The 66,131-nt window shown below is 40.4% G+C and overlaps 2 protein-coding genes across 4 annotated transcripts; one reads left to right on the forward strand and one right to left on the reverse strand.

Moving 5' to 3' along the window:
* Positions 1-2,643: 2,643 nt before the first annotated feature.
* LINS1 (lines homolog 1) lies at positions 2,644-14,722 on the reverse strand. 2 transcript variants are annotated; one of them, XM_035554652.2, is made up of 7 exons: positions 14,589-14,722; positions 10,549-11,089; positions 10,362-10,451; positions 9,452-9,593; positions 8,594-9,184; positions 5,165-5,345; positions 2,644-3,948 (listed from the first exon to the last, which is right to left on the reverse strand). In XM_035554652.2, exons 2-7 carry the CDS (start codon positions 10,951-10,953, stop codon positions 3,048-3,050), a joined length of 2,310 nt encoding a protein of 769 aa, XP_035410545.1. In that variant the 5' UTR covers positions 10,954-11,089; positions 14,589-14,722; the 3' UTR covers positions 2,644-3,047. The 2 variants fall into 2 exon arrangements, with proteins under 2 accessions (XP_035410545.1, XP_050568907.1); XM_050712950.1 differs by having other exon boundaries at positions 14,632-14,671.
* A 301-nt stretch (positions 14,723-15,023) lies between these two features.
* Positions 15,024-47,476, forward strand: ASB7 (ankyrin repeat and SOCS box containing 7). Of its 2 annotated transcripts, XM_035554825.2 has the most exons (6): positions 15,024-15,061; positions 16,094-16,258; positions 21,534-21,632; positions 24,823-25,083; positions 31,742-32,347; positions 42,952-47,476. In XM_035554825.2, exons 4-6 carry the CDS (start codon positions 24,873-24,875, stop codon positions 43,089-43,091), a joined length of 957 nt encoding a protein of 318 aa, XP_035410718.1. In that variant the 5' UTR covers positions 15,024-15,061; positions 16,094-16,258; positions 21,534-21,632; positions 24,823-24,872; the 3' UTR covers positions 43,092-47,476. The 2 variants fall into 2 exon arrangements, with proteins under 2 accessions (XP_035410718.1, XP_035410719.1); XM_035554826.2 differs by lacking the exons at positions 15,024-15,061; positions 16,094-16,258 and adding an exon at positions 16,692-19,438.
* The last annotated feature ends 18,655 nt before the right edge of the window (positions 47,477-66,131 follow it).

Below are 66,131 nucleotides of genomic sequence, written 5' to 3' on the forward strand. Positions count from 1 at the left end.
ACCACAAGCAAGGAACCACCTGGATTTAGCTGTGATTGCAAACAAGATCCACAAATATCCAAGTTTAAGACTATTCTTTAAAAAAAAAAAAAAAAAAGTACATCCTGTAAGCAAATTCTAGTGCTGTTTACTTCATTAAAGCATACTTTATTCTACTGATGTGGGAGGAAAACTCAAAACATAAATGGAGACTGTGGACATTTCTCAGGTTAAGTCCTCAGACAGACAACCATCTCCAGATGGGTCATCTGATCTGTTCTGTGTCCAATAATAGCAGAAAGTTGTTAGGTATTAACAGCCAAATGTAAGGCATTTTATCCTCCTAATAACAGTATAACTGACCTAGTTCAGAAGTTCTAATTTAACACCGGTAATAGGTTCTGTAGCTGAGTTAGTTTGCTCTAGCCTAGAATCTTTGGATAGTAAAGACTCAAGAAAAAAAAAAAAGAAACCAAACCAAAACCAAACCCCACATACTCAAATGACTAAAATACAAGCTCATTTATAAAGGTGTTGTCTTTGTACTAGACTTTCTCACATAGCCACAGAACTACCAACTGCCTGCACTGTTCACACTCATTTTGTGTGGAATAACAAAAAAAAAAAAAAAAAAAGTTAACCATCATCAGTTTTTACTTCATCTCATGACCTACAGTTTGTTAATGGTAAAATATCAAGGTAAAAAGTATAAAACATTGAGGTAGCTAGTTGGCAGATAAAAAACAGATTTACCCACTTTTGCCATCAAAACATTCTGTGAATTAAAACAATGGCTTTCTGAGAAGTAAAACATGTGGGAATGATCATTAGTAATAACCTGGGCACACAATAAACTTCATGACTGTAAGAATTAAATGCAGTTTTATTGCAACCCAACACTGCTGTATTCAAAAATCAAAAATTATAGATCCTACACTTCTTGCTAAATTCTACCCTCTGTGCTAAACTTTTACTTTAAAATAGTTTTATTAAGTTATAGTAATCACTGACAAAAATGGTGAAAATGAGCACATAGAAAAACAGAAAGTGTCTCCCCATGCTGCCTTTCCCACCCAGTTTATCTTATCAGTGTGTGAGAAATACAGTTGTAACTTAGATATTTCCAACTTGCAAAGTAGCTCAGTGAAACAATGAGGTTACTCAGGCAAAATCAACCAGTCAGCAAAGCCCAGATTAGAAAAGAAGAGGGGATAGTGGAAAGGATTTCACTGAAACTTAAGTACCTACATTTAAAATTGTGATCTTGAGAAACTCTTACTCAACTCTCTTGCCAAAGGCACTTCCCTTGTTTGAACAGAAATGTTCCCAAGTTGTCTAGAGCTGCATCTTTGGACATGCCCAGAGGCTTTTTAGTCCTGACAGAAATAAGCAACTTGGTATCTAGAGCATAACCAAGTTCAGACAGTAAAAAGAACCTAAGCATTCCTCTGCCCCAAAAAACTCAGAGGTTAGTTTTAACTAAAGTGACTATAAGCATGAATGGACATTTTTTCCTACTCATTGATATTCTTATCCAGTCCTATGCATAAAATCATCTGCACAAAGAAACCAAAGCACAGTGTAGGCACAGAACACTGTCTACTACACACCAACACGATTTATTCTTTCCTATATAACTTCAAGGGATTACAGCTGTCATCCCAAAAGACTAAAACTAAGGTTCAAACCTTCTTGTCTAAGAACCCATACCATTCAGTACCTCTGGAGAGCACTGTAATTTCCAGGTAAGTTATCCTATAAACTTCACCCAGTCTTCTCCTCCTCCCAACACGTCGTTGATTCACTAGCTGAGAGCTCAACTTTAATCTAGAAGAAGGCCAAAGAGATTTGGGGGAATCAGGGTCACCTGTTCCAGACTCTGGTTGTTTTAACTCAGTATCTATATTATTTTACACTACACAGCTATTTTAAGGGGAAGAGACAACTTACCTGGTTCTAAACCAGAGTAGAGCACTTACCTTCAAGAGAAGATCCTAAGAGGAAAACCGTTTCTTTCAGTTCTGATGAGGTCTGAGATTTTATAGTACTTTCCGTCATCGGTATTTTCCCATTGCCTAACCCTTATAAGAGCATTACAAGCTGCATGTTAGGTGTACCAACATTAGGTGGCTTCCTGTTAAGTGCACACACTGGTTTGGAGATCCTGTTCTGAACTAACTTTCCCTAGGCAGAGTCTTAGACACTTACATTTCAGGTTATTCAAATTAGAACTAATAACAGATGCAACTATAAAAGTTTACGTTCAACATCCACCTTGCTGCATTGCAGATATTTAATTTCTAGTTCTCTACTTTGTAAATATATTCTATACTTAGATAAAATGTGTAATGGAAGTAAGGATTTCTTTTGGAATTTCAGCAATGCAACTTCTGCATTATCTAAGTTTGATTTTTAAATGTAATGCTCCACTAAAATGTTCCATAAATAGGCAACATACCATGAAATACTAAGAAAAACTAAATACAACTTTTAGTGAGATAGTAACGCTACTGATCAGATCAGGCAAACAGTAAATCCTAGACATTACTTGAGCACTTCAACCAAGAAAAGAGAGGCATGGATTATTGGGATTGTGCTATTACCCCAGCATGTCCATTTAGAGAAGAGCACTGATTCAGAACACACAGTATAAACTCTAAAATTGTCCCCAGCTACAATATTTTATTTAGCTCAATCTCTAAGCAGTTAAGTGTTGCATTAACACTTCATCTGAGTCTGTAAATCATTAGAATGACATTAAGTATAATTGACAATACTTTAAATATTGTTGATATGCTTTCAGATTAGACGTTTATTATCAAACTATGGATAGCTAGCAATTAATCTTTATATACACTACAGACATACATACCATGAATATGCCTGGGACCCTAAGGTAATGAATGGATCACGTCACTGAGCAGATTTTTTAAGGTGTCAACCAAAAACATGTTTATCCTGTTTCAGTTTAAATACACTGACAGGTGCAAAAGGCATGAGCTTTAGAAGTCATTCATCTCATGGAAATATTCTCTAATGTATGAGTTAGAAATCGCCAGATCTTTGACTTATTGTGAATTTATGCTCTTACTGATCTTCTCAACATGACTCAGTAGTCTCAACAACGCAGATGGATTATATGGGAAAAGATTTCTTCTCTGCAACCTAGAAATAGCATTTTGCAGTTCTTCCAAACACTTTGTTGATTTATAAAGCATTATTTTTAGGGGAACGATGTTATCTGAGGGCACTATACAAGCCAAACTGGATGAGGTATTACATCCCTTTTGTTTCAGAGGCAACACTTGAGACTTGAGTTTATTCTGTTTGTCGTCTGTGTAGCTGCAAACAGTTTCCCTTATCATTGTCTCATGCTCATTATTTAAAGGCATCTGCTTTGTGTTTACCAAACACTCTTTTCCAACTGATTCTAATTCAGAATCTTCTGAGCTGTCATAATTAACAAGGCTTTGAAGAGAACCCAGCAGAGACTTACTATCGTTGCATAGCAATGACTTAGACTGGTTAGACTCTGCAACTTCATTATCGCCTTGCTCTGTGGTAAACACTAAGCAATTGTGAGAAGAAGTTAAAGGTATCGGAGTCTGTGGTTCTGGTTCACAAGGAGCATTTTGCAAATTCACATCGCTCACGCAGCTTTGTTTTTCTTGATGTGGAGGCTTGATAGAAGAAACTGGTTGAGAAGTGCCATGCTTGGTATCGAAATAGTTACAGACATTTACAAACTGATGCCAGTCTTCTCTAAGAAGTTTTAAGTACCTTACCAAGTACTCCAAAAAGCAAGTTTCTGATGAAATCAAAAAATCTAGCAGCACTGTGGAATCAAATGCAATTTTTTCTAGAAAAAATAAAAATATACAGTGAGGATTATAGCCACTTGCATGCGTAAGGAAGTTCCAGCTTTCCTCCTCTTTTTGGCTTAAGTTATCAGCAGCATCACGCCGTAACCTGAAAAGTAGTTTGTGAAATGGATTAAATTCAATGTAAGTTTACAGTTAAGAACAGATATGTGCAGAAAATTGTGTTCTTGATATTTTTTGATGTTCTCTGACACAGATACTAATTGCACATACATTAGATCCTGTTGCAATTAAATGTTTCATAGTGATAGATTTCCAGGTAAACATTTTATATAAATGGAATTGTCTAAAAAATAAAATATGAGCAGAAAAGCACCTACTGTAATCCCAACAAGGTAATTTGTTTTGTTAGATGAGCTTTCTACGCAAGACAGAACTGAAATTTGTTCCCATCTACAGTATGTAATACTTTGAAATCCAATAACCCACCAGACTCAGATTTTGTCAAAAAATAAACACTAGGAAAAACAAAGTTTTGCTACTAGAGAATGAACACAGGCAGGTGGGAGATCAGACAGTTTAGGAAGCCAAAGCACTTTCAGAAGGCTTTCTTAAACTGTACTTCTCCTTAGGATGCATTCTGGAAGAAACAAGGTTACTTCTAATACATGAACTCTTACTTTAATATTTTTGTAAACCTGAACACAGCCTACATTGGGAAAAGGTGGGCTTTTATTTAAGCACCTAAAAAGAACTGTATGTATATATGATACTACTCCCAATATCTTCACGTTAGAAGCTTGAAAGACATTTTATAAATTAGGATAATATCCCGCATGGTTAACAACAATAAAGTAGTGAATGTCCAGGACAAATTTATAAAGAACATTTCCTGATATTAGTATGTTTCTGATATTAGTAATTGTAGCATTTACCAAATAGCTAGAATTAACATGGGTCCAAACATGAGAGCACTACCTTCCCAGACGTCCCTAAATTCTTGAAGATTAATTACAATATCACGTTCTTCACAAACTCAGTGTTGAAAGAAAAGTCTTGCCTTTTATCTATATCTAACCACTATTTAGATTGTGAAGTCAATTATTCTCAATTACAGTTCTAAGCGCTAAAGTATTTAATAGGAATTAGTTGCACAACTCCCTCACTTCAAGCCAAAAGACGCTTAATTAAATTATCCAAAAAGTTAACAGCTCTTACACCATACATTAGTACATAGTCCTAAGTTTACTATTAAAAATATTTCTCCTTTATACAAAGCTAATCAATGGAAATGTTATGTATATTATAATAACCTCATTAAATCATTATTATTCATATTTCTGATAAATAAAATACATACTAACCTATCAAATTTTAAGTAACTGAGTAATAAAGCTTTAGCAGCTTCCCACATATCATCATCTTGCTCTATGAAAACCAAGGAGAGCCATTCACAGTGATGTACAACTGGGTGGGATTGTGGGGAACACTTCATATGACTCCTCCAGAATGTCAACAGCTGGGACATGGAACTCTGAAAGATTTCTGGAAAATAATATTAAAAACATGATATTTATTTACTCTGTTACTAAACAACATACATATTTTTTGAAATTAACAGTGCAAAACACTGAATGCATTTACCATTTCTAAGCTCAACTGATTTAACACAGTATGAAATTTTATAGATTAGTTCTTGCTTCATGGTACTAAATAAATCTAGAAATATTTTTCAGAAAACCACAAGCACTTTTCTAACCTTAAATTCTTTTAATCTAAAACCACCAATGTTCAGATGCCAATGTTAACAGTTATAAGTAACCTGCAGAAAATGAATTTACTCATTACGTACAAGACTCTTCCTCATTCCCCCTGTGCAAGTCAGATAAAACTTAAGGACATGACTCACACATAAAACAACATCCTTCTAGGGGACCTATAAACTCTTGCATATAACAAGGTGAATCCTCTTACACCTGAGCTTGCAGACTAATGAACAGAATTCACTTCCACAGATTTGCATGTATCACAAAGCCTACAAAAATTTTGATATACCTGTACAGCTCCAGGGGTATACCACAAACTAAAGAAATGTGAATTGTAATCAGTCAATTCCACAGATGGAACAATCCAGTATGAGCACTTTCTTCCCTCATCAAAGAACAATGCTGTTTTAATGTTTTAATAGGGCTGAAGCTAAAACCCACACTGCATGGAAGTTCCACCGTGTAGAAATTTGCTGCAGTGATTTACAATTGATGAGAATAAATTGTTATCTCTACAATAAAGCAAAGCAATATGCTTGTAGTACCACCATAGTCAAAACAATTTTTTATAAAATAAATTCTTCATGGGTGAGGCACATTTTCAAGTACATATGGACTTGGGATAAAGGTACATTCATGAGATGGTACTTCCAGCAAGGATTTTACGCTAAATTCACCAAACTTTCTAAACGAATGTAAGCAGTGTTTTTCCTGCAAGCCTTCATTTTTCCCTTCCTTCTGCACTCCTGAATGGGAAAATCACCTCAAAATTAAAGCCATTTCAGCGCAGTAGCTTACTCATAAAAATACCTTTGTATTCCTATGACTGAGACAGACTCCCTCTGCCTTAGGAGAAGAAACCTCTTCAATGCTAATGACAAACTATAAAAAGATTCTTTATGTCTGAACTTAGGTACCAGTTTTTCATGTAATGCAGCATATTCAACATTTAGAAAACCAACGAAAAGCAACACATCTTTACCCCAAAGGTATTCCTTAAGTAAGAACTCTAATGCTACTGGACGTACACCATGGCTTGAAGAGCACAGTTGCATCATTTATGCAAACAGTGATTACTGCTCTTGGAAGATTTCCTGCAACATGAGAATCAATTTTACTTACAAAACCATCATTATATGTTTTTCCTTAGTATTTGACTTTAAGATTTGCTTTTCCTCTTAGAAAAAAAAAATTAAAAACAGCAAATTATCTTGGTTTTTAATAGTTACTATTCAGACTGAAATTCTTCCATATAAATCAAAGCTATCTGGAAATTACTCTCAAAATTGACATGAATTAAAGTCAAGCCACTGTAATTCATATTAATAAAAAAAAAAAAAGATAGGATCAACCAGCTTCCCGGAAGGGAAGTTAGCATATTAAAGCACTTTGGTGCTTGCTTTAACCACTTCATTTAACATCACTCAAACAGAAGCACCGTTCCTTTCAACTTGAAATTCCTCATGACAGCTGTGGTATTTGAATCTAATTAAACAACTCATTTTTGTGGCATGAATCTGGAAAAGAAACATTCTTTTCTTTGAGACGGAATTATCCACAGAGACAGACAGATTTAGCCTACATTTATTCTATTCACTTGTTCTTAGACAGTCTCAGAACTTTTTCTGGAGGTGGACTTTAAGTAAGATATTCTCTGAAAATACTTCAAAATCCTAACAGTACAAGTGGCATCACAAACATGACATCTCCCAAAAATATGGAAAAAGTGCCAGAAGCTCTCTTGCAAAATTCTGCAGCTCTTTTGCACAGATGAATTAGGACTTTTTATATTTCTACACTCTGTAGCAAACAAAATAAAATAACATTTATATCTCGAACTGTTAAAGTGCCTCAATAAATGCAAAATGATGTAAAAAAATCTATCCTTCTATAAATAGACTAAATAGTTTTGAATTTTGCCACGTCAACAGTTGACTGACAATAAGGAACACCCATTCTCACTTGAATTTGGCTAAAAACAGTTTCAGAACCACCCGTCCATTTTTGCTGTGAAGTCTGTACTCCAGGGACAGCAAGCTTCTTTGATCACAGGATTTGCACATCCACGTTCACGCAGCTTAGCATCACAAGATGTGCACCATGTGCCTCTGAGAGGTAAAAAGGCGAGTGGGAAGACTGGATTCCAAGAGCATCTCACAGGCAAGAAGTCTCACCCCACCACTCCCTTAGAGCATACAAAGCGACTACTCACCGGTGAGATGCAGCACCGCGTCCTCTCCTGTCAGGAACGCAAATTACACAGCATTCCTCCGCCATCCCACTGTCTGCCTTGTGGCGTAGCCCTAGCGCAAGAGACTGATCTGCTCTTCTACTAATCTAATTCATCTATTCAGTGGAACAAACACACTCAAGCTGAGCAGGTATGAAAAGTATGCCTAGCACCTACTAATTCAAAGGGCTAGACCTGTAAGTCAGAGTGAAAAATACCGCCACCACATGCTGCCAGCTCCCATAATTTCCCTATCTTCTACTTTACAGCTTCATTATTTTTACTTTTGCTACCACTGCTGTTTTCTGCCCCATTACATTACTTGTCTGACAGCAATGCCAGTACCTTCAACCAAGTTAAGTGCAGGTGTAGCTCCATGTTAGAAATCAGGAGAGAGTTGCCTGTCCTTCCTTTCAGTTCTCCATCCCGTACAGAGTAGATGCTAGCGCTATGGGCTCTCTTCTCTTCCACCTGGAGAAGAGCCTGGTGTTCTCAAGCTGGCTCAACTATTTCAAATATTAACATACGTTCTTAACAGAAAGCGCTTTCAATCCCAAATACAGCTGTTGCAACCCACCCATATTCCAGGGCTAAGGATAGGATAAAACGTAAGGAGACAATTAACTTAGGCAGAATGCAGCGACAGTTCTGGCAGGTTTTCCGTATGTTTTTTTCCTTCCTCCCTTCTACCCCTACTAATTCGGATGAATTTATTTACAGCCTTAATGAGCTGTGACTTCATATTTAAAAGCTTTAAAACTACTGCTGCTTAATGAACGAAACCAAGAGATTGTTACCTTTGATTTCAGCTTCTGTAGCAGAGTTCTGAAACTTGAACTCCAATGCTTTAAGCACAACCAGGCTTATGGCTCTGAGAACAGTTTGGTCAGAACCACTTTGGGTGTTATCTCCAGGCAGAGCTTCACTACTTCCAAAGTAGCTGGCCTTTTCATCGAGTGGGATTTGATTAAGCCAAGTCAAATTCACAACTTGCAGAACAGCATTACTCAGAGCAAGCATGTCCTCATAGAAATATGGGTTTTGTAAGAACCGTGATCCACTTACAGTATCTTCTCCAGATTTACAAAGGACACATTTTTTAAGGACCATAATGAACTTCTTCTTGATGAAATAGTGAGTCGATGAGCTAATGATGTTCAGGACATAAGAAACTTTCAGAAACAATACTCTCTGGCATTTCAGTGGTAGCTCCAATTCAATTCTGGAAGCCAGAAGTGCTTCAAGCAGATCTGTAAAACTTATCAAATTATTTGCAGCTTCAGAATAAGGTGAAGTATAGAGATGACTGTCAAAATGATGGAGCAGAATGGAATTATAAAATCCTTCAAGTACATCATCAAGAGGAGACAACAACTTCTTCAAAATACCTATAGCAACAAGAAGAATGTTAGAGTTGGTGTTCCAGGATAACAGTCAGCTAAATCATCAGATAAACAGAAAACAAGTGATTGGAACTACTCTCAGTTTTTAAGCATGTTAAAACCACTACATTTTTAATTGCACTTTCTCCCTCTCTTTGCAGCAAAGAAAAATAGGTACTGTACAGACAAGCTGCTCTAGATGAGATTACAAGTAATATTCCTCCCCCTAGTGGGCACTCGTGTATTGATACTATCATGAAATTGCTACAGTACCTGCTTTGGGTAAAGTTTCATCTTTCAGTATGTCTTTGATAATAGCTGTAAGAGTCCACAGACATTCTGCTACCTGGGTACACATAGGGAATTCCAAGAGAGTCTTCAAACTATGGGTGAGCCAGGTGACATTCAATGCGTTCTATGGAAACGAGATTAAAAAGCTTGTATGCTCTACAGTTACTATACAAATTAAATTAAAACATTATACAATGATTCAAAATTGTAATTAAATGTAATTAATAAGACGCAAACTAAGACGTAGAAAAATCACAGGTAAAAACAATACAACCATCTAGTGCCTTTTACGTATGTAGACCTGTATTTATAAATATGAAGTCATGCATGCAATAGCAATTAGCTCTATTTTCAAGAAAGGGAAAACCAAACCTCAATGTTATGTAATCTGCCCCAAATCAGATAATACTGTAGACAGACCATATCTGAATTCATAATTCCCAGTCTCAGTGAACTCTGCAAGATACTACAAATGTGTTTCTGAGAGAAATATATGTTCAGGTATGATACTATGGAGGCTATAATATTTACTCAGCAAATACACAGTAGGAAAAAAAATCATTGAAATATTAAACAAGAAAATACAGAAATGTATTTGATTAACTTTCAGTAGGTCATTACTTATCTTAACCTACTGCATCACACAACAAACCTCAACTAACTGTAAACATATTGATAGTGTAGTTTATCGTTTTTTGGAAATACCTACATTGCAAGCTTAAAGAGAGTACTTCTTGTGACTTAGACATATTTTATGCTAAAATAGTTTCATGAAATTCCAGATTTTTCTGTGTCTTCCGGGAATCAGTTAGCTCTAGAGTAAATGGAACAACTTGAAGGAATGTATTCACAAAGTCATTTTCTAAGCTGGGAGAAGTTATATGATACTCACCTCTTCCTTCATCTGGAAATACACAAGAGACGCTAAACTTTTTGAAGCCATGTGAGATAATAGCTGATCACAACTACTGAGCAGACAAATCTGCAGATGTAAAAAAAAACAAACAAAAAACAGTATCTAAGTAATATTCCTTTTCCCCCCTTTTGCAAAAATCTTTCAAAAGTTTATAGAAGCTTACCAATTTTGAACTGATTTTTGGCTCCTTCAGAAGAAGGACGAGGATTTCACAGTACTTCTGTCTTGTACTGAATTCAGTTTCCTGGGACTCTGCTTTATCAACCAGCATTTTGATCAAGGTTAACTGAAGCAGCATCACCTCTCGTGGACAGGATGAGAAGTTCATGTTTGCTAAGTCATGCGATACATCATCTGCTGTAGGGCCAGCAGTGTCTGACATAGCATCCTGATGGCTCCTAATACCACCCTCAATAGATGGCAGATGCATTCGATCACACGATTCATCTCCTTCTAGTGACTGCTCAATACACAGAGTAAGAAAAGAGGCATAATAACAGTTTTCCTTTGCTAATGGAATGCCTGCCAGTACATCCTTATACATCTGCTGTAGCAAAGACATCTTCATTATGAGAACATTCAGTATTTTGGGGAACGTCGTACGTCTTCACTGATTATTTCTCGTCACTGCAAATCAGCTTTGAAGTTATTTTTATCCAGTAAGAGAAACTGACACGCTATTAGGTGCTTCTCTTCTGAGTTACCTAGAAATAAAGATTTTACTATTACTGAACTTAATAGGTAGCCATAAAGAAACTTCTGAAAGATATGTGAACTTCACTCAAATCTTTCTACCTTTACATTGCTAGATCTACCAAAACCTCACTTGCTTTGTGACAGATTGCTCCAAGAACAGGCATGAAGTTTCAGCTGAGATTTTTCACCTGAACTGGCAATGTTTATTTCTCCACTAAGGCTGGACAGGACAATGTCTATCAAAAAATACGTAAACCAAAGCACAAGTCTTCTATTCTGTTGCACATACACTCAAGGTAAGTAGTGTGAATATACAGCGAGGGAGAACCAGGCTCCTAATTTCGTAAGGAGGACCAAAGAATACATTTACCTCTAGATGTGCAGAATTCTTATTCTGAGCACATAAATCTTGTAAACCAAAACAGGTTTTAGATAATGCAAAGGATCGACCAGAGAGGTTGATCCTTTGACTGGAAGACTGGTCTCAAGGGCACAGTGATTGAAAAGTTCAAAACAAAAAATTACTTAAAGTGTAAAAGGCCTCGGGAGCCAATAAACGTATTTAACCACACTCAGAAAAGATTTTAAAAAATCTTTATCACAAAGTCAATGGAACGTTCTTTCAATCACTACACTGGAACATTCAGTACAGTTTTAAAAGAAAAGCTATTAAGAATTCAAATCCCTCTTCAAAGCGTGCGCAGCTAAGCATCCACAAATTTCTAGTCATTATGGAAGCAGCTAGGCAGGTATCAGATCTCCCCAGAAAACAAAACGCATATACTTAAGAATACCAGGGTTTCTTTTTCATTTATATTGAGAGTTATATTAGACTGTATCAGTTTTAACATGTTATTTAACCAGAGCCCCTTTAATAAAAGAAACTCATTACCTTTTATCTACTGTGAATTCAGGAGAGGGATTTATTTTCTTTATTGGAATTTGCTTTTGGGACTCCCTCTCTAAATCTGGCACAGTCAGCCAGGTAGGCTGCTGAATGCCACCTGTCTCTAGCTGGCTTTTACTTGAATGTTATGCTTCCCGTTTCTCACCAATGGAAAAAAACAGCTCAACCTCTTAACTGATAAAGACTGGAAAGATCTCCTCATCTATGTTTTCAATTATACCACCAATTATCATCACACCAAAAATACGTTAGTGTTTTTTAGGAGAATATTAGAAAACATTGAAACTACAAGATTCAGTATTCTAAGGGTGATTATTTTTCTAAGTTCTAATCTTTGTAGGTTTTTAGAATTACTAAACATTGACAATTACACCTTGGTTTGTACAAATTGACTCTGATCTTTTTTTTTTTAAACTACAGCTGAAGTACGCGTTGAGGAAATGACTTCCCAAAGCTACAAAGTAGTGGTAGACCAGGACTGGGTAGACCCAGCCTGCTAACTACTGCCATAATCGGCAGTATTTCCCTTCCTGTAGATTCAAAAGAACCTAAAATTTGAAAATAACCAGATGCCTGCATTGCAGGGAGTCATCTGCAGTTCCCTCTGGTGGGGTATTTTGGAAGAGATATTCAGCAACGGCTGTCCGGACAGCTCCAAAGTGTCCCTCACCTAATCCACAGCAGACCTAAGAACCCTTTCCCCATCCTTTCCCATATTCCACATTTTAGATTTTAAGAGCAGACCTCATACTTCATACAAACTCCTTCATCTGCAGAATCTACTTCGGAATTCTACTCAAGATAGAAATTTATGGCGTGAAACCTCATAAAATTTCTTCAGAAACCACTCTGAATATTTTATATAGCTATTGTTCCTATCTTTGAATTTTATTTCTTCCTAAACGAACATCTAATAAAGTAAAATTATCTCAACACATTTCCTTCTGTGTCCAAAATCAACCTGAATTATCATCCTTCGTGGTAAATGAACAGATCTCTCGTGCACAAATTCGTAAAATACTGCAAGGCTGTTAAAGGCAAGAGAGACTTAGAACTTTGCTAGGACGTGCACTGTGAAATTTTACCTTCGCCACATGATATTGGCTGTGCTTTCGTTGATCCTACCATAACATTCATTAATATGAATACCATTAATTTGCAGAGCACTTTACAAAAACATCTAAAGTACGCCTCACTCACACAACACAACACTTCACTAACAGAAGTCATTAAAAGAAATGCTATGCGAGGGGGGTTATTTTGCAGAAATTTATTTTAAAGAGGGAGAAAACGTCAGGCAATGACTAGATTTGGTTCTGACATAGTAAGAAAGCACGGTGGAATGCTCAGCACTGAAGAGCAAAGAGCTATTGTAGCCATAAAAAAGAAAACGACAAACCCCAACCCTTACTTGTATTATTTATTCCTGTTATTTAGACGGCATCTAAAAACCAATTAAGACGCGGCCCCACAGTGCCAGTCTCTTGCATAAACATTAGGAAATGGTTCTAAAGACCTCACGTATAGACAAATCAGGCAAAAGACAGGAAAACTATAGAGAAAAAAAACACTTTGCTATCTATTATATTCACGACCACTTCAGCTAGGCTTTGAAATCATAAACAAAGTCATGTGGAGCTGCAAGCACAGGAATGCCAGAAGCAGCTTGATGGAAAACGCATTGAAGCACCAGAGATGAAAGCCCCGACGGCAGCTGAAGCCTGCAAGGTTTAAGGCCCTTCAAAACCCAAACGAGCAAAGTTTAAGTGGTTGCAAATGCTGCCAGCGTGCCCTAAAACAGAGTTATAAAATATGCATGTTTCTCCAGGGAGGGATACCTGACTTAGCACACAACCATAGAAAATATTGATCTGGCCACACTACTCGATGCGTCACTTTTTACCTGTTTGGGGTTTTTTAACGAACAAGCAGCTGGCGATCGTCACACTATTACTGAGGGGCTGAGGGAAAGGCACGGTTAGAGACAACCCTTGTCAAATCCTGTGGTAATCCTCACCTGATATATATGCTACACATATATACATATACCTGTTATGTATATATGTATACGCATATACATGTTATATATGTTATACATTAATTGTGTAAGTATCAACGGGGAAGAAGGAAACCCAACTACCTTCATAAAATTACACCAAATCAGCAAAAATAAAACGACAGGTGATGACTCTGAATCCAACGGCTGAACCCTACAGCAGAAAAAACACTCTGAGCTCCACTGTGCCTCACTCTGCGGGCTCACCTCCCCTGAAACAACCTCCGTCTTAATGGAGGAACGCCACAACCCCCTCTAAATAATTTAATTTCCTCACAGAGGCCGCCAACAGCCGCTGCCCCCCCCCCCGCCCTCACCCCCCCCCCGCCTCAGCCCCCCCTCAGCCCCCGCCCCCCCCAGCCCCTCACCCAAGCCCCGCCCCCAAGCCCCGCCCACCACGCAAGCCCCGCCCCCTCGCTCCTTCCCCCCCCCCCCCCCCGGAAGCCCGCGGCCCCGCTTAGTCACCCCGAGCCGCCCCGCACACGGGGGTTCCCGCCCCGCCCCGCTGCTAGGCAACCGTTGCCAGGCAACCGCCGCGACTCACCCGCCCCCCCTCCCCTTCGGACGGGTCGCGGGAAGGCCCAAACCTCCTCTTCCAAAACGCCCGAACGTCCACGGCCGCCCACCTCCTCCCTCCCCTCCCCTTGTCGCAAAGCCCTCCCGCCTCCCCCCCTCCCACGGGCGCCTTTACGGCAAGGGGGGCGGAGCCGAGGGGAGGGAGGGGGAAAGGGGGGCGGAAGCCGCCGTCAGCCGGGCAACCAATCAAACGCGGCGGCCGGGGGCGGGCCCAGCGCGGCGCCTCCCGATTGGCGGAGCCGGGGGTCAGTCCCAGCCCGCTGACCCCGGCGCGCAGTAGCCCCGCTCCGCTCGGCCCCCGCCCGCGGCCGGCCCCGGCCCCGCCGCCGCCCCCGGCCCCCCCCCCCCCCCGCCCCGCCGCTCCCCCCCCCCTCCCCCCCTCCCCTCAGGGCCGCCGCCTCACGGAGCTCGCCGGGTGCCCGCCTCGGCGGCGGCAGGCAGGTAACGGCCGCGGGCGGCGGCGTCCCGGCCGCCCCCTTCTTCCCCCCCCCCCCCCTCCCCCCGCCTCGTCCCGGGCCTTTTCTCCCACCCCCGGGGCCCTCCCGGGCCGTGTGGGGGCGCCGACACCTCCGGGGGGGGGGGGAGCGGTGGGGCCTGCTCCGCTCCGCTGCGCCCCGGGGGTGCTGGGGCAGCGCCGGCGGGGCCCTGTGGCTGGGGGGGGGTGAGGGGGGGGCAGGCTGCCGGGCACCCCCCCCCCCCTTTCTGGGTACCCTCTTCCCGGACCCCCTCCTCCCCAGGGACACCCCGTCCCGGACCCTCTCCCGTCCCGGATTCCCCCCTTCCTGGGACCACCCCCCTTTCCTGAGGACCCCCCCCTTTCTGGGGATCCCCCCTCCGGCACCCCCCCGAATACCCCTTTTTCCAGACCCCCCCCCCCCCCGTCCCAGGGACCCCTCCCCCTTCCCGGAGGATCCCCCCCTCGAACACTCAGCCGTCCTGGATCCCCCCCCTCTCGAGGACCCCCCTTCCCGGATCCCTCACCCCCCAAAATACCCCCTTTCCCGGGGCCCCCCCCCCCCTTTCCCGGCTCCCCCCCTTTCTAGGGACCCCCCCCTTCCTGAGCACCCCGCTTTCCAGGGACTCCCCGTTCCCAAACATCCCCCCTTCCCGGGGACCCCCCTTCCCAACACCCCTTCCCAGACCCCCCTCTCCTTCCCCAGATCCCCCCCTTCCCAAACACCCCCCTCCCAGATATTCCCCCTTGAACACCCGCTTCCCAGACACCCCCCGGACCCCCTCCACCAGCATCTTCCTGCCCCAGACCCTGCCAGGCACTTGGGGTCCCGCAGCCCCCCCCGGTGCCCCCCCCACAGCCCCTTCCTTCTCCCTAAGCTGCAGTCCCGACCCCGGTAACGCACCCATTCCTTCCTAATCCTTGCAAGCTCTTCCTGTTTCAACCCGGTGTTGCCTTGGTCTCAGTCCCTCTCCTGTCATTGCCTGGCTCAGGTCGACTTTTATTCATTTCTTTTTTAGGTTTAAGCTGCCTTAAAGGAGAGTTAAGAATCGTGACTCCAAAGAGCAAAATAAGACAGAAGGGAGAAAACGGCGCTCAAAAAAATCCCGGAAAGGTGATAATTCATGTAGACTTGTCAGAATCGTCCGAGACGCACAGTTTGCCTGGGTTTGGGGCCTCTCGTTGTAAGTGTTTTTCCACAGATTTGAATAGGTAGCATTAAATGTCTTTGTTCTTTCAAAACCTGCTTGCTGTTGAGCTTCAGAAGTTTGAAAGCTCCGAGGCCCGTTTGAAGCACTCTTCCTCTTTTCTTTTTGTAACAGTTTGTCATTTTCTAAATTTAACCTGCAAACGATATTTTGATCTTGAGTTGCTGCTTAACGTTTTTTTGGGTCTCTTCATCTCAGGAGCGTCATTTTGAACGGCTTCACTCTGGGTAGCGAAAAGGGTCGGTTCTTTCAGCCTGTTCGCCAACTTACCTGACTTGTTTCTGCTCCGATTCTAAAATCGTTACTGGAGCAGGTCATGGTAACTGCATTTTGTTGGTTCAGTTGTACCGAACTTTTGCGTGGGTCAGGGTTTTTTTTTTTTTTTTTTTTTTTTTTGTATTTTAACTGAGTTGCGAAAATCGCCGCGCGTTTAATTGGATGGTGTTTGTTTACGAGTACCTTGTGGGCTGAGATCACAGGAGAAGATAATGCTGTTAGATGCTTAAGGAGAAAAAAAATGAAAGGAGTCATCAAAAACTGAGCCCTGCTGGTAAGAGGAGGATGGTTTGGGATCAGAGCGAGAACACTTCCTAGGGAGAAGTGCTTGTTTTACATGGCAAGAAGATAAAGAGATGGGCTCTAGAAAGAGTATTGTTGGGGGGAGATGATGGCAGTCAGCCTTTTTCTGTGTCCTGCTGTTACTGTGCTCCAAATAATGGCGTTTCTGCCTGTTCTTTTAATGCCAAGTCTGTATTGACTCCATTCTAATCCGTTTCAAAAGTAGATGCGGTTGTGTTATTTTGGCAAATATCCTCAGCGTGGTCCCACCGGTCTTTGTCGTGTTGTCAGAGACGTCGTTGACTGCACCAGAATGTTTTTGCATTGTCAGCAATAAATTATTTCTCGGCATTAGTTGCAGGGGAAAAAGCAGTACCTGTGGCTTTGGTCGGGGGTGGATCTGTATTCTGATGTGTGTCTCCTCATCGTATGTTGAGAGGAAGCTGTTGCGCAGATTAAGTAGAAAATGCCTCAGTACCACAAGTTCTGAGATGTTTCTTGAAGGTAGTAAAGAAATTATCTGTGTTATTTTGATAGAATGCTGCAAAGTCACATACGTGTTACTGGAACGCGTGGACGTGCCCGGTGTGATGGCAGGAGGGGCTTTTATGCTAATTGGTAGGACAGATGTGCATTAATACGAGCTTTGTAGTGCAGTTATGGCACAACTGCTTTGTAAAGTTGGATTGTTCTAACAACCTCTTTGCAGCCCATCCCGTGGGTCCAACGTGGGCCTTGCGTTAGCGTAGCTTCTCCAGCAGAACATCTTGGTGCTGATAAGCCGTGAGATCTTTGGCGAATGCGTCTGTGGTTTTGTGAAGCTCCTTCCTAACGTGGAGTGCCAATGCAGTGAAGTGTGATCCAGCTGTAGAGGCTGGAACTGGATTCCCAGGAATCGGGGAATTAGCTTCTGGCAGAAATTTACACGTGGTCAAAACAAGATACAGAGATAAATGGCGTGCTGAAGTTCTCCTCTCGAGCCCTGGAAGGAATGCAGTGCACTGCAAGTATAGCTGTCCCCTTAGATACACACATCAGTGTGTTGGCTTGTTGTGTGTTTGGATTATCTTCAGGCTATATACCCGCTTTGGATTTGGTTTTCCTTACTGTGAATTCTAAACCCTTCAAGGAAATGAGTAGACTGAGAGGCTGTTTTCTGTTGTTCCAGCATTTCCTTCCAGAATGATACTGTTGCAGTAAAAAAAACATTGCTTTATCTGCTGAAGTCATCCAATGAATCCTGTCCAGTTTGATTCTTTTAGGCCATATTAAAAAGAAATGCAGAGACTGTTGAATGAAGCAAACTGTGCTCATCAGCTGTCTTATAACTATTAGGACTGAAGTGATAGCTTTAGTGAGGTTTGAACCAGTTATTTCTTCCTCCTGCTTTTGTCATTCCATTGAAAAGTTGGTGGTTGGATACTTTAATGACAGCAAATCATGTTCAAATTTATAAGTCTCACGCATTAACACTTGCTATGAATTGTTACTGAGTTTAAGGCTAACTTTTCATTTCACTTGTACTGTTTGAGACTTGTTAACTGTAGGTGAGAAGAGGGGATGTGTTTTATGCTGGTACAGGAGGATTGCAAAGCATGCTGCAGGCCACGAGCTCCTGCAGTTGGTCAGTGCAGATCTGAGGGAGGAGAGTTGCAGCTGTGATAGTCTGATGCAGCATTCCCTACTGAAAAAGCGCTGCAAGGCCTCGCTGTAACACTGAGCTCCTTGGTTTGGAAGGAGTCACAGCATTTTCTTCACGGGGTTCTGCTTGTGGTTAAGGTTGCCAATGTATTGGGCGGGAATCCTCAGGATGGTTAAAGCTGACGCGTTGCCAGCGCTTTCTGAAGGTGACGTCTCCTCTGTTGCTCTCCTGTTTGCAGACCCGAAGTTACCTGAGCTGGCTGATTTCACTAGTTCTCCACCAGGCCCAAAAGTCAGACCTCAGCCTCTCTGTGAAACGGATAATAGTTGGTAAAATGATACCTCTAAACTTCAATTTCAGTCGCCTGCAGAATGTGCCAGCCCAGCAGCTGCTTGTTAGTATCTAACAGCACCTGACAGCACCACGCGGTACCATAACCACCTGAAGTCGATGGAGCACTTTTAGATTAGCTCTCTTGGTTCAGCTGAACGTGTCCCAGCTACAAGATGGCATTACTGATGCCCTCATGAGAACCCTGTAACTCTTAATGACCACTTAGGAAGTGTGAAGGCTTCTTTCCTTTGAAGTAGCCGTAGTTCTGTGATGGTTGGGAAGATTCGTGCACTATTAACTCATTGCTTCCAGCGCCAGCACTACGCATGCGTAGCTCGGTGATTTTCATCTCAGTCACTTGGATACCTCGCTTGATGTCTGTCTGGGATGTAGCATAGAGCAGCTTGCAGGAAATATATTCAGGACCATCAGGCTCTGTGAAATTTTGATATTTCACATGTTATTTGCAAACTTCGTGATTGCGATAGGAGAACACAAATAACATTGTTTGCCTTACTCTGTCTGCGCAGCTCCTGAGATAAGAAGCCAAGCGACATAGGAAGATGATGGTTGCGTTTAGACTCTTTGTCAAACACGTTGTCCATTTTTGAAATGCCATTTGAGTGAGAACACGTTTAGCTTGCTTGAGTTTTGAAATGGGTGGGAGAATAACGAATGCTAATGTGATTATCCTTATTCCACAGGGCTTTCTTTTTTTTTTTTTGGTTGGTTGGTTTAAATGTCCTGGAATACTTCAGGACCTACCCTGATTAGTTCTGTGCTAGATATTAAGTGTCATGAGTAGTGATACACTTTCCCTGTTGTATACAGTTAGGTTGGTGCCAGTAAGTGTAATCCTTGCTCTGCTGTTGGATATATAATCTGGTGGCTGGGGGATAAAGCCTGTTAGGCCATGTGAATGAACAAAATACCACCCTCTAAGGTCTCGTCTTTAGTACCAGCCTTGAATTTTTCTTTCAAGTGCACGCACAGACATGCTGGAATTCATTTTCCACATAACGTTTGCAATGACTTGAATGAAATAACGCGTTAATGTAGAGAAGTCTAGGATATCTATTGATAAGTTGTCCCGTTGTCAAAGAAAATGATGATGTTTGTCTTATTTTCTTTAGTTAGTATGCGACTTCTACTACAATTATTAGTATTTTAAGCAAACTTTGTCAAGTTGAGTAAGTGAGCTTTACTTTCACTAAATATAACTTCTTTTTATTAAAGTTACAGATCTTACTCTTGCCATATGCAGCTAATTTTCCTTTGGGGGGAAAAAAGCTTGTTACTTTTTTAGTGGAGCAATCTGTTACCTTGTCTGTAGTCTGTGAAGTCAGTGCAATTCTAATTTGCATCAGCTAATAAAAAATGTGTGGGTTTTTAAGTGAAAATCATGCAAAAAAAATTAAAAAAAAAAAAAAAGGTGAACTAATGACTGATCAACTATGCAAAAACAAGGCTAGAAATGTGATCAAATTAGGTCATGGCAGTGCAGTTTTGTGCAGGGCTGTGAGCATCTCTGCAAGCCTTGTGTGTTTTATCTTGGGAAGCGAAGCTCTAGGAAAATGTACATCAGGGGGATGAAGAGAGCTTTTCTCCATCCTCTTTTTCTGAGCTACCATCAGGAAAGCAAGATTTTATGTTGTGTTAAGTGACAGAAATTTTAAGCTAAAAGCTACACGGTTCTTAAATTGGTCTGATGCAGCAGACAGAACTCGCAGTTTGTGTGATCTGCTACACGGTGAAGTAATTATTGCTTTTATTACTTGTGGTATTACAGCACATAAACATGATGAGGGGTCCTTTCCCAAACAGCTCGCAGCCAGAGTGAAAGAAAGGCCAGGCAGAGAGAGGTGTACAATGAATTAATGAAATAATATCGGTCACTCAAGGCTCTCAGTGGTGCCACGAGGAGTGGTCAGATGTTGGGACTGATGCTGGTAGCTGCAGGTGACAACAAAGGAGAATAAGACAGGCCGGTTTGAAGGAAGGAAATGGATAGGTATGGTAACTGGTGTTCAGTAAACCTGGATATTAAAATGAAAGGTTTGATGTGTGGAGAAAGGGGTGACGATTTTGGGGCTGAAGGTATTGCTTGTACTGTGAAGGCGCGTTTACCTGTTTGTGAGCCTGGCTGTTTGCGTGAGGGAGAGCAGAGTAACCTGGTGGTGCTACAGAAGTCCAGCTGAAGGACGAGGAAAGCAGCGCTCTGTCGTGTCAGCTTTTGTTCTTGAGATAGAAAAACATAGGTGGGATAGGGATAAAGAAACAGACACGGGTTGGGAGGAGCTAAGCGGATCCTGAAGGTTTTTCCTGGCATCTGGCTCCCATGGGAAGATGTAGAGAAGTCAGGCAGAAATATCTACAGTAACCTTTGCATTCATCCTTGTTCCATGGCAGGACAGATATGTGAAATGGGTAGAGAAGGGCTTAGACCATTTCTTCAAGGTGTACTCCAGGGGGGAAGCACGTCTCTAGTTTCTCCTGTCTTCTGTAAATTAATCTCTGTAGCCTTCTCTCTTCATCTGGCAGAAGGAGACTCTCCCCACCCCAGTCTCTAGAGGATTGTCTGATAATGAAGGAAAACATACTTGGGGACTTCTTTTTGCCATGAGGGTATTAAAATGTATCATTCTAGTGCAGATCCAGGGTAAAAGTAGGTAGACCTCTTACTTTTTGTCCCTAACAAGAAATATCGTTCTTTTTAAGGGGTAGCAGGTTGTTTGACACACATGGGCACACAGGATTATGAATAGTGAAGACAATGAAGAGTGGGACATCCATCAAAGACTGACAACCCCTCGTAAGGTAATTCAGGAATGCGTTGAATTTATCCTTTTGTGCTTGCAAAATCAATTAAACTGTTGTTATTGTCCTTTATTTTCATGCCACGTTACAGTCATTATACCAAGAATTTATATGTACATTTTTTTCATACTTAGTCATTTTAATTTTTTACTTGCATGAAGAAAGCCAGTATGTAGCAATCTAAATGCATGCTACATTCTGAATGAGATTGATTATAGTTACAAAACATTAAATATTTAAAGTGCCAATTGGCTAATGAATTCCAGTAGTCCCCCTTTCCTTCTCCAAAGATTGATGCCGTAAATGGAGATTTATAAACGGGATTTCTAAATGATCCGTGGAGTGGAAATTAACCTATTTTCAAAGCTGGTATGTCTAGTACTATCCTGAAACCTTCAATGCTGCAGTTAAGTATTCTTGTAATTTGAATTTCATTGCTTGCCATAGGGGTGAGATAGAAGAGTAGATATTTACAGAAACTACGCAAGTGATAAAAGGAGCTGCTTATGCCTGACTTTGTCTTCTGCTTTGTATGTTTTAGTACTTACGTACTTTAGTACTAGCTAATTTGAATAAGCTCTGCTAGTCACATGCAACATATGGGGCCAGTGCCAACTTTTTATAATGCTGCATTACAAATGTACCCACCAGCTGAGAAGTGTGATATAAAGAGCTTTGCTTTTTCTTAACCAACTGTCTTCGTAGATACTTTTGGGGGGGATACTGCTGGCCCCTTAAATGAGAAATCCATTTCTTCTCACCTGTACGGTCACCTTGTCTCTTTCTGTAGTACTTTGAACAACAAGTTTGATCTTCATTTTCAGGACACTATGGGATCTTGCAGGTATTATTCCTTTACCAGCAGGGACTGTAACAATGGTGGTAGAATGTTTTCCATCAGATATTCTCAGTTTGAGGAAAAGAGTTTACATATCTTGTTTTTTGACACAGAAAATAAGGGGCATGCTCTTTTTTTTTTTGGGGGGGGGGGGGTTGGGGGGGAGGGTAGAGGGTAAAGGGGGCATTTTGATTTTTGTTTCGGAAGGATTTCCCCCTAACTCATACTTACTATCAAACACTTTCTTCTGTCAGCTTCCACCTATAAATCCAAAGATGTTGTTCTTGCAGTTGGAATTTCATTAACGGTACTGTTAGTGGTGTGATCTAGAACGAAGTCAAGCTCCCTGTATTATAGGTGAGCACATCTTGAAGTGCTAATTGGAGCTTAGAAAAGAGCTTAACAAAAGCCTATTAGAGTCAATAGAAATACTTCCATTGTCATCAGATTAGTCGAGTTTGATTTTTGAATATGATGCCAAAGCTGAACCTATCGAGCAGGTGCCAGTTTGCAAATCCCTTTCTTCCAATGTCAGATAATGGAGTCCATACTATAAAACAAAACCAAAACAGTGTCTAAGCCATGTATGACCTATTGAGCTAAATAGCTGTCTTTCATAGCCCTATGCTGAATTAGTCTCTATTGCCATATGTGGTATCTTGAAGCATTTATAAATGTCAAAGGCAGGCATTTGCTGTATGTAATTTCCATTTTTGCTGTGTAAGAAGGGTCATTGTAGCTACCTGTTCATTATAAGTTTATATCTCTGCAAGCAGCACGTTAATAACATTTTTGCAATGAGCACAACCAGGTAATAAGAAGAGTGAATAGGCATCTATGCCTTTATCTGGAAGGATGGCAGTGATTGATGTTTTCACTTTCCTATTGTCTATGTGCATACCTGGATCACAGAAAAACAAGTGCCCAGTGGGATATGAGGAGTTGATTGCAATGCCTTTTGAGTGACCTATGAATCATGAGGATCTGGAAATCCTTATTTACGTAAACGAAGGTTTAGGTGGTAATGTGAGTCGATGTTCTAATAAAACGGGGGTTGGTGTAAGTTTTAAGCATTGCTTAAAATTCATTTTCATCTTCGGAATTTCTTGTTGTACTTTACTCTTGATTAACTTTACAGCAGTCTAAATACATTTTTTTCTTTAATATTATAGTTCTGCATTAACATCCATTGCAATAATTTCTGAGACTCCTATTGCTCAGCATTCCTTAATAATTCCTCTTCTTCATTCCCTAAATTATTCTTCTAATATTCCTTTCCATTCTAGGAATACCTGGTAATAGAATACGATACACAGTGTATGTGAAAATGTAAATACTGAACAGATTTTGTGTGCTGTGAAGGAATTTCTGAGTACCTGTATTTTTTTTCTTGTCCTCAGCTGGGTAGCAAGTAGAACTGCAGATGAGTGCTTTTCAAACAGGGCATTGGAGTATAGTATTTTTTTTTTCTTCCCAATATATGCTGATATCTAGGCTCTCTGACAGTGGCTACTTTAGGTAGTCTTTTGGCCCAGCCCTCTCTTATACTTTATCAAGGTAATTATACGTTGAACTGCTCTGATATATGTATTCATAGTGTTTGGCAAGACTGTATTAACTGCACTTTTATGTTCTTAGGTCTCATATAGTATCTTTGCCTGGTTTTGGAATATAAAGGTCCTTTACATTGTTTATGTACTAATAAAGAAGCCCATAAGACAAAATACAGGCAGTAGACTCTAATGTTAAAAAGAAAAAAAAAAAGTGGGGGGGAAGAGGGGATTAAAGTTTTCACTTTGAACATTGGTGTTACTAATATTCCTGTGCAGTAGGTCACAGGAAAAGATTATATTAGTAACAGAACACATTTTCAATTAAGTTTAGAGGTGACATATTTCTAGAAAAAATAATAAAGAAAAAAATCATAGTTCAATTGCTGTAGCAATACCGTGCTGTTTCATGCAACAGTTTAGATGATGTATGTAGCAGTATCTCCAGAGCAGTGATATTAACCAGGGTGTGATCTTAAAGGGATGTTGGGTCCTGGAGATCTCTCATCCTGTTTGTTGTTCAGGTGCTTTAACTGTGGTCTGCTTGTTGATGCTGTCATTTCTGAAGAAATGTTTACAATTTATTATGTGTAAGTGTCCTTTTTAGTTGCAATTCAATGGTGCATACTAAGATTTTGCTAGCAAAAGTGTGATTACTTGTGTTTTATCCTATGTATAAGATGGCTTTGCTCTGCATATAGAGAGTAAATCATAGCATTGCTTTTCATTAGTACTAATTATTTTTTTCAGATCTCTTTCCTGGTTCCAGTCCTAATTAATTCATGCTTTATATTGATTCAAGGTGACTAGTGCGACCTCATGACGCTTCTGTAAAAGGCAGATTCAGCTAGGATGTTACACCATCACTGTCGGAGAAACCCTGAACTACAGGAAGAGTTGCAGATTCAGGCTGCAGTTGCTGCTGGCGATGTTCACACCGTGCGCAAGATGCTGGAGCAAGGATATTCTCCAAATGGTCGAGATGCCAATGGCTGGACCTTGCTTCATTTCTCGGCAGCAAGAGGGAAAGAGAGATGTGTCCGTGTTTTCCTTGAACATGGAGGTGAGTAGCCTAGAGAGAGAAATCTTGATTCCCATCTCACAGCTTTCTATCCCAATTCCCATTGTTTGGCTTTCCAGCACCAATTAGTTGCCAGACTACTTTTGATTTTTTTCTCTTTCGTTGGAGTGCTGCTTCATTTCTGTTTCTCTCTGATGCATGCTCTGTGAATGAGGTAATAGATTAGCTTTAGATCTTAATACCTGACAGTTTTTTCAGAATCGCCCAGGAACTGTTAAAAGAATGAATAAGCATTATAAAAATAGGGCAAAGAGCTCATTATAAACTTAAATGCACTCACTGTAGGCCTTTCTACTGTTAGAGGCTGTTATTAAGGAAGGCAGGTCCTTGAGTTGAAATTGTAGGGAAGATTGTTTCATAATTCTCGGAAGTTAACAAGTCACATTAAAGACTTACATTTCTGTGTAGGTTTTAACACAGTCTGTTGAACTTTATGAAAACATTGTGCGAGGGTTTGAGTGCCAGCTAGTCCAGCTGAGTTTACACCTCTCCTGCATCTATCCATAGCCAAGATTTGTTTCGAGAAATAATTGAGTTTTGTTTAAGTGATATAATTGCTTGGGTGATGTTTATTCCCCATTGAACGGTACAGTCAGAATTTCTTTCTGCTGTATCTTTTTCCAAGGCTACCTAAAGATTTAGAAATTGATAGTCTTAAACTTCTAATGCGACACTAGAGAGGGAAACCAAAAATCAGATGTTCTCCACAGTCTGAATAGCGTTCTTAAAGAACAGCATCCTCTACTCTAGCACTGTTCTTATCAACTTAATCATGAACTAAGATGTTTTTAGTCCCATGGAAACTGAAATGAATCATCTTTTTGATGCTTTACTTATCTGAGGTTTGGTCATGGTCCCCTTGTTTGTATTGCAGTATTTGTCAGATGTATAGATAAATCACCTTTAAAAATGAGTGGCATTAATGGGCTTGTGGTATTTGCCCAATTAATGGTACGTTATTTCAGAGCAGTAGTAAAATACAACCTGAACAACTGGACCCCGTTTATATATACCTACTGCAATTTCTAACTATGTGATACCATCAAACCCTCAAAGTTGTTATTGAAAGGGGGGGAAGCAACTGAATTGTACAAATAAATAACTTTAAACTCTACTTTTTAAATATAGTACTGTAGATAATCTCAAATCTTCATTTTTATAGGCTGTGAGTCTCAAAATGTATGCTAGAAGTTTGCAAGCTTGAAGGTGACCTGGAAAAACAAAATCATAAACCCTGTTTATCTTCATTGTAGAGGTTTTGCTATTAAATAGCTGCTGGCATAGTGTTTTGTTTTGTTTTTCTATCTTTTGTTGTTACTGTTTTCTATATCAAGTACAAGCTGAATATGATGCCCGATGAAAACTGTCTGTAATGAGACAGATTCCTTGTGCTGGAAGCAGCAGAGTTTAATCACCAGGACTAGAAAGTTGAGTAACAAATAGTGTGAGGGTTAGTCATCTACAGCAGCTTTTCTGTAGCTGAGCCTCCCTTCAGAAAATTGGCACTGTTTTGTGCCTTACCTTGTTTTGCCTCAAAACAGAGGCATAAAAGATAATGAGTATTTAAAACATAATAATGTCACAAGTGAGCTAATAAGCAGTGAATGAGCTGACTGTTAAAAGCAAACTTAATCATGCCTGCCTCATTAGTGAGAGGTTTGTGTCTACCTTTCTTAAGTCTCCACCTTCCTCCCTCTGAGAAGGAGATTAGTTTGACATTGGGTGTTAATCCCTTTGGACCCAAATGATATTGGGGTGAAAGAAGTCATTTTCTGGTATGAAACTTATGGTAAGCAGAATATAGAACTGACTAGGTGTGTATTGGTAATAAAGGGGAGGGAGTGGATGAAGTTTTGGAGAAAAGAGGGTACCTGAGGGTTAGTGGAAGGAAGGGGGAGACTGGTGATAGATGTGATGCCAAAGCCTAGCAGAGCTGGAAATATGTTTGTAGGACAGGAACGAGAAAACCATGCTGGGCTGTTGCTGAGGGTAGAGTGCTACGCCTCAGATCTTGGACACTGGAAGAGCGCTGACATAGGCTTGAGTGGTAGTGAGTTTGAGATGGATTTTGGATAATAAACACTGAGAAGGAATCTGATCGCTGACCTGGAAATAAGAGGTAGCTTCTTATGGGAGTCATGACCTAGCTGCCTCCTGCTTTTTCTCTCTCTTCTTCCAGCATTGCTCGCCAGCAAAGAAAAGAGCCAGGGGACAGCATTGTGTATGCAGCTTGGCTGATAGGAGTGGAGGTGGTGCAACAGGAGGAAGCATTTATTTTCTGCCAAACAAGGAGGAGAGACAGATAGATGGGCAAAACGCCTAAAGTAACAGTTCAAATTTAAGGGTAAAGCCAGTAGAAATAGCAGCTAGGTACAGAGGTTATAGGTCAGATAAGTATTCTTATGCAATGTGGAAACTGAAGTGTGGAGAAACTTAGTTTTCATAAGTGAAAAATAGTGAATTTGACTTAATGTATTTGTCACATTTTAATAAAGTGAAGATTCCGTGAAGCTAGTTCTTTCTATTCACAGGAACAATCCGGAGTCACAACGCTCAGTAGGAGAACAAAACAAAAACGGGGTGTAGTTTTCAGTGATCTTGGATTTTTTGCATAGCATTTATTTTTTCCCCCCTTTAAATGTATTTTTTTGCTTTTAAAATGAGGTATTGTCTGTCTCAATATAATGCTGCACAAAAACAGTTTTTTAAATTCCCATCACAGTTAAAGTTACCACCGTCTAAGGTCCTGAAAGCGAGTAGTTGCTAGCTGTCTCTTGGTGATAACTCTCAACATTAATTGAGCAGGACAGCTTCTTGTTACTTGTATTAAAGTGAAAAATGATTTGCTAAAGCTCTCGGAAATTGAAGAGTAACGGAAGTATCTAAGCAGATGTATTTATTTTTAGTCTTGGCTGCAAGGTATCTAGCTCTAAGGTCATGGAGAATCCAGGAGAAACTAAAGAATGCCAAATGCTTATCCCTCCCTAAAGCTCATAGTGGTCTTGTGTAGTAATGCCTTTGTGGATGTCTTTTGTATCAATGTTGTCCTAAAAATTAGCCATGCAGTAGCCATGTTTCTAAACCATGTGGTCAGAATTAAGTCCTAGTTGGGGGGAGTACACTTGAAATAATAGAAGTACGTTACGAAGCCAGAAGCATTGCTTTCTTGGCTTCCCAAATGAGACTGATACAGTAAGGTAATGAACGTGTCATGAAAGAAGGGAAGCTGTCTCACTGAGCAGTAAATTAAAACTCAAATTTTAGACTTCTTTAGGAAGCTATATATTCTCTAGATTACAATATTAGAAATGAGTCTCATTAACAGTCGAGTTTAAATGATTAGCTTAGGTGCCCAACTTTAAAATGAACTAAGATCACGAGTATCATTGTGTTGCAATTTTCTGTCTCAAGTGAGGTTGATTATAGTAATTCGGTACCCTTGATAAGCAGCTCAAGGTTTATGTCACTGTATTTTGCGTTATATTTAAGAACATTAGAAGTGACCAAATGCAGCTGTTCATATTTCTAGATTCTGCTATCCCCAAATTTATGGGAAGCTTGAGAAGAAATAACTATAATTGTCAAACAATCAGGATGGAGGCAAGATAAAGAAATGCTGGCAAGTGCTGGCTTCATCCCTTCCTAGTTAAATACGCTTGTACCAGGTACTTTTTTACCCCTCTGCAGAATCTGAAAGGTAAGCTAAGTGAATTCTTTCCCAATTCATTTCTACCTTGCTTGCATTCCAGGGGAGACAGTTACTTTACAACATGTTGAAGCCTTTTTTTATATTTAAAAAAAAGTATAGCAACCAAAGCTTTTAAGGCAACATGAGCTTTCCAGTATTCTTTTTGCTAATGCAGGGACTGAAAGGATAGAAATTGTATGTGATATAACACAGGTCCAACTTTTGCTAAAAGCCCTTGTGCAGTTCAAAAGTTCTACAGGAGGTGGCAGCAAGACATTTGCTGAATAGCAGCAGATAATGTTTTGGTCTTGTTAAAATTCCTTCCTTAATCAAGGGGTAACTGGTACCCTTAGCTCACTAGAAGCCCATAATCTTAACAGGAATCACAATATTTTTATCATGAGTTTTTGTTACCAGGCTTGGTTTTGGAAGGTTAGTTGTTTGTGTTCCTTCGTTGCCCAGGTAAGACATTTCTTTCCTATTCTTGTTGAGACACTTGTCTTACATGACATTGTATTTTTTTGGTTGACCTTAATGTGATGAAATTTTGAGAGGAGAGAAGATATGGGAAGGAACTTAAAACCATAGAGAAGGCACATTCTTATTTTGTGAACTAAACTGTAGCTTTTGGATTGCAACAACTTGTGTAAAAATGTTCGTGCACACAAGCATACACACACAAAATTTGGGGCAGGTCTGATTGACTTCAGAAATGGCATAGACTAACCAGGCTAGCAGCAATATCTTGTGCCTCAGCTAGAAGGTAGAAATGATTGACTTGCATGCCCAAAACAGAGTGGAAGAGAGAAGGCAGAATTTGAAACAGTGGTTGTCAATTTTATTTTTTAACTGTTTTTGTGAAAAATGGCTCTGGCTGCTGCTGTCTCCTTCTGTTATGTCCAACTTTCTCCCTAATTCTGCTTCTCAGAATGTATCGTCCCTCTGCATCTTAATTCTCATGCTTGTGCTACTAACTTTATCTATCACCAGTCAGGAGTTAATCTAGAATAGTCTGAGCAGTGCAAAGAAAGAGATCCTGGGAGCAGCACACATCACTTTGAAGCAGCGTCTCAGTCTTCAATGACAGTGTGGGTTGTACTGATTCCTCTGCTAAAATACCTGACATCATCATAGTGCAGGTTAGCAACCACCTATTCAGTCAAGGTCTTCATTTTCCTGCCAACCTGTGGATGCTTCGGCAATTGCTTTAACTCAGGTTAGTGTAACTTTGCAGGGCACTGAAACTCCTGCTTTTCACCAAAGACTAGGAAGTAGGCTGACTACCAAGGCACATTCCTTAATCTTTCTTTCATTATTTCTAGGTTCCTACTCTACTTACTTACTAGAGGCAGTTCTCACATGTTATTTCTACATGTGCTATTTTAATTGTGTAGCCAGGCTCCATTAGTTTGTGTTGTGTTTTTTTCCTTCCTTCAGTCTTCTCTTTAAATCTTAAAAATTCCTTAGAGCTGCTGGGTCACCTTTGCAGCTGTGTTCTGAACTGTCTTTCCTGCCCTATTATTTTGGCAGGGCGTCTATCTCAGTGTGTTATCTGGATGTGGTTGCAGTACATCCATATTGGGAAGCTCATTCCTGTTTCCTGATGGCACCTTTGCATGTTCAAACCATTGTTAGATATAGACTAAACTAGTTTGTAGTTTACATTGTGAACTTAACTTGCTTATATAGATGAGGAATCCACAAAGGACTCAATGCCAAGGTGCAAGGACAGCGCCGTCAAGATTAGGGAAGGTGGGCAGGCACCCTTACGCTTGTCTGCTCTTAGAGATGATTTGTTCTTTGTGCTGCAAATGTGTGTTTACGGAGCGGAAACAAATACAAGGAACTATGAAGAACAGGACCTAGCAGTTGTTTCCATAGATGCACAGGCATATTAAAAATGTGTCAGCTTAATGCTAGTCTCTTGTGCAGACAGAATCTCTTTTTACCAGCTGGGAAGCTTAGGCTAGGAAAGTGCCTCAAACTTCCAAGCTGTGGTTCGTACTCTTCACCATCCGTCAGGCAACATCTACTGATGCTGGAAGGAGAAAGCTTGCAGCCTGGCTTGTTTTCTAGCTGAGAAAGGGTAATGAGGCACGCACCTTTCCTCCAGTAATTAGTTGGGTACGTGAGAATAGCCATTTGACTTACAAGTTTGGGTGTGCTGAGGAAATTAAGTAAATTGATTTGGTTATGTTGTGTTTTTAAATTCATAAATCAGATGAAGTTTTTGTGCTGTGTTGGGATGCGTGGGGGGCTATCTGTCTAATCACTTGTACTCTGCACTAATATTTCTCCTGACTCCTTCCATACGTGGTTGCTTACATTCCTGTAAAATCTAAAATTTTTGTAAAAGTATAAATTCAGAACAGATTCGTCATTTATAAAAACAAACTTTATCAAGATAATCTAAAATAACATATATCCTACATGCTTTGGAAATCCTGCAGACCACAGAGAAACATTTTACCTAATACAGTATTACACCCTAAAAACAATACAATCCTGCCAGACCACAAAACATCCGCAATTTGGGACAGCAGATGTTTCTACACATGCTTCTTTTTAAGACCAAGAAGCAACACAAGGGAAAATAAAAAAGCTCAGCATTGAGAAAGAAATGTAATATTACAGAGCTGGAGGAAAACTGGATGGACAGAGATTTGAGTAGTTAGCCTAAGAGTGCTAGAAAGATGTGGAAAACTATTTGTCAAATGGAAACACGTATATGAAAGAAAAGATCTCTTTTGTGTAATTCTTTCATAAATATAATTTAGCTTTTTCTTTAAAATAGCATTTGGTTCATGAAAGCAAGAATTATTTTGAAGTACAAAAAAAAATCCTGTCTTGTTATGCCTGAAAAGAATAACATTCAATCATTTGATTATTTGTTTGCAGCACTGGATTACTGTAACGCCTTCTAATTAATTTTTAATTTTATTTTAACTTCAGCTGATCCCACAGTTAAGGACTTAATTGGAGGCTTCACTGCTCTGCATTATGCAGCCATGCATGGCCGAGCGAGGATTGCACGCTTGATGTTGGAATCTGAATATAGAAGTGACATTATTAATGCAAAAAGCAACGATGGTTGGACTCCCCTCCATGTAGCAGCCCACTATGGCAGAGACTCATTTGTCAGGCTCCTGTTGGAGTTCAAGGCTGAGGTTGATCCGCTCAGTGATAAAGGTACCACACCGCTTCAGCTGGCCATTATCCGAGAGAGGTCAAGCTGTGTGAAAATCCTCCTGGATCACAATGCCAACATCGACATTCAAAATGGTTTCCTGTTACGATACGCTGTGATCAAAAGCAATCACTCTTACTGCCGAATGTTCCTTCAGAGAGGGGCGGACACAAACTTGGGTCGCTTGGAAGATGGACAGACGCCCTTACACTTGTCTGCTCTTAGAGATGATGTGCTTTGTGCACAAATGTTATATAATTACGGAGCGGACACTAACACAAGGAACTATGAAGGACAGACCCCACTGGCTGTTTCAATAAGTATTTCTGGAAGTAGCCGACCCTGTCTGGATTTCTTACAAGAAGTGACAAGTATGTATGTAAGAAAAGTTAATGACGGGACACAATGTCCTCTAAAAGCCTTCTTTGAATTTAGCCCCAGAAAAAATGCTTCCTCTCTGCCCCTTGATGCTATTTAAACGCGCTAGACAGTTTCTGGGAAGGTGAAGGGATTGTGAAACTGGGAACCTCTTACTTGGCGAAGGTGCTACTGTTAAGTATATTTCATTTCAATTAGTCTTGTTTAAGTATCAACAGGAAGCATAAATTAAAAAGAAAAGTGAACTGTAAAACTAGTTTTATTAATGGCCTTAGCACATAAGATGTTTGGGTTTTGCTGCTTTTTTTTCTTAGGGTCTTTTGCGTGTTTAGCACTGTGCAAATGCTCTGCTGGCTTTTTCATCTGGCATTACAACTGGGGCAGGAAAAGAGCTTTTGCTGCGTTTTGTTCTCCCATGTTCCCTCTCCTTCTCTTCCCTACACCAGACAACAAAATGACATAGTTTATTCGTGCAGCTCGAAGGGGATTCGTATGCTGTGTAGCTCTGATTTGATTTTGGTGGTATCTCTGAAAAATGAAAAGGGTTTGAACTCATTGCCACTTCTGACACTTAACCTGAGAGTATTCGGCTGCTAATGTTCTGCTCAGTTTTGTTTGTCAGTTTTTGGTGTGCTAGGCCTGCTGGAAGTTTTCTTTTACTCCTTCATTCTACATGCAATGTTATTTTAATGTTTTCCAATTATAGTATTACCTAAAAGCATTTAGGAGCTGCTTATTGGCAATTAGCAGGAGTTTAATTCAATTTATCAAGCCATCTTAATGTATTTATCATCCGACTAGGATGATCTTAACAGAGAAGGGTGGGGTATTTCATGTATCATTTTTTTTCCCTATGGTGGTTATTCTTTTTTATTTTTCCTGTGATAGTTTTATTGAGATTTAAGCACCCTGTATTTTCTGCGAAGAAACTGAAATTTAGTGTGGGCTGGGGTGAATCAGCTGCGATGTGTTGTCGGTAACTGACACAAAAAAGCATTTGGAATTTCATTTTTGTCTTCCTGATTTGTGGTGGTGCTTTTGCTTATATCTGAAATATAAAGGGAATTTTTGGAAAGGTAGAAGTTAATGAAATCAATCAGTTACATTTATTATTTTACTTTGCCTGACCCTTTTCATTCATACATGTTTCTTCCCGCTTTCCTTGTTGGGAGCCTCTCACTATATAGTAGCACAGTCAGGGTTATTAGTAGATGATATAATATCCAGACTTGCAATTTTTCACAGTCTTAGAACATAGCCCCAAGCGTGAAGGATTATTCATTTTCTCTCAATGTCTACAGGCTGATTCAGAAAGTTGGAAATCAGTCCTGCAACTTATATTTAGGTTGCAGATTCCATACCTTAAGGCTTTAAAGGACTCGTTTCATTCAAGTGAGAAATAAATTCCGCAACAAAAAAAGGCAGCTTAAATTTGTGGTGAACAGAACCGTCCTGGAACTATTTCAATTTTGTGCTGATGGAGGGAGAACTGGGAAAGCAGGGAGGACTAGTGCTGACAAAAACACTTCAGCTTTGTGCTTCTGAGCAAAATTATTATGAATATGTGTTTACAAACAGCTATAAACAGACTCTGCTGCCCTTATTAGAAATCTACAAACACTGTCTTCCACTGCTTTCATGAATAATCATTGCAATAAATGGTGTAGGAGAGAAAATGGGTAAAGAATGGGCTGGGATTTTGGTAGTTCCCAATTAGATCAGACTGTATACAGGGAATTGTTGAGCTCTTACCCTGTAGCACTTCGGGGAAGAATCTGTCTATTGTAATATGTATTTACTAGAGGAGGGGGGAAATGACAAATTTTTTTACAGAATTCTTGCAGAAGTCTTACTGAAATTATCTCTTGTGGTTGGTAATAGTGCCTGGGTCTTAGGGTTTAACGGGAATTTCTAGCTTGCTTAATTGAAAATTATACTCCATGCTTAATACAGAAATCCGTAGCTGCAAGTTTTATATGTGGGTCCAGAGTCTGAAGAATATCTTTGATAATTTTTACTTGCAGTACGTTTAATTTTTTTGAAGGTTACAGATTAATGTGTGTAAATTCTGAAAGTTATCAAACTGATTTCTTCCAGTGAAAGCAGTTGCATGCTTCAGATAAAAGGAATATTATTTAGCAATCTGCATATAAAATGTAAGTTGCTATTTTTGTTGTTTTTTCCTCAGAAAACATATTTTTACAATTTCAGATCCCCAAAAAGTGTTTTTTTTTGGTACATCCTGTAATGGGTAATAATCGCATCCTTTAGTCTAGGTCCCTAGTTGCAAATAACAGGCAGGAGACCCAGCTGTCAGAAATACTTAGTATTGACTCTGAAAGTTGGTAAGAAGTTTGGCACATTTTGGATTTCACTTTCTTTGATGCTGGAAGTCTGATACCCTTCCTGGTTGTAGGTGGAAATTCCTTTACTCTTAGAATAATTTCAAGAGGAACAAAGTTACTCTGCAGTTGCATCTCAATATTTAAGCATGAATTTGGCAGTTGAGGACAATGAAGTTTTTAATCTTGAGTCTGTGATTGATTTGATGTTTAGACAGTTGTTCTTACCTCTTTTTTCCTTACTCATTTTTGTATTATAAAAAAGAAGCTTCACAGTGAAAAAAACACTACTGAAAGTTACTTAATTATTTATTGCCTTCCTCTTCTTTTCTGTGTCTTCCGTATTACGCTTTTGCACTCCAAAAACAATTACTAGCAGCCGCAATAGTATCTGAGATCATCTGATAAAGAGTTTGTTTTTGGAATACTAAAGTGTTATTCTTCAGTTGTACAGGATCTGTACCTGCCTCTTCAAGAGTGTTGGTGGGTTAAGGTTGGAAAGCGCTAATGCAAAATTGAGATGCATACTGAATGGAAAATTAAAAGGAATGCCTCTGTATATAAAAATAGAGATGCATTTATTATTTTTTTTAGTGTTGTATATGTCTGCAGAATTAACACATGCATTTACAGGCTTGGGTGGAATATTGAAGTTAAAGTTGAATGGGATTTGAGAATATTAAAGCTTACAAATGAGAACGCGTTTTTCCTACCTCTAGCAAGTATTAGGAAAAAAAATGTACTTAAAAGTTTAAATGTTTAGATGCTAGAAAATGAATTACAATCTAAAAAGGAAAAAAGCTTGAACCTTTTCTTTCTTCCCATAGCACTCATTTAATTTAATCACTGTTCAGATAACGTAGCAGACAAGAGAGTCTATGACTAGCCATGCGAGTTGCTCTTCTGTGTTGAGGCAGATAGCGAAGTAAATGGATATGGCCACAGTAGTGTAATATGGCAAGTATGTTAACAGGTATCAAAGAACTAATTTCAGATCTGGAACAAGATCTAAAGATCACCAAATGAATGAAATTACAAATATTTCATCTGCATTCAATTTTTTTATTTTCCAAAGGACAAATCTTTGGCTTGGATTAGGGAGTATATTTTTATGTTTAGAAGATTTATATGACAATGTAAACCTGCAGAAAATTTTAGACAAAAGTCCTGCTGAGGAAATTCTTATATATTCTTTGCCTTTAACCCTTTGTTAAATAAAGATGACTTTATTTTCACTAGATTTTTTTTTGTTGTTTTTTTTAACTGGAAGAACATTTTTAAAAGGATCTCTGCGTAGTTTAAACATCTATGAATATGGAAGTGTAGTGAATTAAATAGATCTCTACATATTTTATTATGTGGGTAACTGCAGAGGAAACAGTATCTTCATGTTTGTTATAACACAGAGGAAACTTACTGGAATTGCAAGTTTTGACTGCTTCCTTGGGTGCTGCCAGAAGTCTTGCACTAATGAATGTGGTCTGCTTTGTCATCCGGAGTTATGCAGGGAACTAGGGTAGGACAGTTAGTTTTCATTTTAGCTGGATCTGTAATAAACAAATATTGTCTGAATCATGATTACTTTCTGCAGATTGCAGGTAAATATTTTGTAAAGACCAGTATAGTTTTTGATAACTTTATAAAAACATGGCTTTATTGCTTTCTTTCTAGGAAAAAAAGGAAGGTAACATTCAATGAATTATTTAACTCTCAGATCAGAATTACTCAGTGTGATATTTCAAAATCTAATTACTAAGTTAGACTGCAGTTCAGTGCTTACCTTAAGCAGTTGAATCATTTTTATATATTGGTGGATGCTGTGGAAGGTTTTCGGTCCAAAAAACACTCCTCCTTGGTGCATATTTTCTGTGCCAGAAATACTGGAATTTAATAGATATGCACAAATCACTATGAAGAATTAGTTTTCAAAGAGTAATGAAAGTATAATTAGTGCTCAGCTATTCCTAACAGAGGCATACTGAGCACAAAACTAAACTAGAACTTCTTAGAAAGTTTGTGTGACACCCAGTTACAGTGATTAATTAAAAGCTATCTTTGCCCTTTTGAGCTAGTTACTAGTTGGAGAAATGTGTTTGCTTTCTCTCTCTCTCTGTAGATGCAGTCCTGCATGTTTTATATCAGCATATTTCAGACAAATTCTTGATACTGTTGTGGTTTTTTTTTCTGGCATCCTGAGTGCCAAAACCAAAAATCCTCTGTAGTTTTTTAGCTGTTTTGTGTTTATTTACATGGTATTTTTCTTTTCTTTTTTTTATACTAGAGTACAAGCAACTGCATTTCCTAAGCTGTTAGAGCCCCGCTTCTGTTGTGGTGACTGACCAATTCCTGTTCAGTTCAGCAGTATCTATTTCCTAGGTGATTGCATCCTTGCAGTAGGATCGTGTTTGTTTATGCATCCTCATCGGTGCCTCTTTTAGCTGATGGGGTGTATGTTAACTTGTACCACTGGCTTTTTGAATGTGATTTTCCAGTAGATATGGTCAATTCTCTAAGTCTTCTCTGCCCTCCCTCTGTCCCCCAGCTCTGGAAGCCAACAGACTTAACCAAATCTAATTGCTGAATGGGTTCAGTAGTTAGCTGCAGATACAAATACTGCCATACTTTAGAGGAACTGAGCTGCTGCCAGCTATACGTCAATCTGCTTTCAACTTTTAAAGTTTTGTGAAATACTAAAGAGTTTTGTTTGTAACTAAAAGGAACTACCAAGTGGTTTCTTGCTACTGTTTTCAGCCTTTCACAATTCCCAGGAGAGGCAGAGGCTCAATTTGAGAAATGCTACTGTAAGCTTTCTGGAGAAGTGTATTAATATTGCAGAGAAAACTGTGGGCAGCTTCCAAAATACAAAATTGGTGTTCCTGTTCATTTTCTGACTTCTTCAGAAGTTGCCTATCCGCTTCAAACAAGTGACACTGATTGCTTGCTTTTAAAAGGACTGTTTTTTTTTCCTTTTTAGTAGGGGTAACAGGAAATAAGAGGATTTTCTAACAGCCTAGAATTGTATTAATTTCAGTTACTACTAAGCACTCTCTTGGGTAACAGCATGAAGCTGTTCATGATAATTTCTCTTGTATCTTCAGTGGAGGGGGGTGATAGGCATGCCCCCCCTCTCCACCTTCACAATACTTTGTCTTAAAACTGGATAAGACACTCCTTAAGAGTCAGCGTTGTCAGAGGTACTAAGGCCTTAGATTATGTCAATGATCCTTAACTCTAGACAGTGACAGGTTAGCGTTTTGTTTCTTGGGGAGCATGTCTGCATAGGAAAAGTGGCCTGGCACAGTTCTAAATGGATAAGCTGTGGAGAAGTCTTTACAACAACATACAGTTCTTTGCGTAGGTAGGAATCCTAAACTTTGCAGAATTGGTTGGGTGAATATTCCTGTGCACATGTGGCCTAGGTCAGTAGTGTATGCCGTCCAGAAAGACGGTACTGTATCCAAATGATGTCTACAGGTACACAAATATGTGACCAAGAATTATTAGTGTTTATTGAGGAAGGCGAACATTATTCAGGCTTTTTTTTAAATGCTCTGTGTTCTATCCCTTCATTGTGGCTGTTACAAAGCTGCGTTCTCCTCCACTCTCATCCATCTCTGTCACTTGAATCCACAGATGTGACTTCTTCAAAACACAATCGCTAGCAAAACAATTCTAAAGACCGTTGGCCACTGATGAATAAGTAATATGTTAGATTCTGATTGCATCCTTCTAATTAGCATTGAGAGGACTAATGTAAGATAAAAGTACAGTATTCCCAAAAATGAAAATTTGCACATCTGTACAAATGGGTTAAGGGCCAGGTTTGTGGTTGTGCTGGTGGTGGGTATGGGATGGGGAGCAGGTGAAGGCCGAGGGAAGATGAACCAGGCCCTGCTCGCAGGGTAGGCTTTGGGGCCTAGTGGAGAAGACCGTGCAACCCCTGCTTTTACATGTCCTCGTCACAGAGCTGCCAGTGTTCCTCTATCTACAGCTCTTAGGCACACGTTTTAAAATAAAAGCTTGGCTGGTTTATGATGTAGGATGCCCAGAGATAAACCACTGCAATGTTCTAAAGAAGAACTGGAACCCTTTACTCCATTATTTTTAAAGAGCTTTAAAGCTCACTGTTTACCTTGTCCCTTCCAGCTCTTGTAACTAATGCACATGGATGTTAAAGAAATTGTGCTCAATAAAACAAGAGGCCCAAGTTTAACTGTATTGAAATTGAGCTTGCTAGTAAATTATTTGAGGATATAATGAACACTACCGTGACTTCAAACTTCCGTGAGTGAAGCTGGGGCTTGCACAGAGGCCAGCTCTGTTTGAAACAACTTCTCTGCAGAAAATCTTGAAACTGCAGAAAGAAAAGGAATAATATATTGAGTGGAAATTCACAACTAATTGTAACAACTTGTTGCAGTTAAAACATTTTTGTCCTTGTTTTACCAGAGAAGGCCAATCTGTTAATAGTAATTTAAAAAGTATATTTCATTATTTAAAGAAATAATTACATAAGTCGAAAAAAAAAAAAAGATCTGGAACTTGCTTTGTGACCAGTTGAACCAACTGAGTTAGGAAAATGATTAAACTTTTGCATACTGAGGTCTGCTACCTGTAGAGAGAATAAAATTTTAAAAAATCTTTATTTTATAATCCTATGTTTTACATTTCTTCTGTTGGGAGGAAACTTTTCTGTCACGCTTGGGAAACTACACAAGAGGTGTGTTGGTGGGGATTTCTGCTTCCCATTACAGCACATAGCATGAGCTATGGAAAGCAAAGATAAGCTATACTTCTCTTTTTTGTGTAGTTAATACTTTAATTTCTGTCACCTTAAAGCTTGCAAAATAAATCTGCAGACGTATCTAACTCGTTTCTGTGAACACACGAGCAAATCTTCAGCTCCCCAGCAGCTGCAGGTGTTTGCTGCCTGCTTACATAGCAGCCTAACAATAACCTGCTCCAGGATAGCAGCACTGCTGTGGCTGTGTCCCTTTGACAATGGATCAGGAATTTATTTATTTTTTAAGGCGATTGGTAGTGGAACTAGTTTTATATCACTCTTTTCCATAATGGTGGTAATTAGGTCAATCTTACCGTTTGTAGCTTTTTCTTTTTTTTTAATTCTCTTTTCTACCTTATTTGCTTAAACAATTTTCCAAACTTGTAATGCAGGATATAAGCAAAATTGCTGCTTTGTAATCTTTTTTAAACATAACTTTATTCAACGCTTAACTTGCCTTACTTTGCCAAATTACTAATAACATTTTTCATTTGCCAAACTAAGGTTCACTGACGTTGGTCTGTAATCCTTTATTTTTTTTCTTTTTCATTCAGATGCAACCAAGAATGAGTAAGTGTTCTAGACACTGTTTCTAATAAATCACAAATGCATTAATAACCCTGGAATTTGTAAGGCATGACCTAAGACACTAACAGCCACTAGATGTAGCAACTGGTGCTTAACACTAGAAATGTCCATTGTTAACACATTCCCAGGAAATATTTTTAGGCTTATCAGGGGAAAATGTCATACATTTGATAATCGGGTCTTTTTGAATTAGCTGGTGACCAATTTCTTCTGGGTATTTTAAGTTGTCTGTTCTATTTTGCTCTCAAGAAATCCACAGGATGTTAATTAAAAGGCATTTGTTTCTGAAACCAGAAATCATTGTCTCGTAGCTGTATTATTGTGTACTCTTATACAGAAAATACAGATTTATAGTCCTCTGTAGTCTCTAATGCTGCTGTTTGCAGTTAACTTTTGAGAACTCTGAATTCATTCACATTTAAAGTTTTAGAACTCTTTCTTTATCACCATAAGGATTCCTCTGCTTGGTTTCTTACCAAAAATAACTTTTCCTCAAGCTTGAGTGTTCATCTGTTGTCCAAATGTATAAATCCATTCCTTTTAAGTGGGGAAAAAAACACCCATGGACAAAGTAATTACTGATCTGTATTGGAGCTAATTACATTTAGCTACTGTGGTGATAAGTATAATAAAAGTATTATAAACTGATACAAAAAAACTCCCAATTTTCATGCTCTCTAATTTCCAATCCAATTTCTTTAAAAACAGACTGAGACTATTTTCCTGCATTACTTCTGCTAGCTTACCTTGGATAATTTTAGTGCTTAAGATAAATCCAAGCATATACCTGTCTGTCAGCCCATTTCTATAGAAAAACCCACACGGGGGAAGAAAGAGGGGAACTGGCTGTAAAGGGTAACTGAAACCATCTACAAAATGCCCAAAGTAGAAAACAGGAAATAGTTTTGTAATCTCTTTACTCTGTGCTTACCAGGAACGTCTAATAAACCCGTAACGTCAAGGTCTATTTAGCCGAGAGGCTTATCGCCAAGCTAGGAGGAGGATGGAAGGCCCGGGGCTGCCATGCGTGCGGCAGAGGCTGGGAACAACCCTCTCGTCCCACCCCAAAAGGTTGGGTGCCCAGCGATGCCTGGAACCCCAACAGAAGGCATTTCTTGTTCCCCAAGCATCTCCTCTAATTGGTGGCAGCTCAAAGCTAATTGGAAAGGTCCATCTAGCTTACCTAAATTGACTTCTGGTGCTTTGTACTGCTTTTTAAAGACCTGATTGGTTCAAACAGCTCAATAAAATCGCTACGCTTTTCTCTGTGAAAGCAAGCACCGTCGTTTACCATTAACGATTATACAGGTAATAGGTTGCAGTAGGGTGCTCCACTGGTGATGGGTTATCTGGCTGTTGGCGTAAGCACCTGCCTCGTGTGTTGGCCCATGCGTTGTGACACGGGCAGTCGTGGGGTGACATAGCTGCATAAGCCTCCTTCCTCAGGCCGTGACGCAGTTAAGTCAGCGATCAAAATATCGACTATGTGTTGTTGGGGTAACTTCAAAAAAAGATGCAGTAGAAAAAGAAAAAGGTACAAAGGCAGGCAGCTAGTTTGGGCAGAGGTTTGGAGTGGCTCCTGTTGGGGAAATTTTTAAATTAAGCAAAGTCTTCAGTTTTTGAAAGAGGTACCGAGCATGAGTGGAGGACGGAGAATAATATAAAGGTATGTAATGTCGTGATTGGCGTGAGAACTATTATTTATTATTTTTTTGTGACTTAAAGAATGCTAGGCACTCGACAAAGCGATCAGGAAGCAGATCTAAAATAAATAAAAGTACTTTGTAGTTTTCCAGCCAACGCCTCGTTATATTGTGAAATTTGTTGCCACAGGATGTTTTGGATACTGAAAGTATGAATGGGTTCAAAAAACATTAGACAGATTTACAGAGGGCATGCCATTCACAGCTATTAAAGACCCAGATCTGTGTGCAATCTCTGCTTCAGGAAGGCCTGGAGCCACTGGTGCTGAAAGCTAGAAGGGTATATTGGGACAGGATTTCTCAATGTCTCTTGTTCTGATCTTTTTTTTTTCCTTCCCTCTTCTTCCTTGGGATCCATTACTGGGTACTTTGAGATGCAAGGCTAGATTAACCTTTCTTGTGTTATATTGCATGGGGGACCATTTTTCAAGGTGTTTGACTTCTAACGGTTTCCTGAATAGAGTTTGAAAGGGAACCAGTTATTTTGGAAAATCTTTGCCAGAAACTCATGTTTGTGTGATGTCAGTAAAGCGTTTCCTCTGTAGACAGCGGTTAACTCATATTTTCATCTCTTTCTGTTTGACGAGGTTGCGGTTGCATCCAAAGCCTAAAGGCTTTGTCTTTTCATTAAAAGGAAAAAAGCAGTCTTCAACTCTGCCACGCGATCCTTGAATAACTTTTGTAAGCCTTGCTCTCTGAGGGGACTGCCTCTTCCTGCTGCAGTCAAACGGAGAAGTTTTTGTCTTCATGTTTGAAGAGAAGCAAGGCTGAAGTTTTTGTTTTTGTTCATTTCCCCAGGTGAGGCAGGGGTAGAAAAAAATGCACAAAAAGTTAAATAGATTAGTAATGCTGCTCTGCAAACACGAGCATATGCTGCCACCTCGGGGGAATCCTCACATGGATAATGTCACTTTACACTGACATCAGTAAAATTATGTGCATGTAAATGTCAGTGCTTTTAGGATTCATCCCTTAATTTCACTGAATTATTGTTCATTAGAAAGATACTAATTTCCACCTTTTTTTTGGTAATTTTTTCCATCCCTCTGCCTGTGCCCTTTCCTTCTTCCTCTCAGAAAACAGCAAACATCTGTGATTTTACTGAGTAAATGATCTCTTAAAGTCTCTTAAAGTTTAAAATGTGATCATTTTACTTTTGTGTGTTCCTTTTGTCTTTTCAGGACAGCCCAGAAACTTGCAAGATCTATGCCGAATTAAAATCCGACAGTGTATAGGCCTTCAAAACCTAAAACTCCTTGATGAACTACCCATTGCCAAGGTCATGAAAGACTACTTAAAACACAAATTTGATGATATCTGATATCCATGAAGAGAAGAACTCTGAGCAAGATTAGTTATATTCCAGATACTGAAGAGGCTTGTTGCCTTGCACAAAGTATATCCTATGCAAATTCTGATTTTTCTGTGAAGTCAGAAGGCAGGTATACACTTCCTTGGGTTTTTTATACCACACGCTAGAAGGTCTTAATTTTTGGTTTCTTGGTCCAAGTTTACAAGGTCCAAGCTTTCTATACGATATTACATTTTAAAAGTTGCTGTTGGGTTTTCATTTGTTTGTTTTCACATTAAGTGTGCGGACTTGCGGTGGAGATGGAATGTAGCCTCTCAAGGGAAGTGACTGGTTTGAATTGGCATGCTGAGCAATTATTCAACAAAGAGTTTGGAAATCAAGGCACCAGTCCTGCAAAGGGATACTGATAGAGAGACCTTCAGAGCCCTGTTGTCTGTTGGAGCTACCAGGGCGTATGTTTTTGCAGGATAGAGGGAAGAGTTGATAATCAATGTGTAATTGGGTACTGTATGAATATAATTTGGAAATTAAAAAAGGAAAAAAAAAAAAAAAGGAAAAAAATGCAGTCACCCTATTAAATTTGAGGGTCTATAGATTGGCTCTTTTATTTTATTCTCTTCCTTATTACTGTAGTTTGGATGCCCATAAAATTCAGGCCCTCTTCTTTCCCGACATTCCCTGTAAAACGGGCGGCTGTTTGTAAGTCTGTTTTTAGCAGTGACAGTACACTACAAAGAGGCATAGCCTCGGTATTTTTTACATTAACTTAAGAGTAAACAAAGTTAGATTTTTGAAGCCAATGTATTCTGTTTCTCATACAGTGCCTCCTGTGCAATAATCTTTCTGATGTATTTTCCCTTTATGTGTGATTTTTTTTCCTCCCCCCCACTATTCCTCATTTAGTCTCAGTGCATTATTTGTGAGAATAGGAACTGCTGCCTCACTGTAGTGTTGATGTGACATTACTAAAATGATGGTGGCAGTTGCTGTTCGTTATTAATCCCTGAATTTCATGAATGTATAACCTGCTTTATTTCACTTTCAGTTGAAATTTTATCTACGGGTTCTCAGCCAAATTGTGTCCATTTAAAAAAGAAGAAATTGGCCAAGCCCTTTTAATTGTAAAGGCAGTGATGGATTTTGTTGTTATTGCTCTGAAATTCAATTTGTTTCAGGTTAGAGAGTGGGAAGTGCACGTAAGCGTTAAGTTGCATCTTATATGTGCACAAACAAGAAAACACCCCCTTCATATTGGAAACTTAAATTTTGCAAACATCAAGTGGTTTCCTATTAATCCGAAAACAGCAACTGAAAGGAGTACTGCAATTCGGCTACTGAATGTGTTTTTCATACTAGGTATTGAAAAGATCTGTTAAAGAGCTTTGTTTCTGACCATAAAAAATGAAGTTCTTGCTATCAAAAAAAAAAAAGATTGGGCCAAAAATTGCAGTTGTTTCACTCTCTTTATTTTCAAGGGATTATGGAGTCATCATAAGGTTCTTGCCAGTGTCTTCTACTTTTGTTTTGCCATCCTACTGACTCCAGAAGGGCCTCTCTAATACCAGGAGTGCTTTTATACCAATTATACCAATGGAAGCGGGAAGATGGAAGGAACAATGGTGGCTTTTAATTTTAACACTGTCACTTTCAAAATATTTAGTATTAAAAATATATAAAAAAAAAAAAAAAAGGCAAGAGAAGCAGGTATACTCATTTAACTGTGCTAGTTCCTTTTAATATCTTAGAGCCCCAGGTTGCAGTTCCTTGAGCATGAACGTTATCACTGATAATGGCTGCACCAGGGACTATGGCAAGCAGTTGTCTCCCTGTTGTGCCCAACCTTGCATCAGGTTTCCTAGTGAAAATAAGTGATTTTGGAGATTTATGACTCAGAGGATTGGTGATGGGATGTTGAACCTTTTTATCTCTAACTTGCAGTGGTTCAAGTCCAGCCTGCTCGAGCAGTGACTAAAAGTAAATGTGAGCAGCAGGAGCACGCGTGGCCACCTCTAGGCAGTAGAGCTTGATGATGCTCCTGCAGGTGACATGAGATGGTGGTGGCACTGTCACGGAGACAAACTGTGTGTGTGGCTGGGGTGTGCACATGAGCCCGGGTGCGTGAGGAGTCCTTCAGCTTTTCCCGAAGCAGGAAGGGTCGGCCCTTAGGATCTTTAAGCTCTGAGACACTATGGAAGTTAGGAACTGGCAGATTTGAAGCATGAATCTTTGCTTTTGTGACATGAGATCAGAACCTTAAAACTGCTTTTTTTTCCTTTAAATACTTAGCATTGTTCACTACACCTGTAAGTTGGTCTAAACCAATATCCTTCCCCATTGAATTTTTACAGTAACATTTTCTAAGGTAATCTAGAGTATATTTTAGTTGCAATCTATATTAAGGCAAATTATTTGTTCTGTCTGTTGCTGTGACTGAAGAAAATTATGGAAGACTTTGGTAACAAGAGTGCTATTTAATGAAGAAATGTGTAATTCCATTATTTATTGTTTGAGGTTTGTTTTTTGGTTATTTCTTCTAAGTAACTGACATCTAAAGGGAACACACATACACTTCAGGCCAGTAAAAAGCCTTTCTTTTGAATTCATTTTCATCCTATCCTCTTTCTCCTCCCCAAGGTGGAGGGAAGCCCTCATTTCTTATATGCTAAGCCATCTCTTGCAGCTGGTTTCCCTGACCTTGATTCAGCGAAGCACTGCAGCACGTGTATTTCTGAACCTACTGATAGTTCTGTTCTCTATCCTAATTTATACATGTGCCCAAGTGAAGTATGATTATTAATTTGTTAATCCTACCCAAATTTCAATAATGTGGAATCTGGTCTTTTTTTATTATTTTAAATATTGTGCACAAATACTTTGAGGAAGAAAATGGATTTTGTTTTTTTTTTTTTTCATTTGGACTAGAATGTGGAAAAAGAAGTGCATAACACAGTTTTGTTGTGTAGCCTAGTTCCATTACCATAAAATTCACAGTTGAACACTTTTATTAAACCTTTAAAAATTGGCAAATACACCAAAGAATCAATATGAGTAAAAGACTCTGATCATTAACAAACTGCAAACCTCATCCTTTAAAACAAAGCGGAAAGTTTTTGTAAATATTCATGTTTATAAATGTACAGCAGATTAAGAGTGTTTTTTAGATTATTTAATTACCATATTTCTAAACTATTTACATTATAGACAATACTTGTTAGTTTGAAAAGCTCTTGAGTGTTTTTTTGTTTGTTTGTTTTGTTTTTTTGTTTTATAAATTCATTATCACTCATGCTTGGAATAACTTTGGCTTCCTTGGGATAGCACGGAAAACTCATTTTTTGGCTCTAGTTGGCGATAGTAGGAGAACACATCTGGACAGACTCATCAGAAACACCCTGAGGCAAAAGAGAATATGTAGCATGTTTACCAGGGTGGACCTGGACTAGCTGAAAGATTTGGGATCCTAACTTTCTCAGTTAAATCTGTCCAGAGCCCCCAGTGATGTTGTAACAAGAGCAACTCCCAACCTTCCCACAAGTCCAGCTTCCATGCAACTCTGTGTTATCAATATCACGATGTATTTTGTTCTTCCTTTGCAATGTAAGCTTTTGCTTTGGGTCAATTCAAATTTTAAGAAGAAAAAGAAGTTGAATCTGGTTAAAAACCTTTTTTTTGGTTTATATTCTGTTTATTTCCAATGTAACATTTTAATAACATGATACCACTTTACGCATTTTTTTTCTCAATGTTTGTCTGTCTCTTCCACTCCTTTTCCCATCTCCAGAGCACGTTATTCTGGTAATGCATTTGGTACTCCAATTTGCCCCCTCGAGTAGGAGTTCAGATGTGCATTTTACCAGTAAATCAGAGAATAAAACTCACTCTGCACACTAGAGCTGGGCTTCAGAAGGGGGAACAAGCTGGTCTCTAGTTATGAATAGTTGGGTTTTCCCTGCTCCGATTCCAGTGCAACCACTTCAAGGTCTTCCAAAAGTTTCACCTTTCCTTCTCAAGTTCATAGGCTGACTAAAACACATAAATGGACCAAATAGAGGTCACGCTTTGCAGATGAATCTGTTCTGTGTCTATTTACTAATAAAAGTTGAATAAGGGGCCTCTATGTGAATACTCCTGGCATGCAAATGGGAACTGGAAGCAATTGGCTTCAGTCATGAGAGTGATGTATAAGCTAAAGTTGCAGTAAAGTTTTGAACCCTAAAAATCTGGAGAAGGAGCAGCCTAGATTAAAAAACATAAGCATTACTGCTAAAGGGGGAGAGAGGGGGGAGATGTTTTCCATTGCCCGGTAGCAAACTATGCAAACATCGCTGGAGTACATAAGCTCTGCAACCAACAGTTGTGTTTAGAACTGTTGATGATAGTTGCTAACAGACTGGTCACTGGTGTATTTACTAAATGCTGTTAAAAACTTTGTTCCTGTTTATGTATCCTATTTCCTGTTTGAGTGTTCACTTGTTAAGTTTAAAACAATTAATGACTAATGTTACTACTTTAAAAAAAAATTTACAAGCTGTTGACAAATGATGTTGTTTAGAGTATACAATCTTACCAGGTATTGGTGTAAGTGTGTGATAAGGAAGTATACATATTTCAGATAGCAAAAGTCTTTTTTTTTACCATAGTGTGTAACAAAGCTTTTGCTTTTTTGAGAGCGGAATGATGGAGCTGATGAAAATGAGCAAAGATCACGGAGATGAGTTCTGCACTGGCTCTGCCATGCATTTCCCCGAACAGCCTGGGCTGAAGAATTTAACTTCTTTGCTCTAGTTTCTCCCCTCTGCTTGGGTTGGGGCTACAACAGTGTCAAAGGCTTTACAAAATTCTCTGAAACTGGAATAATATCGAAAGGCTGAAGTTGTTCTTTTCCCATATCACTAGCATATTGATTTTTTTCTGTCTAATTCTACTTCTTGACTTAAGTTATTAACCAAAGTATAGCTCAAGATGTTGTTATTTAATCTCATGACAATAAGAAACAAACCAGATATATGCATTGCCTTACGAAACCATGCTACCAGGAATTCCTGAGCCAGTGCATTCCCCAGGGATCCACAATGTGCAGCTGGAGCAGCAAAAAGTTGGGATCGAAAGCTGCGTTGACTTTTATTGGGAAATCTCCAGCTGTCTAGCGAAGAAATCGGAACCCCAGCTGTTTCCTCCACATCTGGGATCTCTAGTGCTGCTGACTGCTCTTTGTGAGGTCCCAGGTAAGTTTTGAACACTGTTAAGTTAAAGGATTGTTCTTATGCTTGCAAGAAGGATGTGTGGCGCATCTACGGAGGGTACTTTTAAAAGGTCTGAAGGTATCCCTGTACCTTCTCTTCTGCCCATTTTTTTTGTATAGTGACATTTGTGTAGTATTACAGCAAGTGTGTTTAAGAGCTACAGATGATACAGAGTACGGTTTTTCCCCCAGATTTTTACTCAGTCTATTGCAATGTTTCATAGCTATCAACATCCATGAAGTATTCCTCAAAGGTCTGGAAAAGGTGAGTGAAAATCAAGCTTACAGTCAGTACATTATACAGGGGTAAATGCTGTTACGAGAAAATTTAAGTCTAAAAATGACTGATGTACAGCAAGGAGCACCTATTTTTTGTTAAAGACCACAACATTGGTCATAACTCTTCTGTTCAGACTTGCAGAAATGAGTCTATTTGCAGTCTTACTATTCTCTAAATATATAGATATTAATATATCAATATTAATAGTTAAATATACTGGATCATCTTCTGCTCTGTCACTTCCATTAACTCCTGTTACCAAATTCTGTCCTCATTTCTGACTTTTACCATTGTAACTCAATGATGCTGATTGTTACTTCACATTTAAAATAGCGTAAAAGAGCAAATAATTCATTTGGATAGCCAGCTCTCAGTCCTGCTTCTTGCCTTATGGCCTAATGAGGAGAGTACTTAAAATGCTGTTAATGCAACCTGCACTCACAATGCATTTAGAATTCTAGGCTGTGAATTTGTTTAGCATCTTGTTGGCTGGAACATTTAGAGCTGACTTGTCATTAATACATCTGAGCCTAAAGTGAGGCAGTGAAAAGTTGCGTGTCTGTCCTTTTCAGCTCTAAGCCAATTCTGTGTGATTTTTAGGTTCTCCTCTGTTATTACCTGACTACAGTGTTTGCATGGGATAACAAATTTAGATTCAGTTTGCTCCAGTGCTTGATTTTTAAACAACAGAGCGTGGCCAGCTGGAGGGCATGGGTTATTGAAATGTAACTTCCAAGCCATACATCTCCCAAGCCGCTCAACCAGAGATTCATCCCCTAGCGATCTGGATACAGCTCACCTTGTAACAGGTTATAATATTGCTGTTAGGAAGCAAAAACAAATTTTTAGAGAGCAATCAGTCTGAAAATAGTGACTGGGATGTTTGGTAGGAGGATGAGGTTGAGATGTGGGATTGTGTGTGAGAGAGCAGAAAATGTTCCTTCTGATCTTATGGAATTGTCTGGTATGGGGCTTGTTGGGAGTTTGAATGTCCTTAGTATAAAATAATCTGCATCAGTATTTGAGTCTGTTCCTTCTCTGCTTCGTGTAAGCTATTTAATGGTTAGTGAGCCAGAAAACAAATTGTGTTTTCTTATGGTTCAAGCACCCTCCTGACTTTGATTTCAAGTTCTCACTCTGAACCAGGCAGAGCAATTAAGGATGGGGATTTGAACTAATTCCTAGTTCCTACCTCTTAATGTTGTGATTGCAGGGTTATAAAATTGTGCCAAAGAGAGGGAACACCTACCAACACTCCTACAGTCTCTGAGGCTGACCCTGCAAAGTCACTGAAAGCAGCAACCCAGCTGAGTGGCATTCACCCTAATGTCTCTTACACGTGTGAACGAAGACCTGATGCTTGTGGGAGTTTTTTTTGTCCCTGCTTATCTTTTCTCCAGGTAGATTACAGGTAACTTAAACCTCCTTTGCCTCCCCGAGCACCTTGCCACAGGCTCTGGTGGTATTTGTCTCTTGTCTTTGATACCGGTGCTGGCCTTCTCCTCCTCGTCACAGCTTCATTTCCACACCAGGTCGCTGAGGAGGGCAGGGAACGAGGCCTCCCTTGCTGTGAAGGATCCCAGCAGGCGGATCACATCACAGGAAGGACGTGGGAAAGGAATTGTTGCCACAATGCTGGGATGTTGTGGCTGGAACATGTCGGTCTTAATGCTGTCCCCTCTGTCCTCTGCCTCTTTCAGGCATTAGTTTCCTGTCGTCAGCTTGCCCTGCACCATTTCCTCAGCATGAAGGCAGAGTAGCTGGAAAAGGAAGGGTGATGAGGAAGAGGAGACCATGGGGCTGAAGATAAAGGTGGCAGTGACCATTAGTATGTGTGCCTCGAGTGGTGGCTAGGGGAAGGCCCATGTCTTTGTCACAGGGTGGCTGGGCTGCTATTGATCTGTTGTTAATGTAAGTGAAAAATCGTAGGGTGCTAGTTCTCGTGATACTGCTGATGACTATATGACTTGGTTTTTATTTTATTTTAATCTGCTTACTTGGCTAAAGAATCAATACTTTTACAAACAAAATATCTTACCGAACACTTTCATTGACTTCGGTGTCAGTGTTTCATCCCGGATCACTGATTTGTCCTGTGTTGTTGTAAGACTTGAGCATGCTCAGCAAACTTCTTTCTCATCACCACCAGTTACAATTTTAATGGATCAAACTCTAACGGCACAACAAAATCTTGTGTTGGCATATCCGCATAATGAGTACTATATTCTGTACCTGTGCTTCTAGTTGGTTCTTATCCCAGTAAATGAAATTATTTGGCTTTCCTCGAGTCTTGTTGGGTGTTAGCAGCCAGTATTAGAACACTTCACTTCAAGCAGTTCCAAATAAGACTTTCTTTGAACAGTGATCCAGATATGGACAATTCCAGTGTTGTCTGGTAAATGGCTTCAGGGTGCCTCTGCTATTAATTGAGTCTTGTGCTTTGCATTTTCATCTTCTCACCAGGGTATAACACTGATCATTTTTCCCCTCAAGCCATTTTGCCAGAATTTTCTAAAATCTACCATTTGGAGCAAAGAAAAACTTCACTGAATGTGGATTGCTTTCAAAATTCACTGGCCTACCTTCTGTCTTGGTAAAAGAACAGCTTTTACTGAGAGCAGACCCTGTGTTTTCAAGGGCGTTTTTGTCTGCCACTGCATTCTGCCCAGATGTTCAGTGTCTTAACTGGTGATTTGTAACTTGTAGCTATCTTGTCAATAAAGCATCTTTTTATCAAATGCATGCAGTGCAACAGTTATTAGTTATATACGTATATACAGCTCAGCTTGCTGGCTTTGAGTATTTCCTGTGCTTCATAAATACTTATATAATCTGTTATGCAGGCTCAGCTGTTCTTAATTCTAATGTGATTCATATCGTGCTTAGAAATTTGACATTCTTGGCTTGTCAGAAATATTAATGTATGTTAGTGCCATATCTATTGAAAATTGACATGTTTTTTGCCGTGCTTTAATTTTCACTTCTTTATATTGCAGCATTCCACATTGAGCAACACGGCATTGTTTGCTTTTAAATTTCCCTCTCTCCCTCGGTCTTGAGAAACCAGAAATAATTAGATTATATCTTTCTCTTGGCTTGCAGAGTTTTCACTTGTAATGAATTATGCCATGCAAAACTGTATCCCTCCAGTGAGAATTTGGTTGTCATTGTTATGAGCTACATCTGGACTGGATAATTCTTTGTACTTTGCACTACAAAGACTTTTTGCCCATGGCTTGGCGTCAGAAATTGTACCTCGTCAGCAAGTAGGAATATCTCCTTCCTCTAGCAAGAGTGCCACGCTTAACCCCCTCAGGCCTTTCTGCTGTGGGCAGAGCTGTTACACGGACACGAACGTGGCTCTGAAGCTCCAGAGATGCAGCTGAACCACCTGGCCAAGGCCTTCAAGACTTCCACCAAATAACCCTCTAGCCTGTGCTTCAACCTCCTGGGCATTAAATGGTACTTCCCTTGGGTTTTATTTCTGAACAGTATTGGTGGTTGAAGCTGGTATGGCCTTGACTCTGTGTTTATAGACAGCTGAAAGTATTATGGGAATGCTGAGCTCCTGTGGACGGGTCCCCCTTCTCCACTGTGTCACGGGCACCAGAAGGGTAGTTCAGACTTCTGTCTACTTAAGCCAAATAATCTGTCCCAATAAGTGAATGAAAATTTATCTTCAGAAGGAATTTGAATGCACCTTAAAGTCCCATATGATGACAAATCAAAACCCTTTACTGTTAAGCCATTTCTGTGTTTAATTATCCTGCCACAGAGGAACCGAAGCTTTTGTTTCCCGGTTGAGTCTTTCAGCTGGGAAATAATGAATGTTTCTGTGTCTCTGTAAAGTCTTTCATCTTGATGATATCATGTTCTTGTATAATCATTGGGGTAGTAACTGATTACTATTCAGACTTCCTCTTTAAAATGAGACTTAGAGTTTCGCTCTCTTACTCCCCATATGATTTTTGTTGTCATTATCCTTTATGTCATGCTCTTTATTGAACATTTGCATGGTGTGGAGCCACCACTTCCTTACTGAGGCTGTTTGATTCTGACAAGGCTTTATAAAAACAAACCTTGTTTGGATGATTCTCTTATTTGTGAAGTAATGAAGAAGCAATGCCCTTCAGTTCCCAGAAAAGAAAGCTAAAATCTTGTGGGTTTTGGGTTTTGGTGGTTTTTGTTTGTTACCCCCCCCCCCCAGCCTATCTGCTCGGTCAAGAGAGCATCAAGCACTCGAAACAGAAGTGCCCCAGTTTGCAGAAACCTTGGAAGTTGCTCTAATTGCTCACTCCTAAAATATTTCCTTACATAAGAGTCATACTCAGAACTGGTGCTGGAAGAAATACTCTCATTGAAGCATAAAGGTGGGCTGGTCTTGAATTTAAATAACATTTGAGTGCAGCTTTTCTCTGCCCATGCAGAAGGAAATGGACAGCTTCAAAATGCTTTTGAAGCCTCATTTTTATCCTTTGTTTCCTGTCCTCATCCATTTCTTCTCCCATCTTTTTCCAAAATGTATTAGAGCAAACAGTGAAGTCAACTATTCTGACAAAAAAAACTTCGAATTAAAATCCTGTATTTCTATGTTGTGTATACTTTCTTGAAACTTATGTTTTTATTACAGAGTGTAAATGAAGTCCAGATATGGCCCCACAATCTGCTGTTGATCTCTGTAGTGTGATCGCTTGTAAAGACAGGAGATAAGCTGCTGCTTAGTCGAGTTTCCTTGACTCATCCGTCTTACCAGAACATACTGCAGCATAGATACGTCGTATTTTAAGTAGCATTTATTCTCAAAGTAGCTAGTCGCAGCTGCCTTTTATTCCTGCAGCACACAGATGTGAGGTTACAGTACAGAGCTCCCCCCAGAATGATGTATTGCTATCATGACCTTGACTTCTGCTCTTACGGAGGCTCACGGCCATAAAAATCACTTTGTTCAAGAGCAGTGGCTGTAACAAATAAGCTTAGCTAAACCATCACTTTTTCACTTTTACTGATTTCACTCTTCTGCTTTATGACAGAGGTTAATACAGAGAATTAGATTTCAGTGACATTGTTTAAACCTCTTTATCCTTGTCTAATTAAACTGAATGCTTTAAAGATGATTCATGTTGCTTGACGCCCTTGCATCTAAATACTCTTTTAGAATACTCTTTTAGTTAGAAAGTAAAGGAGAAGTGCAGACCAGAAATTCCAATCAGCCTTCAATTCAGTGATTGAGAGAATTATTGTTGGTTTCTTTTGTTTTTAAACTTTCACTAGGAAGCGTTACACTTTTCCAGTATCTGTTGTGATGTTAGCCAGATCCTGGATAGGCAGATTCCCAGCTGGAGCTGGCAGATGTGTTCAAGTGACAGTTTGTTTCTGTGACTTCTTTGTACTCACCAAAGTTTTCATGCAATAACTAGCTTTATCTGCTTGTTCAAGCTCCTAACAATTTAATAGTTTAGGAAGTCCCTCGGATATCTGTTGTCTTTGTGGGATTTTTTGGTTTTTATTGTCAGACTCTCAACATCGGTGCCGTTGTTAACTTCCAGCATTTACCCCTCCACACACACCCCAGGAAAGCTTCCCTCCTCGCCCTTTTCTGAAACCCAAGCGTGCTTTGCTCCTGTGGATTTGGTACTGCAGAGCAGACACCCCTTTGATGTGCCACCCAGCATGGGTTGTTGGTAGGACCCAGAACGAGGCACCACCTTCCCTCGCCCCCATCTCCCCATGCATCCAGCCTTCTGGTTGGGGAGCTGTGCTGGTACAGAAGCCCAAAGGAGGGGGATCAGGGCTGTTTGACGCCCCATGTAAAGTTTCCCTCATCATAGTTGTGGTCTTGTGGCACATTCTTTCACTTTTTATCAGCTCAGTCAACATGGAGACACTGAAACAAAAGGTTTCTGCCGTAGTACGAATGCTTCTCAAGCTACCAGGGCTTACTCAGTTTTGCATAATGCTTTGGGTACTGCCTCTCCCCGAAGGTGTGGTGTGAGTAACGAAGGCAGGGCTGAAAGGGACTCTGGTTTCCCCTCCTCCTCACTGCAGGAGTTCGTGATATAAAGAGCACAGTACTTCAGTGATATTTGTTTCTGTTTCTGCTTGTGGGCTTTTCACAATACTGTGGTCAGGAAGATGACAAGATAAAGGATGACTAGTTTAAATTTCCTCCCTCTTTTGGAAGAGGAATAACCCCCTTTTCTGATTATATTTCCTCTCCCCTCTGTTTGAAATGTTGACTCAGAAATCCATCACAAAGGAAGTAAATTCATTTGAATTTCTATTGAACCTTGAAAAGCTGCTTTTATGAAGTCCTTTTTGGAGACTTTCAACAGCGGGCCTTTGACAAGAGCAAAGACAGAACTGAAACTCCCAGTCCCAATACTCCAGTGTCAGTGGCTTGTCCTTGGCTCTTGCACCGTATTGCAGATGGAAAATGAGACCATTACTCATTCTTGGGGGTATGATGTGTGATCCGACTCCTCAATAGCTGTTATAGTAAGAATCTGCCATACAAGGAAAAATTACTGTTAGCTGATTGAATAAAATGCCAACAGAAATCTGCTTTACTCTGTTCGGAGGTGAGAGAGAAAGGAATAGGCTGATGAATGTGATGGCTTCCTTCGCCATCATTTCTCTTCACAAAATTTCTGGTGTTCTTCTAAGTGAGAATTTGTACATTCGGCCTTCCTTTTTGAAAGCATGTGGAGTGGTGATCATATGTATTCAGAAGAATGACTTGTTTTTTTTGGGACAGCATAAGTCAGAACAGAAGCCTGCAACAGCTGCCTGTTCTCAGTTGCATGCTGCATGTGTTTCGGGAGTAAAATGATTGTTCTATGTCTGCAGCAAGGTTGCCCTTGTAAAAAGCTAACATTTAAGTTATCAGATTAGCAAGGATTGTTCTGAATTCAGTATAAATCAAGATATGTGTTCTTGCTCTGAAGAGGCTGCATGGTCCATCGTAGCCTCGCTAGCCTGAGCCCTGCCACCTTCACACTTCCCATGCAAAAGCAAAACCTTCCTCTGAACACCTAAAAATGAAAAGCCCTTTCTGCATTTTTCACCTCCTATAGGGTAATCGGAAGCCTCTAGGTGGTTAAAAATATAAGTGCATCAAACTGAGTCCAGCTTGTTAAGCAATAATAATTGACAGGGATGAGAGTAGGAGCAGGCTCAGGCCCTGCTTACCCATGGAGGAGTGATTCAGTGCAGAAGAACACAATTGGCGCATTGTGGCTGTAGTTGGGCAAGATAGGCTTTTAAATAAATAAGCTTCCTCTGGTTAGCTATAGCACTGAGCTGCTTCTTTCAATGCTGGCTTCTGCACTGCTGTCATGCAGGACAGCCTGCCTGCCTGCAGCCTCTGTCAGATGCACATTTTATGGATTACAGAAGATACTCAAACTTGGATCTTATAAATCCTTCTGCTGAGCTATAGCTGATACCAACAGGTTTTGTTCAGGTAATATGGCTCGAGACGAGGAGGCAAGTCTTTATTTTGTCTCTTTTGATTGACTTGTCTTGAAAGAGAAGTTTTTTAAAGAGCAGCATAATGTGGCCATAAAAGATGCCTACCTGATTGTGGACATGAGTTATAGGGCTCCAGGACTCAATTTTCACCAGCAAGGTAGTTCTCTGAACTTCCAAACGTATCTGAGGTCAGGCTGTCACGTTAGTAAATCAAGTTTCTGTGGTGGCTGTTCAGATACAGAACTAACTATGTTTTTTAAAAAATGTTTTAGTAGTCAAAAATAGTCTCATAGACTATCGGTCTGTTTTGTGTAACAGTTGGTTATGTGTTTCTTGGGTTTTACCAGTTCTCAAAGTAACAGGTGGAAATAGGAAAGCAAATAACACAAGTAAAATGAGGCCACTGCTTTTTTCGTACATCAACATTTGAGCTTATTTCACAAGGGTTAAAATCTGACAAACAACTCCTGTGCTTGTCCCTAGTTGTAAACCAGTCTGAACTCACAGAACTCAGCACTCGAGTTCTCCAGTCGCTGCAGCTTGCTTATCTGGCCAAAAACCTGACATTTCTATGACTGAAAATACTTGGTTCATTAAAAACAGAAAGGGCAGGGGAGGCTTTGCAGAGAATTTTCAGACAGGGTCATTTGGGACACTTTTGAGGGAGCTGTCTTGGCAGATCTCAGCATTGCACAAAGCGAGGAGCCTGTCGGAGGGCTGGGAGGTGGTGCTGGGCTGCTGCCGCGGTCCTCGCCCTCACGGAGGCTATGAATATTTCACTGGAGCTTGCTAGTTGTTGTGCGAGGGTGAAAATGTGCATGCCTAGTATTTAAAGATGTATAATCTCCATAATGAAGCATGCTCTCAGCACTCCATTTTAATTTGAGCATTTGCGTTCTCAGTTCTGCCTCGCAGCTCCTGGAGCCCAGAGCTGTGTATTTACAACAGCTTTTTGAGTCCTAAGGGCTTTCCCCTCAAACCACCATTTCTTATTGAGGGTTTCTAATGCTTCTTTTGAATAGAGGCACAGTGGTTAATGAATTGTTCCCTGCCTGACTTTACTTCAGGCGGTTATTTGCATCCACTCTTTTTGTAATAACAGAATTAAAGGGCGTGTTAAAAAGACTTATGAGCAGCAAATGAAGCAACGAGCAAAGAAGTCGTGTTTGTATGCAAATGCTGGAAGTGCTTTGTCATGTTCTGGGATCTATCAGCTCCCTCGACGCTTCCAAAGCTCCAGCCCCATCAATCCTCTGTGCTGAGGCTTTAAGCCAAGGCCTGGTGAGGTCGCTGGGTCTCCCCATTGCCACCGGTGGGCTCTGGGCTTGGGTCTGAGGCAGGAGGGACATCAGATGCTAACAGATGCTAACGGCCATTCCAATTTCACCTGGAGCTTCCCTATATTAGGAAGGCTTTTTGTCTTCTGCTGATAAAAACAAGTCACGAGAGCCAAAGAGTAGCCAAATCTTGGGAACTTTTGCATTATTGTCTGTGTCGGCCACTGTCTTGATCTAATGACCTCAGTAGCTGCAAGCATTGAGCCTGTAGTGCCTGTGTGACGGAGTCAGCCTCTCTAGCTGGAGCTGGAAGAGATTAACAGTTTTTGTAGCTTCTGGCAAAAGGAAAGGACAGGAAGCGTGTTGACCAGTGTGCCAAAGCTCAGTTTCCTTGTGAGTATACGAGTCTGTTGGGCTCGCGGTGAAGTTATCCCTCAGGACTGATTTCAGGAGGTGATTTCCAGCCCTGTTCCCCATCCCTCATGCCTGTGATGTCTGGTGGGAGCTGTGGGAGCCTTGGGTAATCCCTCTGTTCTTCAGAAGGGACAGGCTGGAGAGCTTCTAAACGATGTCCCGTCGGTGCTGTTACCTTTTTATTACGAGGAAGTGCAAGGTGCTGTAGTGCTGGGAGGAACGGGTGAAATCTGCATTGGCTTTATGTGGCCGTTGAGCTGCTCCACTGACTCTAATAAGCTGCTTTGCATTATAGGATAGGCAGATCACTATCTCAAGAGATCACCGCAGTTTGGCTCGTTTTCCTTGAGCTAGATAAGCAGGAAGGACAGTCCCTGATGGGAGGAGAGGGAGAGGAGGAGTGAGGAGACGTGGCATGTGCAACCTGGAAGACTTGCCTATGAGCTTGACTTGCCTCCATCCAGGGAAGGAAGCTGATGCTAATGGCTCTGCATGAGATAACAAATTATACTCAAGCATGTGTTTTCTGTATTCATTACAACATGTCATGGGGGGCGGGGGGACAGGATGTATATTGCGCGCTTATTTCTGGAGCCTCAGGAGAGCTGCCCAGATGTTGAAAAGAAGTAAGGAAGAGAGTTGGAGATAAAGGAGAAGGACCTCCAGGGTGGGACTGTAAAAGCTGATCCAGAATAGGAGTCATTGTGTTTTGCTCTCCGTCACACCAGCTGGCTTCAAGTGGCAAGGGAGCTTTCCAGATAAGCTGTGGACAGTAGGAGCATAAATAAGGAACTTGTTCCAAAAGGTTGAAATAAAAAAGCTGAAGGATGCAATACACCCATAAATAATTATTTAAACGAGCTTTCTTTAAAACAGCTGCTGGGTAAGTTGTCCTAACGTGAGCCTTAGGTGTGGTGTGAAATATGGTGATAGTCTGCTGTTTGTTGATAGTTGTTGTGCAGTAATCTTAAACAGGACGTTTAAAGAAACACCCTTGTAATCGCATTGCCATATGTAGCTGTGCGCCTGAGATGTTTCTAATCCATGTGGTTAGCTGTCAGATGCTGCATTAGTGACTGATGTAACTCGGTATGCTTGGTCGCTGTGTGCTCGGAGCATATGGTTTTGAATGAATTATCCCTTTCCAGTCCTTCCCCAAAGGCTTTCCCGAGACTTTCCTCCTGCTCTGCAGAGCTTCTCTGTGGCAAATGGTGAGGTTTCAGGCTGAAGTGGCCTGAGGTGCAGCTGACCCGCTGGGGTTGCCCGGTGATGTTTCTGTTCTCCTCTTCGCTCTGGTGCAGTTCTGCTGTGTTTTAATTTAACCTCTGGTTCTGCTAAACCCAGAGGTCAGGATCTCATCCATTGCCTGAGCATGCAGAGCTTTCTTGCTGTAATCGTAGAGCACGCTTTCCTTCCCCACTCCCAATTTCTGGTCATTTTGTGCGTTTGCAAGAACCCAGATGCTACTGCTTTTACTAGGTAATGAAAGCCCAGAACATTTTGCTTTCTTTTGAGTAATAATGCATTTTAATTGTCCTGAATTTAGCATGCATAGACTCTCATTATTTATTCCCCTCCCAAAACACTGTAACCCTGTGGGATAAGTTAAAAACCCCTCCTCTGTTCTGTCTGATCTGTTCCTATGTCCTTCATGTCCTTGCCTTTCTCACCACTGGATTTTCAGAACAGAGTTGTGCCTTCTTGAAGCCCTTTTTGCATCTCAGATGCATCGTCCCTGCAGAAAATTCGCACCCTGGAAAATGCCTACGACTTGTGTCAGCTACTCGCTATCCAGGCTGTGGGATGAAAAAGCGAGCTTTGCAAAACATAGTTGCAAAGAGACTTTTGAGTGTGCTAAAGGATGTTCGATGCATCTCCCAGGTCTCTTGATGCTCTCGAGCTGTTAGAGGACAGTCATAGTCATGATCTCATGCATATTTAGGCAAAGCAAGATTGGTGGGGGAAGAGTTTCCTATGAGTTTACCTTAAATAGATTTGAGGGGAAGAAACAAGCCCAAAATTATTATTTTTCTCCCTGAATCTTGCCTGAAGTTAGCGTAGTGGAGCTGTAATTAGCAGATGTCTGTGCAACGAAGCTCATGTTGCAATTGATCTCTTGAAATTCTGAGATGGATAGACTTGTCCCATCAATCAGACGTAGTGGGGGACCACAGCCCTTCCCAGGGTCCCAAAGAAGGGCAATGTTTTTCCTTCCTTTCCTTATAAGAGGGTGAAGATGATCTGTAGGGGTACATGTTGATGGCTTCAGCTAAATACTTGAAAATAGCAGAACTTTATCCAAGCTGTCGTAACTTCTTGCGTCTGCTCATGTTGGAGTCAAGTGGGTGGACAAGAGAGTAAATCAGCGGAGAGCTGTGAAGATCGGGACGATGGGCAGTGCAGCGCAGCTGACAGATAATGGGATGATATCATCCATTTCCTGGAAAATGCGAGGATTCTGGCCAAAGCATTCCAGACCCCGAGTGCTCAAGTGAGCTGGAGAGTTCTTGGAATATTTTAAACAGAAGTTTCAGTTGTCCAGGTGTAACATGATTAAGGATGAGTAACTTCATGGCAAGATGTGACTCAAGATCAAGATTTCTGGTAACTTTTCACTAGGCAGCAGTAAAAATTATAGGCAAGGAAGGTGGGACTAGTAAGAGTTGTGGTCAAGATTTGGGGAAAACGATGTGTGGTGATTAAGTGGCTTAACGTTTGTTGCTTCGCAAGTGGAGAGCATTGTCCGAGCTGTGTTACCATCAAATACAAGAATGTTTAGGCTTAGATTTTTATTTTTCCTCCATAAGAGGACTCAGGAATTGGAAGTGTTGAAACAGACAAATTCAGTAATGGAGGGGAAGATGAGGAAACTGGGGACGGAACGTGCGCATCTGAGAGGTGGTCTGAAAGGAGGCTGCGCTGGTGAGCTTTTGGAAAGGGTGACTCCTGCGTTGTGCATAATGGGGAAAGATCAGTTACCTTCTGTCAGTTTCTATCACCTTCTAAACTCTTACCAGTTATCTTCTGCTGAGTTTGATGTCTATATTCAGACATTAAAACATGGTCAGCGTCCTTAAGAGAAAGGCCCAGGATTCATACTGGGAGGTGGTGGGAGACTTTCTGAATATTATTATAGACAACCTGACAGAGCAAGGGGGACTTTACCTGCCAGTTGCTTGATTTCAAACTTAAAATGAAGCGAAAACTGGACAGAGAATTTATACATCTACTTCACTGGCAGTAAAGGTAAGGAAAACACACAACAGGGTTTCATACCTTGGGGTGGGAGCAGATGTGAACACACACCTGCTTTTTTGAGATCCTCTACTGAAAGAGACTAGGAAAAAAAAAGGCTTATTGAGGTCAAAAGAGTACACAATGTCAGCATAAACACCGACAGCTACAGGTGAACCTAGTAACGCATCTGGTGTTTTTCCATGAATCCTCAAAGCACAAAAATAAGCTGGGGCTGCAGTCTGTGCTTCGTCCAGCTGCTGAAATGAAGGTGCAGGTACATTAAGGTAGAAGGTGCCCATCTGGGCTGCTAATTGGTTATTGTGTTTACGAGGATCTTCAGAAGATAAACACACGTGAAATGTCTCATCCTAATTGTATTCTGTGCTTAGCATATCTGGCAAACGGGAGCTAATCTTTTTTTCACCCTTTTAAGATCAGTTGGCCAACAGTGTGAGCACCCAATTATCTGGATGCCGGCTGTTCTGACGGCGTGTTTACAGACCGTCTCCTGTGCGTAGACGTTTAATGTGGGTGGATGGGGGACAGGGAGGATAGAGAGCTGGCTGGGACTAAGGACAAATCATCCTCTGTTTACCAGAGACCCAACACATTCCTGCAAGTGAAGCCCTGTGATCCGTATTGTGCATCGGGGTCTTCTGGAAGTCCCAAAGGAAAGGTGACTGCACACAGGAGGATCCTGTTGGTGTGCGTAGTAGTGGGATCCCAGCTTTTCTGGGAATGGCAGGTACACGCAGTGAGCTCTGCTTCCAGCTTTGTTTAGGAAAACGTAGGTGCTGCAGGTGTAAGGGAGCCGATGGTGGGATGCTCGTGGTATGCGAGGTGGAAGCAGGAGAACATTCTGAGAAGCAATAAGGAAATGTGACAAAAGCCTTGAGGGCCAAAGTGAATAATGGTCATATTGCCCTAAAACTGGTAGCAGTCAGGAAAAAGATCTGGAGCCGTATGCTGAATGTGTAACTATATTCCTGGAAACTGTGGCTGGATGAGCCCTGCAATGCGATGGCTCCAAAGAGCACAGCTGCTGGACACGGCGTGTAAGCATAGCAGGGACGGACCGTGATTTTTGAGCTTAAAATCAGTCTTTCACAAAACTCTAAAACTGTAATCCTTCATGTCAGGCAATGGCTTAATACGCTTTAATCACTTTGTAATGAGGAAAAAGTCTCAATTAGTTTTTGAAACCTTTTTTTTTTTCTTTTAAGTCAGCTAAAATATAATTAAATAGAAAGCTAAGAACCAGAGTGCCTGTCTCTTTGGCTAATAGTTTTTAAAATAGAGCTGCCTTGAATTCTTACACATCATTGAAAAACATGAAACAAGATGTAACAGAGGTTTGGTTCAATGAGTTAGTGAGTTAGTCTGTGCAGATTTCAGACTGTGCAAATACATGCAGTAGCAAAATGCTGGCAGAAAGGCCCTGTCTGACAAAGAGGCTCCTTGATCTTGTAATTTTGTTAGCAAGTAAAAATGGGTCTGGAAGAGGCAGGAACTCCTGCAAAAGAGGAAGGAAAAGGAAGAGGCTCTGAGCCTCCAGCATCAGCAGCAGTACTAGTTGTGGCATTTCAGAGGCATAAGAAGAGAATCTCCTGAGAGCTTTGACAACTAGCCAAGGTGTGTCAGCAGGGGGTTGTGGGGATAAGAGGTCCCCAGACACTGCTGAGGTTTCTGGTCCCAAGCACCATCCGCAGTCAGCTGGGATCAGGTGCAGGGGACATGGGCATCCTGGTGCCCTCCCAGAAGCTCCTTCCTTGATATTTTTTTCTCTTTTTGGCTCATAATGATGGAGCCATCTCACTTTGACAGTAGCTAGATTTTTTTTCTTACAGAAAAATAAGAATGGGATGTCTGCTTCTCTGACCTGTCCTTGTGGCTCTTGCTCATCTGTTGCATCTCCATCCCAATGTTTAACAGCCATTGCTGCGTTATCTGCGTTACTTCCTCTACTCTTTTTGAACCCACTTATAATTTGTCATCCAAAATGTCCCATGGCAATGAGTTCCACAATTGGATGATGTTGTATAGGAAAACACACTTTCCTTTTCTGCCTGATTATTTCATTGGTTTTCCCCTAATTTTTTCATGTTACGAGAAAGTGAATTGTTTCTTATTCATCTTTCCATTTGGTTCATGAGTTGAACTGCTTTCGTGCTTCACCTCCAGTTCCAGTCATTGTTCCTGTACTCTTTTCTTTACACACAGCACGTTCATTGCTATTTATTGCAAACTCCTGAGGTGTAGAGAAGGGCAATTCTAGGGGTGAATGCAGTGCTCGTGGATTTTTATAGCAGACTAGCATAACTTCTGCCAGATTCTCTTCTCTCTGCCTTTGTGGCAGCTATTGAACGCTGTGCTGATGTTTTAAAAGTATTGCTCATGCTCATGGCAAGATTTTTTGTTCCTAGTGATAATAGCTAATTCAGTCCCCTGTGTATGTGGCATTAATATTTTTTTCTCCATGTACATTACTTTGCCCCTATTACTGTTGTGGTACAAAGACAGGTGAAATTCATGTTATCATAACTTTTTGCAGCACTTCACAGATGGTCTAGTTTTGATTATCCTGAAGAATTGAATGCTGTCGGTAAGACTGATTGCCTTTCTGCTTACTTTTACAAGCAGTTTATGAATGTTGGTCGCTCACAATGTCTCATCCTCAAAGACTGAGGATGGCAAAGGCCAAGACTTGAGCTTTTCTCATCATTTGTCAAGCCTAAGTAGAGCACCCTGGTACTAAAGGAATGGGCTGCCAAATTAATAGCAACCAGAGAGGTTCCAGCCTCTGAGCAAGCAGTGGCATAGAGGAGGTGCTGTGAGCCAGGAACAACCAGCACAAACCTTGGGGTAGGGACTGAAGGGGGCTCCCTGGAGGTGGCTCCAGTAGCTATTGTGGGACCTGGCTGTGACTTCTCAGAGACAGTTCTATCAAATCACCCTGAGCATGGCCCAGGAACACTCGATTCAAGGGAGCGATGACCAGCTGGGTAGAAAGTGCAGAAGAAATACAGGCACTTTCCCTGTGTCCTTGAGCAGCTCCTGGGAACGGGCTCTTCTGGTGATGGATATGCCTGGCTCTTTGTGTTTGTTTTTTTCCTCCATCCGATACAGTCAGCCACTAAAGTTGCTAGGTTAAGATATCTTCTGGAATTCAGGGGCTTCCTTCCTCCATCTGCTCTTTCAAGCACTATTTGCCTCTGCTCCAGTGGGGTGTTTTATCTTCCTTCAGTTAAAGTTTAATGGAAGGGTTTGGGTAATTTAATCTCTAACCCCTCATAGTTCATCAGGCTGTATAGGAGGACAGGACCTCTTCTACATTTTTGCAAGGAAATTCATACAGACTGAAGCGGTTTCTGATAAACAAACTAACTGTACATTGGGGTGGAAATTCATCTTTTGCAATATAAACAAGAAAAGTACATGTGCACATAACAAGAAGTGGAGTTTGGGACGTAAATGCCTGGGCGTCCAGTCCAGTTTCTGGATGTCCACTTTAGCTGATAGCACAATGGTAGACAGGAGTGTACATAGCTTAAAAATCTTAAAAACAAAATGAAGAGACAACTGATCAATCTTAATCTTGGATAAACATTTTAATGGGAGTAATTTTGTGACTTACGAAGTTTGAAAGTCCCAACTTAAGGAATGACATGTTCTTAAAAAATAACTCATCATCGTATCGCTATTCCTGCTCCTAGTAGTAAGAATAACACCAAAAGTGGGTAGCTTTAGCAAAGAGAAAATTTAGACCTTATATTTGAAAGGAAAGGCTGAATTTTAGTTTATTTTTTGCATGTGAGGTTTACCTTGGCCTTGCAGGAGGGACGCTTTTACACAGGGAGAGCTGAACGAGCTGCATCAATCACTTTCTTAATTGGTTACCTGAGTTTCTAAGCTTTGGTTTTGATAGCTGATAGGTGTTTTTGATTACCTACAAGATCAATTTGTTATATTAATATAATATTAATATACATATGATTATATTATAATCCTACCCATGCATTAAGTGAAGGACCTGGCTGTTACAAAGCACAAATACCAGTCTGATGTCTTGTTTGTATAACAAATTAGTTGGGAATGCCAGTGTTGCTATCATGGCGCGAAGGAAATTAAATGCATCCACAAAACTACAACCTCTTTAAATGTTTGGTTTGAAAAATATAACACAGGATACAGTTTTTACCCAGGGCAGCTGTGTTTGGCTTTGTCTTCAAGTGCGTGCAGCTATACAGGCAGCTGCTATGTAGCTGCCATAGTGAGCACTCCAAACGAAGAATGAGTTTGGTATTCATATTCCTTTTGTTGTCGGAGGCATTATTTTTGCATTTTAGAAGACACAGTTTGTCTTGTTAAGAAAGATATAAAAAATGTTATTCCAGGAAGTTAACTTGCAGAATTTATTAATTTTTCACCCCCGCTTTCCTCAAGGGACATTCCACCCAGCTCCTCCAGTTGAAAGCTCTCTCTTCACATACTGTTTGTAAACACTGCAGCCAGCTCTGCTTCCATTCGCCTGCGCGAGCATCCTCCCCAAAACGGGCTGTCTGGAGTACGTGTCCGTGTTTCTTTCCTGCTTTCATATTCTAAGGTCTAAAAGAGCTGTCATGTTTCTTTGCTCACCTGCAGTTTCTTCATTTTCTTTGTGTGATTTCATCCTGCTATTACCATTTGCAGCTCCTCCTTATTAGCTAAGAAGTGATCTGTTCCTGCGTTACACTGCTCAGGACTGGTATCAGCCTTAGCATAGCAGTGCAGCAGGGAGTTACGGCATTGCTCCTGACAGTGCAACGGTTGCGTCCTTTTATTGTGTTAATAGGACTATTTTTGTACTGCAGCTCATTCTATCATACCAGTCTAAGAAATACAAGTGTAAAGTGTTACCACTGTTCCCCAAAATGATGCCAGCCGTAAAAGTATATTGTTATGCTCATTCTGATGAGCATCTTAAGGCAGCTTCATGAACTATGCCACATCTGACATCACTGAAAATATTTATCTCTAACGCACATGATGATGGTAAAGTCCACAGTGATCAGAATAGAGAGGGGGGAAAGACCCAAACTTGGATTTTTTTTTTTAAAAAAAAAGGATTTTTAAAGGTGTAAATCCATGAT

This window comes from Cygnus atratus, chromosome 11 (genome assembly GCF_013377495.2).
Source record: "Cygnus atratus isolate AKBS03 ecotype Queensland, Australia chromosome 11, CAtr_DNAZoo_HiC_assembly, whole genome shotgun sequence".
Taxonomy (NCBI): Eukaryota; Metazoa; Chordata; class Aves; order Anseriformes; family Anatidae; genus Cygnus; species Cygnus atratus.

Coding starts and splice junctions, on each gene's coding strand:
- LINS1 (XM_035554652.2), bottom strand. CDS start 10,953: ATGAAGATGTCTTTGCTACAGCAGATGTATAAGGATGTACTGGCAGGC. Junction 10,452..10,548: donor CAAAAATCAGTTCAAAATTG/GTAAGCTTCTAT, acceptor TTACATCTGCAG/ATTTGTCTGCTCAGTAGTTG. Junction 5,346..8,593: donor TACAGAAGCTGAAATCAAAG/GTAACAATCTCT, acceptor ATTATTTTCCAG/AAATCTTTCAGAGTTCCATG.
- ASB7 (XM_035554825.2), top strand. CDS start 24,873: ATGTTACACCATCACTGTCGGAGAAACCCTGAACTACAGGAAGAGTTG. Junction 25,084..31,741: donor TGTTTTCCTTGAACATGGAG/GTGAGTAGCCTA, acceptor TTTTAACTTCAG/CTGATCCCACAGTTAAGGAC. Junction 32,348..42,951: donor TTTCTTACAAGAAGTGACAA/GTATGTATGTAA, acceptor TTGTCTTTTCAG/GACAGCCCAGAAACTTGCAA.